Source organism: Ictalurus furcatus, chromosome 12 (genome assembly GCF_023375685.1).
Source record: "Ictalurus furcatus strain D&B chromosome 12, Billie_1.0, whole genome shotgun sequence".
In the NCBI taxonomy this organism is placed as follows: Eukaryota; Metazoa; Chordata; class Actinopteri; order Siluriformes; family Ictaluridae; genus Ictalurus; species Ictalurus furcatus.
In genome coordinates, this window is record NC_071266.1 from 17,051,420 (window position 1) to 17,123,508 (window position 72,089).

At 38.6% G+C, this 72,089-nt stretch overlaps 3 protein-coding genes and 1 non-coding gene across 5 annotated transcripts in view; all 4 read left to right on the forward strand.

Annotated features, from left to right (window-relative positions):
* The window catches only part of grb10a (growth factor receptor-bound protein 10a), a 61,540-nt gene extending 59,001 nt beyond the window's left edge, over positions 1–2,539 (forward strand). For both annotated transcript variants that reach the window (XM_053637349.1, XM_053637350.1), the window contains 2 exons: positions 1,023–1,116; positions 1,259–2,539. In XM_053637349.1, the coding sequence (XP_053493324.1) occupies positions 1,023–1,116; positions 1,259–1,405 (241 nt within the window). In that variant the 3' untranslated portion in view covers positions 1,406–2,539. The remainder of the gene's footprint in view (positions 1–1,022; positions 1,117–1,258) is intronic.
* A 5,980-nt stretch (positions 2,540–8,519) lies between these two features.
* Positions 8,520–8,591, forward strand: trnap-ugg (transfer RNA proline (anticodon UGG)). Its single transcript has one exon. It is a non-coding gene; the product is annotated as a tRNA-Pro (tRNA).
* Positions 8,592–16,765: 8,174 nt separating this feature from the next.
* Positions 16,766–33,451, forward strand: zdhhc18b (zinc finger DHHC-type palmitoyltransferase 18b). Its single transcript, XM_053638208.1, has 9 exons — positions 16,766–17,258; positions 18,274–18,434; positions 22,312–22,467; positions 25,705–25,842; positions 27,006–27,057; positions 27,279–27,381; positions 27,517–27,629; positions 29,010–29,106; positions 33,053–33,451. The coding sequence occupies exons 1-9, from the start codon at positions 17,008–17,010 to the stop codon at positions 33,302–33,304; spliced, it is 1,323 nt and encodes a 440-aa protein (XP_053494183.1). The 5' UTR covers positions 16,766–17,007; the 3' UTR covers positions 33,305–33,451.
* A 17,725-nt stretch (positions 33,452–51,176) lies between these two features.
* The window catches only part of tent5bb (terminal nucleotidyltransferase 5Bb), a 24,684-nt gene continuing 3,771 nt past the window's right edge, over positions 51,177–72,089 (forward strand). Inside the window, exons 1-2 of the mRNA XM_053638134.1 lie at positions 51,177–51,615; positions 61,064–72,089. The exon at positions 61,064–72,089 is cut by the window's right edge and continues 3,771 nt beyond it. Of these exons, the coding sequence (XP_053494109.1) occupies positions 51,457–51,615; positions 61,064–62,077 (1,173 nt within the window). The 5' untranslated portion in view covers positions 51,177–51,456 and the 3' untranslated portion in view covers positions 62,078–72,089. The remainder of the gene's footprint in view (positions 51,616–61,063) is intronic.

A 72,089-nucleotide genomic window follows, 5' to 3' on the forward strand; every position in this document is an offset into this window, starting at 1 on the left:
CAGCTGGGACCATAGTTACCAAGAAAACAATTGGTAACACACTACACCGTGAAGGACTGAAATCCTGCTGCGCCCGCAAGGTCCCCCTGCTCAAGAAAGCACATATACATGCCCGTCTGAAGTTTGCCAGTGACCATCTGAATGATTCAGAGGACAACTGGGTGAAAGTGTTGTGGTCAGATGAGACCAAAATGGAGCTCTTTGGCATCAACTCAACTCGCCGTGTTTGGAGGAGGAGGAATGCCGCCTATGACCCCAAGAACACCATCCCCACCGTCAAACATGGAGGTGGAAACATTATGCTTTGGGGGTGTTTTTCTGCTAAGGGGACAGGACAACTTCACCGCATCAAAGGGACGATGGACGGGGCCATGTACCGTCAAATCTTGGGGGAGAACCTCCTTCCCTCAGCCAGGGCATTGAAAATAGGTCGTGGATGGGTATTCCAGCATGACAATGACCCAAAACACATGGCCAAGGCAACTAAGGAGTGGCTCAAGAAGAAGCACATTAAGGTCCTGGAGTGGCCTAGCCAGTCTCCAGACCTTAATCCCATAGAAAATCTGTGGAGGGAGCTGAAGGTTCGAGTTGCCAAACGTCAGCCTCGAAACCTTAATGACTTGGAGAAGATCTGCAAAGAGGAGTGGGACAAAATCCCTCCTGAGATGTGTGCAAACCTGGTGGCCAACTACAAGAAACGTCTGACCTCTGTGATTGCCAACAAGGGTTTTGCCACCAAGTACTAAGTCATGTTTTGCAGAGGGGTCAAATACATATTTCCCTCATTAAAATGCAAATCAATTTATAACATTTTTGACATGCGTTTTTCTGGATTTTTTTGTTGTTATTCTGTCTCTCACTGTTCAAATAAATCTACCATTAAAATTATAGACTGATCATTTCTTTGTCAGTGGGCAAACGTACAAAATCAGCAGGGGATCAAATACTTTTTTCCCTCACTGTAAGTATAACGCTTTATAATAATTGAGGTGTTTGTTCCATTTAATCTCTTTTCTCTGAAGGTTGTTTCTTTTGCGGGATAGTCAGAGCAACCCAAAGGCTTTTGTTCTCACTCTGTGCCATCACCAGAAAGTCAGACACTTCCAGATTTTGCCTGTGAGTCTATAACTTCTATACTGACCTTTACATGACTCTAATACAATAGTCAGTGTGTTTTTAAAGTCGAAATATTTTAAATCCCACTAGAGCGAATATCTCAAAGTGCCTGTTGAAGGTCTGCTCTCATTTGTGTTGTCAGTATGAAGAGGACGGTCAGATCTTCTTCAGCCTTGATGATGGTTCCACCAAGTTCACAGACCTGATCCACCTTGTAGAATTCTACCAACTTAACAGAGGAGTCCTACCATGCAAACTCAAACACCCCTGCACCATGGTGGCCTTATGACCCCCCACCTTATACTTTCGATCAAACTGTCATTACGTCCTTCTCAACCATGGCTGAGAACAAAGCAAAAGACCAACCCAGTTTCTCAGTGTCCCTCTTCCATGATAAGCTGACACTTTTCATGTCTCAGACACAACGAACTTTTTCTGATGCTTTTATATCTTGCCTCTGGGATCGTCGGAGAACTGACGGTTCACTTTGTCCAGTTAATATAACACTGCCAATTTATTTCTCATTTTCCAAGCCAGTGTCGTTCACCTCAAGATTTCATCCAATACAAGGCCTCGATGTCATCATGCAGAAGATTACAATTGCGAAAAGATCTGATCGGATCATCATATCTTTTCTGTTGCTTATGCCTTGTCATGTTACTTGATAATATTTGATTGGTATTTGTGGGATTGCTGATGTTTTCATACCTAGTATTTTGCACTTTCAAGCTGAAAACGGGTGGCCCACTTTACCATTAAAATTCCCCTGTCCTCATTTCATTCCCCCTCCTTGCCCTGGCCTCATGGTGAGTGAGCCTCAGTGGGGAATTCCTGTGTGCTAATTGGATTACAGCGCAAGACAGACTTTCACTGAGCCCTGTCGGAGCTTCCTATTGACAAGGTTACAGCTGACGTGATACACCAAATTATGGATCAGCAGACCTGAACTGCTGATTATCACATCATCTGTTGCATTATATTCAGTCCATGTTATTCTTCACCATGTCCTCTTTGCCTTAGAGACCTGAGTGCACTGAGATAAGGCGGCGTTACGTCCTGTCAGTCTGGAGACTGAGACGTTGCACAGGGAAGTTCCACATGTTGCACATCTGGCTAGATAGATTAATTTGAGCCATGGATAAAATGCATCTTTTTAATTATATTAGAGGGACAAAAAGTCACTTTTAATTGAAGTGCAATATTTTTTAACTACAGCCTATGGGGGAGTTAAGGAAACTTGACCCATGCCCTGCGTGGCCGCCTTAAAAACTTGACCCACGCTCAAGTTGCTGATGTCGACTACCCAGAGCACAATCACTGAGTTAAACGATTAGCCCTCTTCTGGCTATGTAGCAAGTGTTTTTTTTGTTTGTTTTTTTATTTCTACGAAATCCTGTATAGTTATAAATAAGAATTACCTTTACATCATTTTGCTGTCCTTGAGCCACATGAACATATGAAAGGTGTCAAAAGGGCCCATTTGTAGCTTGAATTAACATGAGATCTGATCAGTTACAAAGCACTGTTAAATCAAAAAGTGTAAATGCACACAGAATGCTTTATGATCAGTATATGATTAGATCAGTCAGACCAGGGGTGTCAAAACTCCGGCCCCAGAGCGGACAGATGTTAACTTCCCAGCGAATTCCCTCGTGTATGATAGGTGGCCCACAAGCCAATACATTGCAGTTGTTCTTTTCACCTGATGGTGGCAGCAGACTGTGTTAATACAGCTAGCTAAATTGCAAGAGCCTGCAAATTAATTTACTGAAAAATATTTAGTCAAAAGCACAACGTTAACAGTGAGAAGGGGTGATTTCAGAACAGCTGGAAACAAGAATACTTTTTTCATTCAGAGCCACAGCAAATGTGCATGCCTCATATGTCAAAAGACTGTTGTGGTAATTTAATATCATGAGACGTTATGAAACAAATAATGAGGATGAGAAAGCAGAGAACTTGAAGCAGCTGGAAGCTATCCTGGCAAAAGCAGCGTTTTATCAGAGGGTACAGTACAGACCATTACTAGAGCTAATAAGTGGCACTGCTTCTAACCATTAAGCATGGAATACCTTTCGTGAATCCTTAAGAGTCCTTAACTAAAGTGGTCAAAGTCATTTCCCCCAAAAAGAAGCACAAATTTATGAATATCATCTTGTGTCTCACAACTACAGCGGTCAGTTGATACCCTGCTGCAGTTATTCCACTTAAATTAAATTCACTATATTGGAGCACAAAAATAATATTTTGGTGACTGCCCTCAAGTATCTTGATGTGGTCATATCTGGAAAAATCCCCATTTTAAAAATGTTTGGACACCCCTGAGTCAGACATTTCAGCAGGTATAAATAAAATCTGTATAGTCTGTTTGCATTATGCTGGCACTGCCACTATGCTGGCACAACTTTGTTGTGAAATCCACCACAAATAATTCACAGTCGCCAGAAACAAGGCCTGGAGTTGTTTATATTGCCAACTTACAGACTGTCAGTGATGACACCTTCCAGCATAATTTCTACTAGCTTGCATGGAATATTTGCAAAATTAAGAGGGAATTTTAAGAAATAAAGTGCGAGACTGAATGGTTCATTATCCAGATCTTGATATACAGATGTTAATGCACATGTTAATGTGAGATACAAATGGAGCCAAAGAGAAAATATGCACAAACACTCAAAGAAGAATGTTTGCAGTGTCGGGAGTCCTGAGTGCAATTAGAGATCCTCTACATCTGCGTGGTATCATTCCACGAGGAGATCTGCTCCTGCATCTATTTTTGATGGAGAAGTAGTGCAAGCTTCAGTATACATACCTGTGAAAATGCCACAGTAACAATGCGGCAGAATCCTACATGTCCTACACTGGCCCAGCAAGACTTAAGCTATGACCACCTCCTACAGTTTGATAAAACTCACACAGCCAACTGTTAAGCTGCTGACATTGAAGTACACACATCTGATAGAGGGTAGAACATGTGATCTAGAGATGTAGCTTAGTCAGTTTTCTAATTCGCAGATAAAATCTAGTGCAAGCAACTTCTCAACAGAATTCACTAGAATAATTGAGTCTGTGCTTAAGCTGTGTCTGGAAAATCCCAGTATATTTTTCAGTGGCAAACTTGAGTAATGTGTTTTAAACATACTCAAGAACATACTGGTAAGGAAGTACGTTCTTGGTCATTTAACCACAAACCTACAGAGTAGTAATTATGTAATGCATGGTCTATGGGATGCATCTTCTAGTCAAGCCTCCCTGATCCCAAGCTGATCAGAATGTATAGTAAGACCAGACTGAGACGTGATCTGTGCAAGAAGAGCTCAAATAGCTCAAATCAGCTCAAATACACCTGGTCTCCTGAAGGATGGGCTCTACAGGTTTTTTTTGCGAATCATGTGTGCAGTTACATGCAGTGCAAACAGCTTTAGTAGCAATATATTTTTTATTTCTGAGTGTGTGAAACTTAAGCTCTAGATCTAACACTGTATCTATGCTATCTACAAATATGTAAATGGGTTGGGCTCCCAAACGAAATGAAGACGGGATTGTTACACGGATGTTGTGTACTTTTTACATACCCCCTCTCAGTGATTTGTATCAGTGTGCATATTATAATGATATTATATGTTCTCATTTGTATGTCACAAAAGCCTTTTTATAAAATGTATTATATTAATTAAGCTATGTTGTGCATCTGAGTCTTGTATATGAGGCGTGCTTCAATTTCATTCCAGGACAGCTCACGTGTGTGACCAAGGGATGATCCTAGATTAAAAAATGAACACCAAAGGTGCAGGCAGCATCCCTTGCACCTTTATCCATAGGGATTTGCCACGTTGCAAGTTTGCGCTCTTAGTGGCAGGTTTATGTTGCTTTGTTGCCATCTAGTGGTCATTTTCCAAGCAGGAAGAACTGTCTTCACTCCCATTGATTGTAGCTGCACTCGGTTGCTCCAAATTTGCATAAAGTTAAACTTTTCTCAACTTTGTTGTGTCACTGAACACGCCCACATCTAATCACCAACTCATTGAAAATGAATGGTCTCAGGTCGCTGCAAGTCACTGTATGTGTGAATGTACCTGAACTTCCTGAGACCACATCTAATTATAATGTGTATCTAATTCTAAAAGCATCAAAGGCAACAGAAGCACATCATATCATAGACAACCTAATGAATCATGATATCATTCAGGCAGCATCAGCCTACTATAATAAATGAAAAAACGACGTGAATTTTAATTTAATGTGAGCCTAGGCAAAAGTGATGTATTGTTTTCTATCCTTCGTAACCACCAGGAGTCACCTAACATCATAACTCCCTCAATAATATCAAACAGCAAAGTAGGAGAATAAAAACATTTCACATTCTCATGGAAAAGGTTTAACGTGCCTCAGGTGTATTTTTGCTGCCAATGCTAATGTGTGTGTGCAATAAATATAGAAGTGTGTATAAATAAATAAACCCAGGAGCTGTAGCCTGTATTTTTCATTAAATTATCATATGCACCCTGTCACAATTTAAAACTGAAATATGCAATGAGATGCTAGTAACTTGTATTTAATTTTTTCTTAGATGTGTGCAATGATCAAGTAGCTTATATGGACAACACAATGAAGAATTAAAATTTACAAAAAAAAGATATTTGACTGTATAAAAATTCTTGCAATAGTAAGGATTTTAATAAAATGCAGTTATTAGCTAAGGAGCTGGAACTTGATAGTGAAGACATGCATCATTTAAACATTTTGGCAGATTTCTTTCATTTCTTTGTGTAGAATTAACCGAATATGTATTTAATTTGTTTAGACTATACTCCATTACCTTTTTGATATATATTTAAAACTTGAAAAATAGACAGAAAAAGTGGGAAAAATTAATTAGCAAAAAACAAATGCACCAGGTTACTGTTTCTGTGCTTGTTCTCCCCATGTCTGTGTGGGTTCCTTCAGGGTTTTCCAGTTTCCTCCAACCTCCCAAAAACATGCAGGTATAGTAGATTAGCTACTCTTAATTGCCCCTATGTGTTAATGAGTGCATGTGCCCTGCAATGGATGTGTCCCATTCAGTGTATTTCCACTTCATCAGGATCGTCCCAGTGTTAATGTGTCTTTATTAATCACATATACATTACAGCGCAGCGAGGTCAGAGCACAGGATCAGCCATGATACAGCGTCCCTGGAGCAGAGAGGATTAAGGGCTTTGTTCAAGGGCCAACAGTGGCAGCTTGGCAGTGCTGGGGCTTGAACCCCCAACCTTCCAATCAGTAACCCAGAGCCTTAACCGCCAAGACACCACTGCTGCCAGGATAATATTAGCTTGCAGTATTCTGTACAATTCAACACTCCAAACGCTTTATCTTGTCTATTAAAACAATAAAATAATTAATTACACTTTATAATCACGTATTAAATATGGCTATATCGTTATATGCCCAAAATTTTGTGGACACCTGACCATCACACCCATATATCCTTGTTGAACATCTCGTTCCAGATTTATTCCCCCTTTGCTGTTATAATAAGCTCCACTCTTCTGGGAAGGCTTTCCACTAGATTTTGGAGTGTGGCTGTGGGGATTTGTGATCATTCAGCCACAAGAGCATTAGTGAGGTCAGGTGCCGATGAGAAAGCCTGGGCTGCAGTCGGTGTTCCAGTTCATTCCAAAGGTGTTCAGTGAGCTTGGCAAACCATGTCTTCATGGAGCTTGCTTTGTGTACAGGGGCATTGTCATGCTGGAACAGGTTTGTGTTTGACCCCTTAGATCCAGTGAAGGGAAATTGTAATGCTACAGTATACAAAGACATCCTTTTCAATTGTGTGTTTCCAACTTTGTGGCAACAGTTTTGGGGGATGGTCAGGTGTCCACAAATTTTGGCCATATATAGCAGTGTATAATCACATAACAAAGTAATCTTAAAATGTAATTTACTTCAAAGCTGTTGCTCTGTATCCCAGCAAACACAGAATGTTTCTGTAACATTAGCATTTGGTTCCCGTTTGGTTATTTTTGAGAACCATTTTATAATGTTCTGGGAATGTTCTGTTTTGGTTAACAAAGTCAGCACTGTTCCCAAAATGTTCTGGAAACTATAAAACACAACATTCTGTTATTTAAAAATGGAAATGTTGCTTTTACATTATGTTTTGGTGCAGGCAACAAACTAACAACACTGTTTGAAATATTTCGCTAATCAAAAGGGAAAGTTTTCTGAACTTTAGTGCGCAACTAAACGTAAGCATTATGCATATTTTTTGTGAACAAAACTTTCCTGGGAAACCAAACGAGAACCAAAAAAGCTCACACTGCCATAGACATACCGCCTCTCCACCGAAAACACACTTAACCACCATAGACACATTTAACCACCTCCCCACCGTAGACACACTTAACCACCTCCCCATCGTAGACACACTTAACTACCTCCCCCTCGTAGACACACTCAACCACCGTAGACACACTTAACCACCTCCCCACCATAGACACACTCAACCACCATAGACACACTTAACCACCGTAGACACACTTAACCATCTCTCCACCATAGACACACTTAACCACCGTAGACACACTTAACCGCCTCCCCACCATAGACACACTTAACCACCGTAGACACACCTAACCGCCTCCCCACCATAGACACACTTAACCACCATAGACATACTTAACCGCCTCCCCACCATAGACACACTTAACCACCATAGACACACTTAACCACCTCCCCACCGTAGACATACTTAACCGCCTCCCCACCGTAGACATATTTAACCGCCTCCCCACCGTAGACATATTTAACCGCCTCCCCACCACAGACATTCAGACTGTCTGTGTCTCTACTTAAATACATTTTCCAGCCTTTGATCCTGTTTTTCTCGTTTGCCTTCATAAATTTAAAGCTCAGTAAATGTATTGCAAATGAAGTCATGTGACTGATTACATCTAATACCTAATTCTAGGGCTGAGAGTCTAAAAAGAATTGATTCCTCGAGCTTTGGTCTCGGTTCCACACAATGATGCTGTAGTTTGCCTGATATAGGCCAAGTTATCACTTTATGTGGTTAGCTGTATTGTACACACACTAGCAGTATGTGTTGAAATGCCTATAAACGTGTTTATTTTGCCTAATTTCTTTCCCCATTTCTTGGTTTTTGGAATCGAGAAAATTATTGTGTGGAATCGACTCATGTAATCGACTCCATCGATTCCCATCAGAATTGGACATTTCCTGAATCGAAAAGTCATACCTAATACATAACTAATGTGTCAGTTTCTGTCTGTTACTGCCCTCTGGTGTAGAAAAGTAGCCACTAGATGGCAGACAAAAACACGAAAAAATGTTCAAGTGCCACGTAGACATGTAGGCTTACTGAAGCCTAAAATAGAAATAAGCAAGATTCTTGCATAGCTGGCTCGTTGGTCTAGGGGTATGATTCTCGCTTTGGGTGCGAGAGGTCCCGGGTTCAAATCCCGGACGAGCCCAAACGTTTTCAATGCATGCAGTTTGTCATTTATTTACTGCTTGTTCTCAGTGTCTGTCTGCGTTTGTGTACACACCCTCAAATGGTATATTTATCAAACTCTCCTTTGTCATTCATTTACTTAAATATGATACCATTCTTAATTTATCTTTAGTGTCCTTAGTGTCTCTGTTACCATAATTCAATAACTATTTATATTTCTATTAATTTAGGTCACTTTGATAATTATCTCATGTCTGAGATGGTGGTGGTAAGTCCAGAAATGTACGCTTCCATGTGATGTTAATAGCATCTTATAACTTCAGTAGATCTTTCAGAGTGTATTTTCCACTTTTAAATGCATGTATATGTTTAATCTCTTGGTTTCAACATTTCTTTTATTTCCAAAAATTTAAGACAATGGAGTTCAAATTGATTGTCTTCTATTAGAGTCTATATGTGTCTTGCCATATAATGGAGAGACGTTTTGTCTAGGCTGTATATCTCCTTGCATTTAGTGCTTCTGGATTAGGCCCTGGATTTATCATGACCCTGAATTGGAGTAGCTGCTTCACCTAAATGAATATGTTTAAAATAATAATCATTTGAAAAAATAGTCATTAATACCGCCCTGTGTGCATGGAGTTTGCCTGTTCTCCCCGTGCTATGGGGGTTTCCTCTGGGTACTCTGGTTTTCTCCCTCAGTCCAAAGGTGGGCCACAGGTGGCTGCTTACCTTTGCCTAGTACACATACTCATGTTTCTGAATAAATAATTGTGTCACACCTCATATAAACTGAAATGGCTGGGTTAAACAAATGATTGTACTTTTTTTTTCCTTTTCTATATTGCCTACTGCTGTTGGTATAAAAGCTTTTTGGCTTGTTTGGTTGTAGCTTTACACTGGGAACTTAATTGAGAGTCTAACTGAGAGAATTAATTGAGCAAGACAAATCTATGACCCATTATCTGTCCAATTCACCTGCTACCTAGCAGTGTATTATTAGTAATGTCCCAATTATATGGTCAATCCAAGCCAACAAATTTGTATTTCATTGAGGAAGTCATCACTGATTTACAAGAATTACTTAGAAATGACATGGATGGGAAGCAAATCAGAGGCTGTATTCACAAACACTATTATCTCATCACTGATGACATTTAAGTGGAACTAAAAGTTCCTACATAGGACTTTCTATTTCAAACCTGTTCACGGAAATGCTGGGTGTAACATTTTCTAAGGAATTTTTTAATTAACAGGAAGGCTGGAGTTGACTCTGTTGATACGGATGATGGCATGTTTCATAAATGACAATGTCATGGCCTATACATGTGTATCACTGTCAGGATTTGTATTTAAATCTCAATTTATTGTACAACTAGGTTTCATTTAAGTGTTTACCAGGCAGACCTCTACATCAGCCAGTCACTGTCATCCAACAATGACTGAACTGTTAATAGCAGTCTGGAAACAGGGAATTTATTGTTTGATATAAACCATGACTCACGAATGATATTTGCAGTTCATCTCCGCTGCATAACAGCAATTTTCACATGGCCATATATCAGCGAGTTGTACAAGCTAAACTTGGATCTCTAGTGGTACTGAATTAATTAAGTCAGGTGACTGCGTTTGAGACCTTACAACTCCACAATCACTGAAATACTCCCACAATTGACACTATAACTTGTTAAAGGTGGTTTAGTGCACACACCCTGGAGGTGTACTCTGAGAGAGAGTAAGCCTTATTTCCCCATGTGACATCACCTGGTGCACAATAACATGGGTGATTTTGAAAGTGCTGAAATGTGAAAATGCCAGAACAGCAATATGTGCAATTCGCACTGGGTACCTTTATATAATTTCTGCCATCGAATCGTCATCCACTTTTTTTTGAGGGGGGGAATTGTGCACAGCATAACTGAACGAGTTTATCTGCAAAGTTTTTTCCTGTTCGGCATGATGATGTTTAATGTCCCCGATAACCTCTGTAGTGCCATTTAGCAACATGTTAGTGTCATGATTTCCCCTCGTGCAAGCGCTGGAGCTCGCAACGCGCTCTTATAGTGACATTGACTTTGTTTACTTTCTACATGTGCATTTATTATGATTTCTGTCCTGTCTCCGCCCCTGTATTGTCATTGGTTGTTCCCTCAGCTGTTTTGTGTTCACCCTTAATTATGTTTGTCATTTAAACCCCTCGTGTCTCATTGTTCAACACGAAGTATTGCGTGAGTTTTCCGTGTACCAAGCATTTGTTCGTAGTTTCATGTCTCATAGTTTTGATCTTATTCTCGACCTCGTTGTTTGATTCTTGTTTATGCACGTTTGCCGATCGCCTGACCTTTTGCTTGTTTTTGACCATGCTTTTGTCTCACGTTTTGGATTTGTCTGCCTTTCAATAAAGCTCTTATCTGCACTTGCATAAATCTTAAACCCTCATTAAGTGATGGTTAGCAACCGCCTTTTTCAATACATGTAAAAGCTTTAAAAAAAACGAGTGGGGTTTTACTGGCGTATTTTATGTCGTAGAATAAAACATGAAAATATTTTGAGCTTGTTATTCAGACCATATTTTTCAGGCCTTTAACCAAAATCCCATTCAAAAAACCTATTGACTTTGGGATGGAACCGGAAGGGCTAAATGCTAACTTGTTTTCGGGTTTTGGCATTACAAAATGACGTCATCCCTGCGCCACTCTGTGGTGACTGGCTGTAAGTTTAGAAAGCGCTTGATTTGATCTGCAGCACAGTTTTCTATGATCGGAGGACGAACTTTAAACATCAATATCGCAGTCGAACATGTTCATGTAATCATGGGCAGTCAAAATCGTAATCAAGATCAATATTCGAATAATTGTGCAGCCCTACAATATGGCCAAAAGTATGTGGACTGTTGTCCATCACACCCATATGGAGTTCTTCCCCAAATTGTTGCCACAAAGTTAGAAGCACACAGTTGTATAGGATGTCTTTGTATGCTGTAGTATTACAATTTCCCTTCACTGGAACTAAGAGGCTCAAACCTGTTCCAGCATGACAATGCTCATGTACATAAAGCGAGCTCCATGAAGACATGGTTTAGCGGAGTGGAAGAACTCAACTTGAGTGGCCTGCAGAGAGCCCTGACCTCAACCCCAATGCCATGGGAATGCCAAAAACCAAAATCCAGTGGAAAGCCTTCTCAGAAGAGCGGACATTATTATAACAGCTAAATCCATAATGGGAAGATTTTTTTTTATAGTAGTAGCAGGCTCTGTTTTATTCAGGCATTTTAAAAAATAACTTACATTAAAATCTATTTTTAAAAAAGAAATCTACAGCAGGTGTGGCTCCCATCAGCAATGTCATGGTGTGTAAGACAAACACAGAAGAGGTAATATCATTAACTATCCTGTCCACTGCTCAAACCCCACTCATGTTCATAAAGTGAGCAAAGTGATTCCTGCCCCAGTAGAGTGCTGTAAAATGAGTCCTAAAACCCAGAAAACACCCCTGGTTCCATTGTCCCAAAGTCAATGGGTTTTTGTGGTTAACATAAGCTTAAGCTTTTCATGTTTTATTCTACAACATAAAATACATCATTAATACTCCACTCATGGAGTGTCTTGAAAAAGGTGGTTGCAAACAGTGGCTAAATGGGACTACAGAGGTTGTCGGGGACATTAAACATCATCATGCCGAACAGGTAAACTCATCTGCTACAGCCTCGTTGTGTTTATACTCGTGCTCTTGCAAACTATTCCAACTCAAATTTTCCAACTTGAAGATTTCTCAGTTTATAGTATTTTTAAAAACTGTTGGTCACTCAAAAGATGTCAATGGAACGTAAAATGTATGTGGTTGTGAACTGTGAAGAACCTTATGAAAATTATTCAATTGATTTAGCTGGATATAAATGGGTTCTGCCCCTGTGGATGAGCCGCCACTGGGGTGGACAGAAACAGAAACACAGCTGTCCTTAGATCTTTTATACTTAGTTTTAAAGTTTATCTCAAAAATTTATAACTCGAAAAGTGAATAAGCATGAAAGGGGTTGTCAAATGATTAAATGAAAACACAATTAAACAAATAATTTCCACCTTAGAAATGGTTAAACAATGTTACAAGCTGCAAGGCCAAGTAAGTATCTATGCTATGCACTTTTAGAAAAAGCAGAAAAAGATATTTTAATATGGTATGGGTTTAAAATTGTGGACCTAACCTATTAAATATGATTAAACTCAACAGCAATAATTGGAGAATTTTGTGAATGTGAATCTAACACCTTATGACATAAGATTTCAGTTAGATATGTGAGAAAGATAGTGGCAACACAGTGGAATTACTGATGCTGTGTATGTAATGCTGTAACATGTAAATGAATGTGTAATAAACACCAAAATCAAGCTATGCAATAATATACAAAACATGTCCATGTACAGTTTATTTTGAGCGCTTGAATAGAGCATTCAGAAAGAATCATTCTGAAAATAATTATTACTTCTCACACGAAACATATTGTGTTCACTATGGTTGCTGTTCTGGAAACCAGCAAGGAACGACACAGTTGAAAAAGTGCCTTGAGCTAAATATACCCAAATAGCAAAATAATTGGTATAAACAAATTCTTTGCTATGCCTTGACACCAACAACAAAAGTTTGCAGTTGGGGATCTATTGGACTTTTGATGAGAATTGTGTGACCAAAATGGAAAAACAAAATTGCTATTTTGGAAACAATAGGCTGGAAACAACGTGCAGGAATTTATTCTGCATATGTGATTCTGTGGCTGCTTGTAACATTCAGAATGTAACACAATTCAGTGGAAAGTATGGATGAAACTGGTGTGATGCAAAAGAGGAAGCAGATGTACAGTACATGTCAGCACAGATGGTAGAACTATGACTCTAACAACAAAATGTTACATTAGATGGATTAACTTTAGTGCACCAACATATGCTACAAAGCAGCACATTGGTAACCCTGACTTGATTTCTTTTAACAATGCACTGTTGCATGTAGGGATATCTTCTTGTGCTAAGTGATGGAACTTTACTGGCATTTTCTGCACTTGTGATTTACTTTCTGCTGCTATTGATGTTCCCACATGGACATTCTAAAGCATTACACTTCCATAAGACCTTGCTTCAGTGCGTAACCTCACCTGCTACTGTAGACCTGTAGCTAAAAGCTACTGCTGTAACCATAATGACTTTACAGTGCTTTTTCCAGGACTCTTATGGTGTACTCACACTAGGCCTGATTGCCTTGTACCTTGCCCAAGCATAATTGTCCCCCCTCCCCACTCCCTCGCTGGCCTGCACTCACATTGCACTTAACATTCCAGGACATTACAATGCGATTTTATGTTTTGAAGAAAAAAGGAAGAAAAGCGATCTTGCACAGCACAATCATAGATCACTAGATGCATACCATGCTTGAGTCCAACTGAACCGTGCCCTAGCCCACCTCTTCAAGCTTTATATCATACAGTTTGACTTTATATCATACAGTTGTAGAAGAGTAATGATTACAGGAATGTTATTCCCATGATGACCATCCTTTCAACACACTTAGTACTATTTGATTGGAATAAACTCCTGTAGAAGTATATTGATCCATAACCCTTCTATATGGTGTCAACCAGAAGAGGATAGGTTCTCTTTTTAGTCTGGTTTTTCTCAAGGTTTCTTGCATCAATTCAGGGATTTTTTCCTTGCCACTGTTGCCGCTGACTCGCTCATTAGAGTTCTACAGGGTGTGTGGGGCATGGTGGCTTAGTGGTTAGCATGTTTGCCTCGCACCTCCGGTTTTGGGGATTTGAATCCCGCCTCCATGCTTCAGGAGTTCCTACCTCCATGCTCTGGGGTTTTCCTCTGGGTACCCTGGTTTCCTCCCCCAGTCCAAAGACATGCATTGTAGGCTAATTGGCATTTTAAAAAATTGTCCATAGTGTGTGAATGTGTGGCGACTGTGCATTGTGATGGGTTGACACTCTGTCCTCTGACTTGTGACCTGAATTACCTGGACTAGTCTCCAGGCTCCCCCACAACCCTATGAAGGATAAGTGGTATGGAAAATGGATGGATCTACAGGGTGTCTGAAAAGTTAGGAACCAATGAGAGTAAAACTACATATACTTACTTTTGTATTTATTACTTACATCATATGCTGTACATGTTCACTGTTATGCTCTACACATCTCAGCTGTCGTATCATGTGTTTGTGGATTTGCTCAACATATCCTTATTGGTTTATTGATTATCCCTGTATATCCATATTGCTGTAAAGCTGCTTTGTGGGACAATATGTATTATTAAAAGTGCTATACAAAAAAAATTAATTGCTCATGCCTATATGCTTGATACTCTACTGGGGGTACATAGCAACTTATGACAGTGATTTTACTCAGTGTACCACCAAGATTCCTGATATTTGGGGAGAGTGCTTGAAAAAGTAAACAAACTGTTCTCATCAGCCAACCCTCTAGTTAATATAGTTAACAAGACCAAAATGATCCATTGTCAGGTACTGGAGTTGGAAGCAGATACAATTGCAGATGACTATTTAATAAGTGCAATACACAAAAACTAAGAACATGAACAAGAGCTAAGCAAGCATTGAAACCCACACAAGCACAGAGTGAACATGACAAATGCTATGTAAAGAGTAATACAAGTGCCAGAACTTAAATGCTCATTAGTATTTAATGTGACTCAGATGCATGTGATCTCATGGGTAAGGTAGTCCGGCGCTGCTTTCGGCACTGACATGACATCCATCCGCCTTCAAACGCATTAGAAAGCTTCAGTCACTTTCTCTTGTTTCACAGTCATCCCTTCCTTAATGGTAGCACCTATTCTTTTTAGTTCAAGCAACATAATTGCTGCTGAATGATAGCCTTAGATTTAGCAATATGAACTAGGCAAACATGCTGCTGTCAATATTTGATGACTGTTTTGAGAAGTTATATGGGAATGATAAAGGATAAAGAAATGTGATACCCTTTTATTCTACTGCAAATGTAAAAAAAAAAAAAAAAAAAAAAATTTACATGCCAACAATTAAAACACTGTTTAGAAAATTAAACCATTCTAACAAAATAAGGATCAGTAGAATTAATTTGATCATTTGTTCACATTGTGCAAAACTGTAGCTTGGGATATGCATTCACTGATTCTGTGAATTGTGGTGGTTGTCAGATTGTAAAAGATAAAAAAAAAAAAAAAAAAACCAGGAGCATCTCCTGCATCTGCTCTGTTTTAGGACAATGTATTTTTTCGCAGTGTGCAACTTACTGTTTAAAACAACTGTCAAATTTTCCAGCAAGGAGGTACCACATAGTGAGGTATCATGTAATATTTGCCATAAGTACTGACGTGAGTTAGCAATCATACCTGTTTTTATCCAGTGTTGCCAACTAAGAACCTTTGTCACTAGATTTGTCAACTTTTTTAGATCCATTTATGATCCCCTTTTTTAGATCCCCTTAATGTAATGACTTTGTAAACAGATGAAAGCAACTGTCCTGCATTTGATATGGCTCTGATCACCATTGTCCCCCAACAAACCATCACTGATCACCATTGTTCCTCAATGGCCAATCATTGATCACCATTGTTCCCCAACCACCAGTCACTGATCATTATTGTTCCCCAAAAACCAATCACTAATCGCCATTGTTCCCCAACGACCAATCACTGATCACCAACAGATCACCAATTCCCACTGTTTGTCCCACCCTCACACATATTGTTCTTTGCTTTAAACGCCCTTCTTTGCTATAAAATCAAGTTATTCAACCCTCAACAGTTTTCCTTCCTTTTTGTCAAATGATGTGACGCCATGACTTCTTCATCTGGGGACTTTTGGAGCATGTATGCATTTTCCCCTGAAACGAGCTGACAACACTGCTCGTGCACCTATAAGGTGTTCCTTATATGACATAATTCACCTATGATCTCAATTCTCCTTCTTAATATTTAGTTGAGTTTGTATTAAGAAGAAAGATATTTTTATGTTAACAAAAGCCGGTCGTATTAACAGTGAAGACAGACATTGTAACACATGATTCTGTCATCAGAGTGCAGTAATGTTTACGCACCCATACAGGAAGTCGATGCAATACGTCACTACCTGGTATATCTGACCGGCTTGGTCTACGTGTTTGACGTGTTACAAACAAACATTAATGATTAATCCGTGGGTGGAGGACATGTAGGCATGCTGAAAACAGCGGTAGCTAAAATGCTGAAGTCATGTGTGACGCACGACGCGTAGACGTCGGATTTGAGAAGCATTTCCGGTCACATCACGCCAGTGCTACCGCGCCGCTGTGTAAAGTAGGATCTTGTTCGGAGGCACCGTGTGAGCAGTGACCGAGGATACAGGAAGTGTAGGTGTTTATTTGGGAGGGAAAACATCGGATGACAGTTCCCTTACACTAGCAGGAAGCCATGAAAAGCTGTGAATATCAACAAATAGATCCTCATGCACTCTCTACACCAACACCTGGACACACAATAGCTCCTTCTCCGGGTCCTTGCCAGGAAAAGAAGCCCAGCCGGCTCAAGAGGAAATGGGAAGTGTTTCCGGGAAAGAATCGCTTTTACTGTGACGGTCGGATCATGGTGGCACGTCAAAGCGGTGTTCTCCCTCTCACCATAGGGCTCATCCTCGTCACCAGCGGCTTGTTTTTCGTGTTTGAGTAAGTGCTTGATTGTGTTTGATACTACAATACTGTGGTCTGCACTTTACCTACATGCTTACAATGCATACATAGCAGCACTGCTGAAAACAGCAGCAACAACAACAACAACTACAATAGAAACCATCACAGAAATTCTAATGGTTTCAACTACAAATACCATTGCAAACCATCAAGTAACCATTAAAACCATTACCATTATTGGTCCTTAATGGTATCCACTAGACATAACATGCCACCAACAGAAGGCAACAAATTACCAGTAGAGACCCACTGGGACCATTACAGTTTCCATTAAAACCAGTACAAATTGTATGATGTTTTCTACAGTTTTTTTTTTTAAAGCTGTAATCCTTCCTCCCCCTCTTTCTTGTTCTCCTAACCTCCTTATCTTCTTATGTACAGTACCTGAGCCTCACATTTCAGTGCACAACTGTCCCTTGACAAATAATCTATAACCTACCACAACATGACACACAGCTGCACAACAATACTGGAACGTTTTTTATTTTTAATTTTTTTTTAATTTATTTTGGGTAATCAGTACTCTCATTTTTGGATATTCACTGTAGACACTAAACTGAGTCATTTATCTACAGGCTGTCCCAAAAGTCTCCATACACAGGGGAAATGAACACTTTTTAACAAAATGTCTTCCAAAATTTTTCATTAAAATAAATAAATATATATATGACATTATTCTGATAGCTGGATCGGTAAGCTGTCATAAGCTTGCGATTGACTTTAACAGGAAACGTGGCGAGTATATCACACACGTGACAGACTTATTAACAAATTCAAAAAGATTGGAAGTGTTGAGGACGTAGTGGACGTCCACGAACATCCACTGACGAAGACGCAACTGACGTGGTGCTGGCAAACATAGCCCCCTGTGTATGGAGACTTTTTGGACATGCTGTACTTTAGAAGACTTCTGGAGTATAGATGTATCCAATAGGCTTTGCCAGTTTGTGCACTCTAACATGCCTTCATTTCATGTCTGTTGTGTTTCTAGTTGTCCCTTCCTGGTTGAACACCTGACTGGCTGCATCCCAGTGATCGGAGGAGTCCTTTTTGTGTTTGTGGTCATCTCTCTATTTCAGACCAGCTTCTCGGACCCTGGCATTCTTCCTAGGGCGACACCTGAGGAGGCAGCTGACATTGAGAAACAGATTGGTGAGCACACATAGTCACCATGCTGTCAAATTTATTCATTCAAGTGTAATTATTATTATTCAGGGATTCATTAAATGTAACTAAAACAACAAATAAATGATTCATACCCAGGGTGATGGGTATAATGATCTGTCTTCTTAAGATAAAATATATTATTTCATTTTTGGCATCCACATTAGAGTATTTGGTCATAACAAATCTTTTAATGTGGATTGCTTTGGATTTTTGTGACAGCACCAGAAAAGATTGTTAGGAAAATATTCAGAATGGTATGCAGAATCCAGACTGGAGCTGATCAGAGGTATTGAAATTGTAGGGTGAGCAAAGGATTTGCAGGTAGAAGAAGGGTGTAGGTGAGATGGAACCTACCCAAAAAAAAAAGAAATTAAATAACCATTTCAGACCTTTTTGAGCATAAGAAGAAAAGGCCCTATCACCCATAGTACGTACACGAGCCTGAGGGACAGTTAAATGACCATAATTGGAGGAGCGGACATCACATTTTGTGGTGTAATGGGTTAAAAGCTCAACCAAACACTGGGAAGCCAAACCATGATAGTCCTTGTATGTAAGCATAAGGATTTTAAAATCTATAAGTAACCTGACAGGGGGCCAGTCAAGATTCTAGCTGCTGAATTTTGCACATACTGTAATTTATTTATTATAGACTTAGAGACCCAGAAAGTAGTGCATTGCAATAATCAATGTGAGAAAATGCAAAAGTGTTGATCAGCTTTTCAGCCACAGAGAACGATAACATAGGGCACAATATTGCAATATTTCTGAATGAAAGAAGGATGTTTGAACTAGGGCTGCAACTAACGATTATTTTCATAATCGATTAGCTGGCCGATTATTATTATTTTTTTTGATTAATCGGATGGGGCGAACTTGCAGGTTAGTAAAAACTAATGTGTTCCATTTGAGATGATATTACCTTTCTAAAATACATACACTAGACCAGTGGTTCTCAACCTTTGTGAGCTTTGGACCCCTAGCATTTTTCGAACAATCCACAAGGACCCTATATATTAAACAGTCATTTCTATATATGTTGCTTTATTTTATTAATATTTAACATTAATAATATTAACATTAAAATTGAATCAAAACATTTCAAGATTTTATTTTTTACATTTTATTGTTGGTGTGACATTTAATTTGATGCTCTGAATTATCCTTTGTTTATTTTATCCATCAATGCAACACTTGAACTTCTCTACCACTCATAGGTTTTTGCAAATTTTCATTTCATTTGTAAATAAATTTAAAATAAATCCATCAGTGAACGATATTTGCGAATAACCAAATTGATTAATTTTAAAACATCTAATTTGAATATGTTTTTATATATTTAACAAAAAAATATAATATTATTTAAACATTTTTAAAACTTTCCTACGGACCCCCTGCAATTACACCACTGACCACTAGGGGTCCGCGGACCCCGATTGAGAAACACTGCACTAGCTGGGTAGTGCACAGTCTAAGTGTAGAGTACGTCATTTGGGACACAAGTTTAGTATTTACTCTCCAGAGCGTGTTTTCTGAACAGAAGTAACGTAATGAGTAAATCGAGTAAAGTAATGAGTAAATCTCCCCCGTGCCGTGTGCAGACCAACTAATCGATAATGAGATTCGTTGACAACGATTTTCATAATCGATTATTATCGATTTTATCGATTAGTTGTTGCAGTGCTAGTTTGAACCATATTCTGCACATGTGGCTCAAAAGACAAACTTGCATCAAATATAACTCCTAGGTTTAAAAAAAAAAAGTTTGAAACTCCAAAGCAGAGCCATCCTTCGCTCTCAGTCTAATATCATGACCAGCTCTCATTGTTCTTATCCAGATGTGACATTTGGTGTGATGCAGTTCTTAGAATGGTTTTCCACAGCCCTTTTGCTAGGTTCAGAATGACCCTGAGGTGGAGCTCTTCTGATATTTGTTTGTTTGTATCCTGGTCAGTAGCTACACCATAAATGGAGTAGGGAACCATTCGCGCACATACATTAACACACTCATTCACCCGTAAAGGCAGTTTATCTTAACCAATCCACCTACTGTGCTGTGAGGCAGCAATGCCTCCCACTGCACCACCTTGCTGCCCCCTACCTGGAGTTAATGGTGCTCATTTAGAATGCTCCACATCCTTTTTTTTTTTCCTATGATACTTATTTTAAATTGTATTTTAGTGCTTTTCCACTTCGCGGTGCAGCACGGCACATTCCAGTAACTTATCCATATCCAGACTTAGTCTCGTGCAGTGTTCATTTTCCCCTGCTCGTTATTTTCTATTTTAAAATGATTGTGATAAACGATGTAATTGTCCAGAACCAATGGTCTAACAAAAGACCATTTCAGGTTTAGGGAGCTTAGAGGAAGGCATAAAAGAGCTGTGCAGCTGGAACTGCAACAATCACAAAAAAAGCTTCAGCTGGATGGCAGATTTTTAGGTGGTTCTACCATAATGCTGAGTAAACAGTTAAAAAACAAAACAAACCAAATAACAAACCATAGCAGTACATTTTCAGTACATCCTGTTATAAATCGGCTGTCTAATTTTCACGGTTGGTAGTGAAAAAGCAGAAGTGTGCCAAAAAACCCCCCAGATTTTTAATCTTGAGTCTTCAGGTTAATAATGGGGAGTTCATATATGGCTCATGTCTTGTTTTATTGGGTAGAAGAGGACTGCTCTTTTGCCATACTCTTTTGCCGCAGAATACTCTGGTGTTAAATTGTGAAGCTCCTGCACAAATAATTTAATATCAGAACGCATGTTGCCAAATATTATTGCAGTGCAATATTTTGTAGAAACAGTAATCTCATTATATCACACAAGCCTATCCTGGCTGAATATCTGTGTCTGCTTTCCATGAAGTAGGAGTTTGGAGGTTGTGTGGTGACCAGAGATGGTGGTTATGATGAGTTAAGGACCATATGAAAGTTAGAAAATTTATGATACTTGATTTTGCTGCTGTTTGAGATGCAGTTTGTTTTTTGTGCAAATCTGCGAATTGCATGAAATTGTTTTGCATGTGATGTTGGTTGGTAAATAAGATCTTTTTAGCTGTATTCATGTTCGACACATCGAACCGAATGGGACAGGGCTTTGACGGAATGCGCGTTGTGATGATGTCACATGACACGTCTTTGCTCAAATCTGTGTTAATTAAAAAAAAAAAAATTGTAAGCTCCTCTGGATATTGCAGAGTGTGCTTGATTTTGTGTTCATTTATGTGATCACAAAATTATGAAATCCTGGAGGGACGGTTTAATCCTGCCACACTGTAACCTTTAACAAAGCCCTCTGTGATGAGACCTGTTTTAATTTGAGTGGAAATGACAGAATGGTTGGCAAACTGTGGCAAATAGGGTGCATTAACATATTGTTTCAACACGAAAAGAGGTTCACATACAGGTTTTATTAATTTTTTTATTTTTATTTCAGGCTGATCTAGTCACAGAAAATAGAACTGCTTTGTTATGCCCCGTTTCACCTGTTGGATTTTGTGACGAAGTTGTTGCCTTTAATAAGCCCTTGGAATCATGTAATTGTTTGTATATATTTGTAATTTGGTAAAAGAATATCATTTTAACTGATCTATCTTAAGAAAGCAACAACATGGTTGCAATTTTTAGATCCATCTCATTTCTCATCTATCTCATCTCATCTTTGTGGTCATGGTCTAAGAATTTCCCTCTACAGAAATATCCTTTGGTAATAAATGCCAAAGCATTATAAGAACATTATACATTATAATATAAAAGATAATTTGCCTTGACGTAATTAGCATCTTTTATATAACTTTGTTTTTGTTTTCGTTAAGAAAGGCTGTTCCCTAACACTGTGCTGTTTGTTTTTTTTCTATACAGATAACCCCAACGGTTGTACCTCATCCTATCGCCCCCCTCCTCGCACCAAGGAGGTCGTTATCAACCAGCAGGTTGTTAAGCTAAAGTACTGCTTCACCTGCAAGATCTTCCGGCCGCCACGCACCTCCCACTGCAGCTTATGTGACAACTGTGTAGGTGAGTAATGACTGAACGGCAGGGATGACATTTTCTTTGCTCTTTGGCACTGGTGTCCTCTAGAAAAAGCTTAGCAGTTGAGCTTATGTCTATGTCTTTGTAATATTTGCTAATTCCAATCAAGAGTACTTCATACTGTCCTAAATGCAACATCTGTCTTGTGAAACAACTGTAAACCACATTATAGATTGTCACTTCTAGTGCACTGCCCAAGTTTATCTTGATTATACGTAATCACCTGCTGGCTTCTCAGCTTAAATGGGTGATAACTGAATTTACACAAATGAACCAGTTCAAAAGTTTACATATGCTTCATTATTAATCTTTTGAACAGGATGATCGATATAAATGGTTATTTTGCCTTCTGTAAATATCTTATGCAGCTTCTGAAGGGCTGTACTAAATAGGAAAAAATATATCTTTAAACAAAATAACAATTTGCACTGATCATCCAGTTTACACCCCCCTGGCTCTTAATGTTTCGTGTTGCCTTCTTGAGCATCAGTGAATGTTTGCACCTTTTGTAATAGTTGTGTATGAGTCCCTCAGTCGTCCTCAGTGTGAAAAGATGGATCTCAACATCATATAGTCGCTGTTGGAAAATGGTCAAATATGCAGAAGATGCTGGAAAAGTAAAGAATGTGCAGGACCTGGAGGATTTTTCTGAAGAACAGTGGGCAGTTTAACTGCTCAGGACAAACAAAGGACTCATGAACAACTATCACAAAACATAAACACAGTCGTTGATCATCCAGGTGATGACACACAGTATTAAGAATCAAGGGTATGTAAACTTTTGAACTGGTTCATTTGTGTAAATTCAGTTATTATTGTGTCTTGTGGACTATATGTAAACATCTGTTATGTGAAATGGCTTATTCAGGGCAGAACTAAATAAAAAAACAAAATGCAATTTTTTTTATCCCTCTTTTTTACAACCCCAATTCCAAAAAAGTTGGGATGCTGTCTAAAATGCAAATGAAAACAGAATGCAATGATTTGCAAATCTCATAAACCCACAATATTCACAACAGAACATATAAAACATATCAAATGTTTGAACTGAGGAAATTTTATACCATTTTTTTATACCAGTAATACCATTTTAAGGAAAAAATAAGGTTTTTGCTGGCCGTAACAGGTCTCAAAAAAGTTTGGACGGGGCAACAAAAGGCTGGAAAAGTAAGTGTTAAAAAAAGTCAGTAACATGATTGGGTATAAAAAGAGTATCTTAGAGAGGCAGAGTCTTTCAGAAGTAAAGATGGGCAGAGGTTCACCAATCTGCAAAAAACTGCATCTACAATTTGTGGAACAATTTCAGAATCATGTTCCTCAACGTAAAATTGCGAAGACTATGAATATCTCATCATCTACAGTACATAGTATCATTAAAAGATTCAGAGAATCTGGAGAAATCTCTGTGTGGAAGGTACAAGAGTGATAATCAATATTGCATGCCCATGATCTTAGGGCCCTCAGGCGGCACTGCATTAAAAACAGGCAGGATTCTGTAATGGAAATCACTGCATGGGCTCAGAAACACCTCCAGAACTCACTCACTGTCTGTGAACATATTTCACCGTGCCATCCACAAATGCTGGTTAAAGCTCTATCATTCAAAGAAGAAGCCATATGTGAACATAATCCAGAAACATCACCGTCTTCTCTGGGCCAAAGCTCATTTAAAATGGACTGAGGCAAAGTGGAAACCTGTTCTGTGGTCAGACGAATCAAAATTCTAATTTCTTTTTGGAAACCATGGACGCCGCGTCTTCTAAACTAAAGAGGACTAAAGAGGAAAGGGACCATCCAGCTTTTTATCAGTGCTCAGTTCAAAAGTCTGTATCTCTGATAATATGGGGGTGCATTAGTGCCTATGGAATGGGCAGCTTGTACATCTGGAAAGGCACCATCAATGCTGAAAGGTATATACAGGTTTTAGAAAAACATATGCTTCCATCCAGATTCCATCCCATCTTTACTTCTGAGAGACTCTGCCTCTCTAAGATACTCATTTATTTATTTATTTATTTATTTTTATACCCAGTCATATTAATGACCTATTGCCAATTAACATAATTAGTTGCAAAATGTTCCTTCAGCTGTTTCTTTTTAGTAACACTTACTTTTCCAGCATTTTGTTGCCCTCGTCCAAACTTTTTTAAAACGTGCCGTAGCCATGAAATTCAAAACTACCTTAGTTTTTTCTTTAAAATGGTACATTTCCTGAGTTTAAACATTTGACATGTTTTCTGTGTTCTATTGTGAATAATATGGGTTTATGAGATTTGCAAATCATTACATTCTGTTTTTATTTACATTTTACACAGCATCCCAACGTTTTTTGGATTTGGGGTTGTAAAAACAATTATCATTTTGCAGATGAACTTACTGTATGAGCTCAACTGTATGTATGTGACTGTTAAACACACTGAGAAAACACTAGGTGACAAACAGGCTAGACTGACAACTTATGTTGGGAACACTCAGAATGCCAGGTTCTTTATTTTTAATATTTATTTATTTATTTATTTATTTATTTATTTAGAAGAAACTTAACTGGTGAAAAGAATAAGGCAAATCTGTACCTTCTTGAAAAGGATACGTGATGCTGTCTTTAAAGGTGCAATAGTCAATTTTTTTATTCCTTACTTATACAAATAACAATGGAAGATATGAAGAACGCTCAAAATAAAAAAAAACAATGCATTAAGCCATAGCCTTAGCAAAAATGTTTTAAGTCGCTGCAGAAGCCAATTTGGAAAATTGACTTCTGGTCCAGAACGCTTATTTGTGTTTGGATGCGCCTCCTGTCAGTCATATTATAGCCACTATACGAGCCATTGTAGATCCTGGGGGGCGGAGCTTCGTGAATATGGGCGGGAATCGTTCACATGTCGAGCACATTTAACCATTAGAGACATAAACCTAGAAACAAAAAAGTCTACTCTTACTTAATGCACCATTAAATTTGGCCTGACTACTTTTGTGAACAAATCCATTGGAAATGAAGTATCGTCTATATTACTTGAGACTATACAGATTTAATCGAGGCTACACCTTATTCATCTTTTTATTTGATCTGGTTGTCAGTGATGGTTCCTTACTCGGGTTAACTCGGACTAATTAGTTCTGATTTGCCTGTGTGGTTTTAATACCCAGTGTTAGCATTAGGTCACAGGAGTGCTATCTTAATGTAATATGAACAAACCTATGTGTTATTTTCCTTTTCTTTAGAGCGGTTTGACCACCATTGCCCCTGGGTCGGAAACTGTGTGGGAAAGCGCAACTATCGCTTCTTCTACATGTTCATCGTCTCGCTGTCCTTTCTCACCGCCTTCATCTTCGGCTGTGTGACTACGCACTTGGCTCTGAGTATGTATGCTACTGTTGGCTTCACAGCTTCACCTCAAACTGAATCCCACATACTGTATGAACTTTCAGTTACCTCTCTCATGATGACATAAATAGCATTGTTACCTTGCTTTGTTCCAGATTGCAGAGACATTTTTGCTTAAATGGTGTGTAGATAGGAGTGAGGGGATGATAGATGTATTAAACAGAATGGTTTGGTTAATTTTAGTTAGAACAGGACTGCTACTACAGCAAACTTGGTCTAATTATTTGCAGAATGTTAATGTGGGTTTATATCAAGAAAATATAGTCTAGGAATGGCGTAGCAGCCTTGTATTACTGCTCATCGCTGGCGGTATAGCTATACTACATCGCCTAATAGCGTACTGCTGTGCTCATTGTTGCTATCATGTCCTTTGTATGTCCTTTGCTAAATGTTGGGTGAACTTTGAGACTGTATTCAAAATGTCATTCCAGTATGCAGACCATTGATTCAGAAAAAGTAAGAAATGCTGGCTTGAATGGGCAGTCTCAGCTTGTTGGAGCATCTCCCCAACTGGTTTAAACCAACATCAGCCATTTCACTGATCAACTTTGGGTTCAAGTATAATTTTGTCCATTGGGCTATTGTTGGGCCACCATAGCCAACAGACTTTCAGCCACCTTTAGCAGGGTTGTATTGAAAAGGGCTCCTTTGCCAACACCAGACCAGCGTCTGCATAACCTTATATAGGAAGAGCCAGCAAAGCTACCTTAGGTAGATGTTGGACCAAGTAAGTTTGCTAGGTAAGACAGTGTTTAGGTTACTTGATCAAACAACTGATAATGATAGCAAAAAAGTGATTAGACGTTAGTTGAAATTGGGTTGTTTTGAGATAAAATATGAAGGGATGCACGGATGTGGTATCAATTACCAACTTACTCCCATTCAATACCTACCATTCCATCAAGGATTTCCGTATATAGGAGTCTCGGATCCTATGCAGTTTTGTGAAAACTGCTGTGCAGTTAATGATCTGGCAAAACCAGGCTTATTTCTCTTATTAATTTCTAATTTCTTTATATTGCTAGTCTTGAGCCAGAGAAACCACTTATCAGATAGTGCTGACTCTTAATGTTTATTAATAACCAGATTAAGACCAAATAACTATTAAATATACTAAATATATAAACTGTTTTTACAGGGTCACAAGGAGGACACGGGTTGGTTTTTGCACTCCAAGCGAGTCCTGCTAGATATCCTTTTGGATTTTACCTCCATTTTGCTACAGTCTCCTGTTTGAAGACACTTGTCTTAAATAATTGATTATCGTCTCATTATGACTCCCCTTTGGTGCAGTTACTGGCTTCTATTTTTACCCTTGTAACAATTAGGAGTGTAAAAGGACATGTGTATAAACTTAATGTAATCTATTTGTGACTTCAGTCTTTTGTATTTCTCCTTTACTCCTTTCCACTGCTATAGAGTTAGTGGTTTGCTTCTTTTCAGTTTGGTCTATTTTAGGCCTCTCAGGTTTCCATACATACCTGGTTGCTGCTAATCTCACCACAAACGAGGATGTGAGTGTTGTACATTTAATATCTAATGGTCAAACACTATGTCATTTGAAACCTCGTATTCTGTAATTGAGCCTAGTTTTAATAGACACGATATCCTATAATGGTGATGATTAAAAGCTTTTTTCTCTCTTCCAGATTAAAGGTTCCTGGTCAGGGAAGAGTGGGAATGAGGAAACTGGGAATCCTTACAGTCATAACAACATTTTAAAAAACTGCTGCTCAGTGCTCTGTGGGCCCATGCCTCCCAGGTGAGTGAGCTTGATTAACTGACTTTGACAGTTATGACAGTATGAAATTAGAACTGCATAAGTTATTGAAAGTTTAATACCTTTTTAATGCTACAACACGAGCGATTGATGCAAGTTTTAATACTTGAATTTAAAGAGGTGAACACTAAAGTTGACCATGTGTTTTGCCTTGAATCAAATCAAACTGCACTTCTTAATTTGACTCTGGTTGCTGAGAAGTTACACGATGTGGACAAAAGTTTGTGGACACCTGACCATCACACCCATATGTTGACCTTCTCCACAAATTGTTGCCATGAAGTTGGAAGCACACAGTTGTATAGAATATCTTTGTATGCTGTAGCATTATGAGTTTCCTTCACTGGAACTAAGAGGCCCAAACCTGTTCCAGCATGACCATGCCCCTGTACACAAAGCAAGCTCCATGAAGACATGGTTATTGAAGGTTGGATTGGAAGAACTCGAGTGTCCTGCACAGAGCCCTGACCTCAGCCCCACCGAACACCTTTGGGATGAACAGTAACACCAACTGCACCCCAAACCTCCTCACCCAACATCTGTGCATGACTTCACTAATGCTCTTGTAGCTGAATGAACACAAATCCCCACAGCCACGCTCCAAAATCTAATGGAAAACCTTTGAAGAAGAGTGGAGCTTATTATAACAGCAAAGGGGGAATAAATCTGGAATGGGATGTTCAACAAGCACATATGGGTGTGATGGTCAGGTGTCCACAAACTTTTGGCTATATAGTGTGATGTCATGCCATCAACATTATGAAAAGTTGAATTGAAACAGTGAGAGATGGGAATATTTTGCTTACCTTGCTGATGAAGATGGACAGCTAAACAGATGCTATAAGAGAAGTTAACATAGCCTCTGTAACCAAAAATTATGAACTGAAGCTATTCAAAGCCCTTGGCATCTGTTATTAAATAAGCTTGTACTATTATTAGATTTTTAAAGTGATATATCTGTAACTATATTTTAATTACAACTTTAAAATCCAAAATCATCTGAAGTGTCAGATCGTCTCATGCTGATTGTCTTCCCTCATGAACAGTGCTAGTGCTAGAAAAGCATGTAAGAATGATGGAGAAGAGCTTCAACATCACTTTTATTTTTATATGAAAGTGATAAACATTTCATGGTGTGTTGGTGTATTTTGTAATACACGTAATATCGTCCATTATTTTGCTATTGTGATAACCCTATATGAAATACCATGTGAACAGGGTATCAGAATCTGATTTAAAGTTGGGAGTAATCGAAGTTTCACAGCGTACAGAATATGATGTCATCCTCTTCTTTATGGATTAACTAGACACACCTTTGAGTAACAATTGAAACATGTCCCACTCTTTCTTTCGTTGTCCCAGTTTAATAGATAGAAGAGGCTTTGTGCCGTTAGAGAACGTTGTCCACGCGGGTCCCACAGAGATCGGTTTTCCTGCTGCAAAAAACGACATCAACATGGTAGGACGTGTGTCTGTATCGGGTCATACTCCTCTCCCCATTTCTTCTACCCTAACCTTTCAGCAGTCTCCCCTTCACATTCAGAGCCACTCGACAGCCTGAGTGATCACATGCCTACCCCAAACCAAGCATCTCCACCTTACCTGGATGAACCATAGGAGTCGACTTTTTGTTTTGTTTTTCGGCATGTGAAACGCTGCTCCTATTATTAAATATTAATATCAAAGTCTCTGGGATGAGCTTGGACACAAGGTTCTTATTGGTTGTCCTCACCTCCTTTTTAATTTGAGGAATTGCCAATAAATTCAGCTGTTGAGCTTGCTTGACTCGACGTCATGTGACTCCATGTCTGTGCATGTACTTCAGGACTTTGAAATGCATTTTCTAAATGGAAAGAGGAAATGAAATCTGTTACTGTATGCAAAGTTATGTACTTGTGATCCGACTGCTTGTAATAAGTTGGGTTGCGTTGATTACTGTAAAGGAAGTACTGTAGGGGCAGTACAGCTGTTACTGTATCTGAGATCATGGTATTGCACAAACATGGAATTTAAAAAAAAAAAGAGCTAGTAGTTTTTAATCAGTACATTTTATATTGGAACATTTGTTTACATCTTAGCTCAGGGTCTTTTGTACAAGTTTGTGGTTGGTTGATTCACTAGATGCTGCTTTGTGTTTGGGTTTGTCAATCACTGTCAATATTAACGTTAGTGCAGTATTATCTGATGCTTTTGCTCACAAAAGTCACACTGTTTACAGTATTGGAGCATTAAATCAGTAATCCTGTAACTGTTTTATTTTTTATTTTATTTTTTTTTTTCTCCCAAGAAACTGGTCAGTTTTTAAACCTCAGAACTAATGCACTATTGAAATACTGCCTTACCAACAACTCACGCTGTCTGCTTGACTGCGTCTATGGCTTTTTAAAAAATTTTTTATTCCTGACACAGAGTAGCCATGTTAATGAATCCGAATTGGCCTCCTGTTTACAGTTTGATCAAGTGCTTATGAGTGGAGACTAAGAGATGCGCTTTGCTGTTGATGTTACTCAAATCCACATAGATGCCTTATGTTATATGATTGTGTTAGAAAGAGAAAATCTGTTTATTTTAAGCCATTTGCATATAGAGAACGTGCGGTACTATTTTTGAGAGAACAATACTATGTGATTTGCTGCAAAACAAAGGATGTCCAGCATGTTTGTTATATTTTATACGTCTTTCTAGTTCACTAATGGGTCATGCTGTCTGTTTGTGTGTCTATTTTTTTTAAATCTATATTTCACAAATGTTAAATAAACTTTTTAAAAAAAGTACAATTGAAGTTGTGCATGCAGATTTGTCACTTTGTGTTTTATTTTAGTATTGGTGTATGACCACAATCTCCATTACATTTAGCTCATTTATCCATTAGTGTTGCCACAGTCATAACTATGGGTGTATGTTTAGGAGGATGATTGTCTGGACTTTGCACTGTCCTGTGCCAGTTGATGAATAAGTTGGGATCAGCAGTAGGATGGGGAGGTCAGTAAGACACAGCCATCGGCTTTGGTTCGCTACTTAAGCCGGCATGGCTGGGCTCTGCATGCTGTCTGGCTGAACACAGTGAGCAGCAGCTTCTAAACCACATGGCTGATTCTCACACTGACGAGCCTTAACAGGCCATGCCATCAGATTTCCCTCAGCACTACTTGACATTGAATTTACATCAACTGTTTGGCTGATCAGTGTATGAAACGGGTTATGTGAGGCCGTATCATACTGCATAAGCTTAATATTAGAATATATGAATTCTAATTCATTGCAGAATGTATTCTGCAAGCTTGAAAATCTTAGATTTGTTTTTTGTTGGTTTTGTTCTAAAAATGAGCATCTTACATTGGCAATGTTAATCTAATTAGTAATGTTTGGTTTGTTATTTGATCTTGACATTATTTTAATGGTCTCCTTTTTTTTGTATTTTATTTTAACAATGCAGGGTTGTTTTGTACGCATTTGCACAATATGTCAGGAGATACTGTACGTATGTACTTTGTAAAGTGACTTACATGGCAATAGATGCAAGTGCCAGTGCGGCAAAAAGTGCTGATGTCATGATGAAATGGCAAGTTCATAGAGCTGCTTCATGTGTCATAGTACAGTGCATCTGGAAAGTATTCACAGCACTTCACTTTTTCCACATTTTGTTATGTTATAGCCTTATTCCAAAATGGATTCAATTCATTATTTTCCTCAAAATTCTACAAACAATACCCCATAATGACAACGTGAAACAAGTTTGTTTGAAATCTTTGCAAATTTATTAAAAATAAAAAACAAAAAAAGCACATGTACATAAGTATTCACAGCCTTTGCTCAATACTTTGTTGAAGCACCTTTGGCACCAGTTACAGCCTCAAGTCTTTTTGAGTATGATGCTACAAGCTTGGCACACCTATTTTTGGGCAGTTTCTCCCATTCTTCTTTGCAGGACCTCTCAAGCTCCATCAGGTTGGATGGGGAGCGTCAGTGCACAGCCATTTTCAGATCTTTCCAGAGATGTTCAATCGGGTTCAAGTCTGGGCTCTGGCTGGGCCACTCAGGGACATTCACGGAGTTGTCCTGTAGCCACTCCTTTTGTTATCTTGGCTGTGTGCTTAGGGTCGTTGTCCTGTTGGAAGATGAATCTTCGCCCCAGTCTGAGGTCCAGAGCACGCTGGAGCAGGTTTTCATCAAGGATATCTCTGTACATTGCTGCATTCATCTTTCCCTCGATCCTGACTAGTCTCCCAGTTCCTGCCGCTGAAAAACATCCCCACAGCATGATGCTGCCACCACCATGCTTCACTGTAGGGATGGTATTTACCAGGTGATGACTGGTGCCTGGTTTCCTCCAGACATGACGCTTGCCATTCAGGCCAAAGAGTTCAATCTTTGTTCAATCTCTGGTCTAAGAGTCCTTCGGGTGCCTTTTGGCAAACTCCAGTCGGGCAGTCATGTGCCTTTTACTGAGGAGTGGCTTCCGTCTGGCCACTCTACCATACAGGCCTGATTGGTGGAGTGCTGCAGAGATGGTTGTTCTTCTGGAAGGTTCTCCTCTTTCCACAGAGACACGCTAGAGCTCGGTCAGAGTGACCATTGGGTTTTTGGTCACCTCCCTGACTAAGGCCCTTCTCCCCCGATCGCTCAGCTCTAGGAAGAGTCCTGGTGGTTCCAGACTTCTTCCATTTACGGATGATGGAGGCCACTGTGCTCATTGGGACCTTCAGTGCTTCAGGAATGTTCCTGTACCCTTCCCCAGATCTGTGCCTGGATACAATCCTGTCTCGGAGGTCTACAGACAATTTCTTGGACTTCAAGGCTTGATTTGTGCTCTGACATGCATTGTTAACTGTGGGACCTTATATAGACAGGTGTGTGCCTTTCCAAATCATGTCCAATAAACTGAATTTACCACAGGTGGACTCCAATCAAGTTGTAGAAACATCTCAAGGATGATCAGTGGAAACAGGATGCACCTGAGCTCAATTTTGAGTGTCATGGCAAATGGTATTGTTTGTAGAATTTTGAGGAAAATAATGAATTTAGTCCATTTTGCAATAAGGCTGTAACATAACAAAATGTGGAAAAAGTGAAGCGCTGTGAATACTTTCCGGATGCACTGTATATAGTATGAACTTGCCTGATCCTTTTCCTCCATATTACTCATCCCCTGCATGAGTTCTCTCCTAAGTGTTGCTGCCTGCCATGTTTAAACTTGCTTGATTGATGTCTGTGTGCCCCTTTGTCACTGGTTGCCTTAATTGCTTATAGTTTCACCTCTCTATCCATTTGGATATCTTTTGTTTAATCACCTACTTATTTTTCTCTTTCTATCTGTGCTTTCTATTTATCCACACATCCACCTCTTCTTTGCTTCTTTTCTGATTTCCTACTTTCTTTGCATTTACTCTTTGTCCTTCTAGCAGGATACTAAAGGCATGTTGGATACCACCACTTTCTCTCCTCACAACTCCAGTCCCTGTCCTCAGAGCAAGTCCCAAACCTTGGCCGGTCTACCCACCGTCACTCCTTCTCCTGCTCCTGTACAGCCGAAGGTCTCAAAAGTCCAGAAGACGCCGTCCCACAGACATCATCACAAGGGAAAGCGGACCACCTCACAATCTCTTAACCAAATCTACATTTCTAGTTCCAGCACCAGGACCCAAGCACATTCGTAGCTTGATATGCAAAAAAGACTCTAAGACCCAAGATTCAAAATACACTTCTTTGCACGGATCACCTGTTAAAAGACTACAAGGAAGGAAACTGATTATTCCTTACGGCGCAGTTATAAATTAGGGCACTCTCTCTGATCTTTTAGGGATTCCTGGATTGCTTCAGCTTTACATTGCCAATAATAATAATAAAAAAACAGTCTTTCTGAAGGATGTTAGATAAACCTGCAGGTCAGATGTTTTCACATAGATCACGAACATGTAAGAAAGAGGCTACTGTGTGATGAGGGGAATGAAGGAATGTGTGGATTTGGATATGCAGATATGATCATCTACTTTAAATATTCAGGCTCTGTTATCAGTGCACAATCTTATCTCAAAAAGATTGAGGTCCTGTCAGTCTCCGAGACTGTCTGAGGTCCTGACAGTCAAATGGAATGCTTTTGATGTCAGAAGGTCACAATACACTGTTCAAGTGGTTCAAGTCACGAGCACACTAATGCTAGGCTACTGAGAAATATGACACAGCATAAACTGGGTAACGTCTGAGGCTAATGATTTAGCTAGCTAGCACATAGCGATTGAGTCTCTTATGCAAACAATCTACGGATAGTCACAGTGAAAACAAGACGGAACAGTTGGGAATAGCAAATGTTTTGGTAAATTACAACTGCTAACCAAACTTCCATGGATGCTGCCATGTCAGGAAACATCAGCACTACGATGAACAGTGGACCACATTTCACAGATTCCATCAGATCTACTGTTGGTTAATTAGCAGTGTGCCAAAACAGCAACGCAACAATATGCAATTGGAAAGTTTATTTAAACAGCAATAATTTATGATGAATACATTAATTTGTGTGTGTTGAATGAACTCTGGGATCCATATATCTGGCCTTTGAGGCTACATACTTGGAGTGCACCAAGACCAGCATTCTTTATGCAAATGACTGTGCATGCTGGAAAAAGATTGCTCGCACTTTTGTTGCCTGTCATGGTTTTAAAAAAAAAAAAAAAAAAAAAAAACGATTATCACAACGCATCATTAGCTATAGTCTCCCTTATTCCCTAGTCACTATAGAGTCAAAATGGATCTTAAGCGTTACTTGGTTCTTTCTTGAAAGGACAGGACTGATACAGTAAAATATTCTGTAGTGCTCAGAAATTGTATACCAGGTTATGTGATTTCCCATTATCTTCTCATTTCACAGGTCATATTTGAGCCAGTCATGTGATTTCAGGTGAAAAAAATGTATTTCTAGCACTCCAATATAAACTGTATGGATATTAGAATAGTGTGTGGATGAAATACTTTTATCCAGGTAAGGTCTATTAATATGCCATTTTAGTAGGGAAAATATGGGTGCAGAACGTTCATGTCTATGTTGCCTGCTATTCTTTAACTTTGCGATATTTGCACAAATAAATTCAGAAACTCACTGAACAATCAGTTTTGGTATGCAGGTCTTGTGTATAGCAGTGTAACCTCACAGAACTCACTAATGTGCCATTCATATTGTGTATTGGGTACTAGCCATGTGACGCTATGGCATATCTGTTTTCTTTTTACATATCACAACAGATAATTATATTGTAATAACCTTAAAGCCTCAGTCAGGGAAGTTTGAATGACAAACATGGCAGTGCCTGGCACCAAAGTTTGTGAAAAGCAACTGTGTGGCAACATTGGTGCTTCATAATTTCATACCCACTTTATAAGAACAACCAATCAGTGACATGGCCCATATTTTAAAACTTGCCATTTTCTTTGTCTGTGTTGTTTATTAAATAGGTGTGTCAAAAAAAACAAAAACAAAACAAAACAAAAAAAAAATTTGCAGACTAAGAACATTGGGATTTAATGGGATACTTACGATACATAATACAACTTGTGACCATTGTGTTTAATGAGATTGTGTGTTAATTCAGGTTTCACAAGGGCTAAGAATTGGTGATTATGCATAAAACTGTGGTTCTATGAACCCCTGAGACCTTGCTGCAAACTCATGCAATGACTATTTGACATAGTATTTATTATAAAATAATAAATCAATCATCAATCATCAAAAGCTATATGCCCCTGAAACCTTCCCAACTAGTTCATGCCAGGTCAGCACTGGGTCTGAGTAACAGGAAACCCTGGTGGTTATCCGGTTTTTATAGAACCATGTGGAACCAGCATTCTATTTCACCCCTACGGTGATCTTATGCAATCACCCTCCCAGTCAGGTCTAGGGTGAGTTGATTCCTTGTGGCAATGTGGCGTAGGTTATCCAGGTGTTAAACAACAAACCCTGGAAGCTAAAGTAAAACTGGCCCAGGAATCTGTCCTGTAGTTACCCAGCCATGAAGTTAAAAACAATTACCTTTATAGACCATTGCAAAGTTATTATGTTTGTAGTCACTGGCCAGAAATGAGCAGAAAAATCATTTGTAAATACAGAAATAATGCATGTTTCTGTACTTTATGCATTTGTTTTTTTTTCTCATGTGCCCAATATACATACTTACTTTAAAAATGTGATTGCTAATTAATTAGACATCATAATTGTGAAAAATAAAATAAAATAAAAATAAAGGTACAGCAGGTGATTTTTGTAGGCCTGCCAGTAGATGGCAATAATTACCACCAAATCACTTTCAGTTAGTGTTAAATGGTAAGAGAATATAATTGTCCTGTGTTGTTTTGAATTATAAATATTTTGCATTTAATGCATCTGAAATTTGTTCTACATTTTCGATGTTAGTACACCATGTTCCCTTATGAAATGTAATGTAATATATTTATTTATATTGCCTTTATTTTCTTTATCAACCTCTTCATAGATCTGCATGTCTGCACCAGTGCTGATGTTTATTTTGACATTTAAGCATATAAACACACACACACACACACACACACATCCGTTACAGTTACAAAGTACTTCATAAAAAATTTAATCAGTAATGTAATCCAAGTATCACGATATTATATATGTTATATATTATATAAGTAATATGATCACTTTTGGATTACTTCAAGGTGACATGTAAATAAAGTCAAGAGAAAAGCAATATGAGCTAAAATACTTTTATTTAGAGCTTATATTAGAGCTTAAAAACATGTTCAATGTTTGGATTTGTTTTAATTAAAAAAGAAAATAAAAATAAATAAATAAATAAAATCTCTGTCCCTGAAGTGGGTAAAATTACATCTCAAAAGCTAGAGTGACCTTATTCTGGTTTTCCAAAAAGAGGACACCTTGTGTGTGTGTGTGTGTGTGTGTGTGTTTAGCATCACACAAATATATATAAATAAAATTGGTTTCGCTCTGCCCACATTTGACATTTTTTCTTACATTATGTTGAATGTCCATGGATAAAATAAAATATTAGATGCCATGAGTGTACCTTCTACCATCATTTACACATTTGAATGGTCATGTAATACGAAGCAATGAGATAACGAAATTAAAAATGACCTTATATTGCCATGGGCATTGTTTTGACTCAGGACAATGCTTCACCTTCGTGCGCTTGCTGAAAGTGTATGATGGGTGATGAAGGAGTTATCATTCTGGCGAGAGGGACTTATGTAACTTTCTGGGTGGGACCCCTAAGAACCCCACCACACCAATTGTACGGTACCCAAAGTCCATATGATAGAAAATCTGGTTGCTCCATCACCTACTTGGGTGCAGTTGTGGGTGAGGCCAGTGATTTTTGTAGGCTTGGAGGTTCTACCTGCAGATGGCTCTTTGGAGTTAGATATGTGCTGCTTCTCAGGTTTGTTCACCCCTCCTATTCGTTGACTGCTTGTACTTCGGTGGGTTCTTCAGACCACAGGAATAGTGAGGCTTGATAGCCTAGAATGCATTGGGATATTGTGAGTTTCTGGAATTTCTGGAGGGCTACTTCATTCAACTTAAGATAATTAGGCTTTCCTTTTTGGAGTGACATTAGAGGGGCTGCCATGGTGCTGAATCCTCTTATGAATCATCAATAGAATTTTCAAACCCCAGAAACCTCTGTAGTGCCTTGGTTGTCCTGGATTATGGCCATGATGTTACTGTTTCCACCTTTATTATGTCAGTCTCGAGCCTGAAGCCCATGTTCCTCCAGGATGTACCCTAGGAACTTGATGGATGGTTGGTGAAATTCACATTTTTAGAGCTTGGTGTAGAAGGGGTTCTCTAGTAGTTTCTGAAGTACCTCTGGTTAACGTTGATTTCTGAGGGGAAGAAAAAGAGAATGTTGTCAAGGTAGACAATAACAAACTATTTAAGGAATTAATGGAGTGCTTAACCAGACCACAAGACATGACTAAATATTCATAGCTAGTAATGTACGTGGTCTTCCATTCATCTCATTCCCTGATAAGAATGAGGTTATATGTACTGCACTGGTCTAGCTTCATGAATATTTTTGCTCCTCTCACCTGTTCATGGGCTGAATGAACTAGAAGGAGTGTGTACCTGTATTTCACAGTTACAGGGTTTAAAGCCTTTATTTACAATATTGTCTGAAACCCCTCATACTTTCTCAGCAATGGCTGAAGAGGTGGTGGTGGTGGGGGGGGGGGGGTGACACTTACTGGAAATGACAAGGGGTATGCTCTGCTGCATGGAGGTGAGGAGCCAGGAAGGAGGTCAATGGTACAATCTCATGGGCAATGAAAGGGCAATTCTGAGGCAGGGAGGGTTTGATAGATGATGAAGATGTAATGAAGAAGCATACTGTGTTGGCATGGAGATGTAATGTCCAGTGTGGATATAGAATTCATTTACATTTAGTTATAATTTAGCATCACCAATCCACCTACTGGCATGTTTTCCCAGCAGAAATCAACAGTGACACATGAAAAATATGTACAGCTCCGCACAGACCGTAACCTAAGATCGGGATATGCAATGCTACCCACTGTGTCAGCATTGTGTGAAACCACAGAATTTTTATTAGCCAAAGATAGAATGTAGTATATAAATGTGGTAGTTTCACAGTGAAATAGGTGAAATTCTGAGGGAAAACCTCAGATGAGAAGTGAAGACTAAATTACATGTGGCCTAAGAAATTTACACTATTCTCAGATAATTAAATACTTCACTCAGTGCCAGTACTGCTAAATGAAAGGGTTAGCTCATATTATCCCAGATTACTTTGGTTAAGCTTTTAGGACTGCCCTTTATCACTGTTGCGTGCACACACTCGTCTCTTATTCTCACATCTCTCAGCTATCACACCGATACAAGCCCGGGCATGCTGTGTAATTCTTCTATTATCTCCTCTGCTGTGGCTGATCATGGGGGGAGATCCAAGGGCTACTCATACTACTATACTACTGTTGCTTCTCTGGGCTGCTTAATGGATTGTATGATTAGTTAAAACAGTACAAGAGGAGGTGCCAGGGCATTTAATGAGATCTTTAGAAAGAGTTTAGATGTGTCGCAGTCAAAAGGGTGATTCCTGTGCCTGGAGCTCACTGCCTGGTCCGCTAAAGGCCCATGTCACAACTTTTCATCACAATTTACTATCCACTCTTTAGTCCAGCTCAACTTTTTCACCTTTCACCCTAAAAGGACCCATTTACCTCACATTCATACTGACATCACAGTGAACAGCCCAACCACATAGTAGCTAGCGTTCTTTCTGTCAGCCCTCTGTGCATGTTTGCATGTACCCACATCCAATTAAATATATATTATCTATTTTTATAAGCCTGTTAAGGACTGAATGATGGTGCCAAACACAACTTACTGCTACTTACTTGTTGGTAACTTGCTGGCTGCCTTTATATGCTATAAATGAGTAGAATAGGAGTATACATTATTTGCATAGGACCCTTTGTTCTAATCAGTGAGGTCTACTTTTCGATAGTGCATCTTTCCAAGAGGAAATTTCATGTAGGCAAACTTGATGGAGCTTAATATTGCAGAGGCTCTGAGTCCCTGAGCAAGCTTAGTGGTGAAGGGAACAGTCCAGTGAAGGAAGATCATTCATCAATGCTCATGGCACATATGTGATGGGCAATGTGAAAAACTCAAATGAACTCAAATGAACAAAAAGAAGAGTGCACTAGTAGAGAGACTGTGAGGTGAGTGCTGTACTGAGCAACAAGAACAGACTGTAGCTAACACATGGACAGTGCACGATTGTAAATGATTGAAAACAAGGTTAGCAGGATGACAAGGGAACCCAACTCAACGCAGCAACTATGGAGTTTTGAAGGTAAAGAATGAAAATTACATACACCACCACTGAAGAAATGATGATAGGAGATGAAGGAAATCAATGCCCAGCTTTGGAGGACAGAGTGCCTCTAGTTTAGACTGTATTCACAAACTGTTAGACAGATAACTCCATAAGGTGTATACGAGGTCTACTGTGTGTATGAGGCAAGGAGAATAATGGTTAGGTGTATGACTATGGTATCTATGGTATTTATTGCAAATATTATTTGTTTGGAAGTTTGTGGCATGGAGACATTGACATTATATGGTGAAATAGAACTATTTTTATTATTATAACTTTTACTTACAGATAACCAAGATCTGGCACAGTAGCCATTTGTGTGTGTGTGTGTGTGTGTGTGTGTGTGTGTGTGTGTGTGTGTGTGTGTGTGTGTGTGTGTGTGTGTGTGTGTGTGTGTGTGTGTGTGTGTGTGTGTGTGTGTGTGTGTGTGTGTGTGCAGTTGTGGTTGTACAGTGGTTAACTACAGTGTCTCCTAAACTCTGTGTATTTTAGTACATCAACTGCTCTTCTATTGCTCTGCTACCCTATCAGTCCACCCCTGGCTCCACTATACTGTAGTGGGTAGTTTGTTATACCTGCCACTGTCTTCCAAGAGGGAGAAGAGAAAAAGTATAGAGATCCAAGCATTCTCAGCCAGTCCTATGGGACAGTTCTAGCTCCTCCACCAGAGCCAAGATGCTCTGTTTGATCAGGAAGTCCACTTTTACTTCATATAAAGGCAACTAACTATGCCCCAGGTAGCACATTGTACAGTCAGCAAATAATAGTGTTTAGTTTTAGCATGGCCAATAAGAAATGTTTGCCATTTTTTATATAGTCAAGTCCATAACTATTTTGTCTCTGTGCACCACCACAATGGATTTGAAATGAAGCAATTCAAGTATGACTGAATTGTAGACTTTCAGCTTTAATTCAAGGGGTTTAACAAAAAATATTGCATTAACCGTTTATTTTTTGTAGAGTCCCTCCCTTTTCATTGGCTCAAAAGTAATTGGACAACCTAACATAATTATAAATATTAGGATTATTTTTAATAAAATCCTTGGATATGGACATCACCAAATTCTTAGTTTCCTCCCTTGAGATGCTTTGCCAGCCTTTACTGCAGCTACCTTCAGTTGCTTGTATGTAGGTCTTTCTGTCTTCAGTTTTGTTTTCAGTAAGTAAAAAGCATGCTCAATTGAGTTGAGGTCAGGTGACTGACTCAGCCTTTTAAGAACATTCCATTTCTTTACCCTAAGAAACTCTTGGGTTGCTTTCGCAGTACGTTTTGGGTCATTATCCATCTGTACTGTGAAGCACCATCCTATCTGTTTTGCAGCATTTGACTGAATCTAAGCAGAAAGTATAGCTCTATACACTTCAGAATTCATCCTGCTACTTTTATCCGCAGTCACACCATCAATGAACACCAGTGAGCCAGTTCCACTGGTAGCAATACATGCCCAAACCATAACACTTCCTCCTGTTTGACAGATGATGTGGTTTGCTTTGGATCATGAGCCCTTCCTTTCCTTCTCCATACCCTTCTCTTCCCATCATTCTGATACAAGTTAATCTTACATCAGAACTTGTCAGGGTTTTTTAAATTAATTTATTTTTTAAGCAAAGTCTAATCTGGGCTTTATGTTTTTGATTGTTTTGATTGTGTTTTTGATTGCATCTTGAGGTAAACTTCTGTATTTACACTCTTGATTGTAGACTTTGACAATGATATGCTTACCTCCTCCAGAGTGTTTTTGACTTGGCTAGATGTTGTGAAGGGGTTTTTCTTCAACAAAGAAAGAATTCTGCAATCATCCATATAGTTTTCTTCCGTGTTCTTCGAGGCCTTTTGGTGTTGCTGAGCTTGCCAGTGCATTCCTTCTTTTTAAGAATGTACCAAATTCTTGATTTGGTCACTCCTAAAATTTCTTCCATATCTTTGACAAGTCTATTTTGTTTTTTCAGCCTAATGATGGCATCCTTCACTTGCATCGACATCTCTTTGGACTGCATAGTAAAAGTTCCCATGAACAGCTACCAAATACAAAATCAACACCTGGAATCAACTCCAGACCTTTTATCTCCTTAATTTGTCATGAAATAATGAGGAAACAGGCCACACCTGGCCATGAAACTGCTTATCATTCAATTGTCCAATTACTTTTGAGCCTGCAAAAATAGAGAGACTCTGAAAATAATGGCTGTAATTCCTAAATGGTTAATGCAATATTTTTGTGAATGCCTTTGAATTAAAGCTGAAAGTCTACACTTCAATCACATCTTGATTCCTTCATTTCACATCCTTTGTGGCGGTGTACAGAGAGAAAAATACAAAAATTGTGTCACTGTCCAAATACTTATGGACCAGACTGTGATAAGCACTGTAAGTCCACAGGTAGTATACATGCAGCATTCATGTGTCAAAGTGGAGTAGGTCTGTATTTATCATTGACTTTATCTCCTCCAACAGCAGCTCCCACAACTCCTTCTTCTTCTCAATTGTTAACTTGGTCTTTATCTCATGTGTCTTTTTGCAGACTGTGTTGAAGCTTCTTGTCAGTGATTACAGGAATAATTATTCTTGGGTGTACTTGTATGCTATGAGTTTGGTACACCTGGATTTGAGGATTTTTACTCATTCCTGTCTGCACACCCACAAGCTGTGTTAGGTTACTTAATGCAAGATTTGGCAATTTGCTAGATTTAGATTTTCTAACTGAAATCTATATGTAAATATTGTAGATGAACTGTAGGTGTGTTAGTTACACTGATCAGAACAGAGGGAATTCACCTAAATGTGGGTTATATAGGATGCTGAATGTGTTGTGCCGGAATGTTGTACCATGTGGAACTAATTGTATTGCAAAGTTGCTGCAAATTAGAAGGCTGCACATCCAAAGAGACTTGATTGGGTTGCACTCCAGGCACGGGAGGCCACAGAAGCAATGAAAGCTGTTACTAGAACCATCTGGAGACTTAAAGTGATGATCAGGTATCAGGGCCCTAATATGTAGTGTTGTGTCCAAGTCCACCTTTGTCGAGTTTGAGTCGAGACCAAGTCCTTAACCGATTTATTATGAGTCTGAGTCCAAAAGTGGCCGAGTTGGACTCATGACCGTGTCCTTAATGGCTGAGTCCGAGTTGAGTCCAGAAAGTAATCCATCCATCTTCTGTACCGCTTATCCTTCAGGGTCGCGGGGAACCTGGAGCCTATCCCTAGAGGCATGGGGCACAAGGCGGGGTACACCCTGGACAGGGTGCCAATCCATCACAGGGCACAATCACATACACATTCACACACCCATTCATACAGAAAGTAATTAAATTGAGAAAAAAAAATTGCAATTGTAAACACTGAGCTGTTAAATTAACATTTTAACCTTCACAAACCAATGGCAACATAAACGTAACAAAAAATACCACTATTACATCTTCCATTGCCATTTAATATTTTTAGTTCAAGTCATCAGCACCTCAATTATTTTCCTATCAAAAAATGACTTCAAAGAAAAAAGTGCTATAGAGGTATATGTATAAATTTTATTATATTACAAGTGTATGAAAATACAAATGAACCTGTTTTGTTATTGTATCACACTATATTGTGTCCTCCAGTTCGAGCTGACAATTATTTGATGCTTCTCCCCCACAGTTATATAGGCTGAGAGAGAGGCAGAGAGAGGACAGAGTACAGTTACATTTAGCAGCATGTCATAACAACAAGCTTCATGCTTTATTGCTGCTTTTAATCTGTCTATGAATGACAACACAGCTCTATTCTTGTAACTTTTTTCATCTTAATACCTAAAATGAATGAATGAATAAATAAATAAATCCCTATCAGCATGATATTTACTACATTAAGAAGTACATTTCACATTTTACTTGTGAAATGCAAGACTGGAATCACCAAATGCTAATGTTTAGGGGTGGGCGATATGACTACAATCTTATTTCACGATAACAATACGTTTTCTCAGGTAGGTCTATCAGTAGTATTCAAGTAAGTAATACTATGGAAACTGAATAAAGCAATTAAATGTAAAATAAAATAGACTTCACTGTATGACATATACAGTGATTCTTATTAAATTTACTGAAGTTATTCAGTCAAATGAGTGAGTGATTTTTCTTTTTGTCTTTTCTTGTTTGATTAACATTAATGACACCGACAGCAGCAGGTTTATTAGACAGCTGTCGCAGATGCAATATACGCAATGCAAAAAATCATGAATATACAGATCAAGAGCTTCAGTTAATGTTCACATCAAACATCAGAATGGGGAAAAAGTGTGATTTCTGTGACTTTAACTGTGGCATGGTTGTTCGTGCCAGATGGGCTTCTTTGAGTATTTCAGAAACTGCTGATCTCCTGGGATTTTCACACACAACAGTCTCTAAAGTGTACACAGAATGGTGTGAAAAAACCACCCCGCCCCCAAAAAACCCCACTGAATGGGTGACAGTTCTGTGGGTGGAAATGGCTTGTTGATAAGAGAGGTCAGAGGAAAATTGCCAGATTGGTTTAAAAAGAAAAAGCATTGAAAAACATCTCAACATCAAACCTTGTGGTAGATGGACTACAACAGCAGACGACCACATCATCTGTGCCCGTGATAGCCTCAGATTCCTGTTCTTGGCTGATAGGAGTGAAAGCTGATGTTATCTTCTGAAGTTTTAGCCCATCCACCTCAAGGATTGATGTTTTGTGCACGATGAGATGATTTTCTGCTCACCATAGTTGTAAAGAGTGCTTATTTGAGTTACTATAGACTTACTGTCAGCTCAGACCAGTCTGGTCATTCCCCTCTGATTTCTCTCATCAACAAGGACACATGGAGAGAGTGTATTGCTTTTTCCAAGACAGGGTGGTTGTCTTTCTGGAGTATTTGTCTGAAAAATATTTTGGATGTGTGGATTTGTGGATGCTCGTCTTTGTAAGTGGATAGTTAGTTTTATGGCTGCAAAGAGATTCTGCAATCAAATAACATGCAGCAAAAGCAAGATAATACCTTATATTTCACAAGTTCTCTAACTTATTATGGACCAAGCTTTTATTTGCTCCCTGCTTCTGCTTTCCCTGTTATAAAGAAATAATGTTTGGTGTTCCTGTCATCTCATTTTTCTTCCTGTCCCTTGTAAAAATCCAGTGTCAGGAAGCCTTATCAGCATTCTGATAGAAACTGTTATGGTAGACCTGCCCTAAATATGTGTGTGTGTGTGTGTGTGTGTGTGTGTGTGTGTGTGTGTGTGTAAAATGGGGGAAGCCATTGCCTTGTGCAGTTAAAGAGAGGCAGGAAAAAATCTTGGGCTTTTCCTCTCGGCACTCCTTCACACCCTGTGATTAACGTACCTTTGGCTTTCAGAGCTATTTTGTGATAGAATTCCAACATGTCTTGGGGACTGGGAAAGCACTTCTAGGAAAATCTTGGCATCGACTATTTCCTCCTGGTCAACTGTTGCTCAAATTTCACTATTCTTTCATAACCCTTTACTTTACTGGTATCTTGGGGCTGTTAGAGAGCTCAGGTTTTCTTCTGCTCAGAATTTGTTCCATGACAGAACACTCATAGTGAAGAGGTTCTTTTATCTTGTAGACTTAGTCATAATATGCTTTGGATACACACTTACTGTAGCACTTTGAAACTCTGGAAATTATTGTTGTTGTTGTTGTTGTTATTATTATTATTATTATTATAATTATCTATACAGTTGTGTCTGTAAAACAAATCTAATACTTTGAAGGAGTTCCAGGAGTTTCCAATAAGCAAAGTAGTAATAAAAAGTTTTTGGATCGCATGTATCCTAGCACTTGGAAAATGGTGGTACAGAAAATTATAAAGAAAACTGTACAGATAATAATGATGTATAGTTTCATTTGCATTTTTTTATTTTATTTTAATGTGTAATAAAGAAGCCTAAACATAGGGTTTTATGGTCGAGAAGTTAGTTGTTTAATTAATCATCGACAAACAGTTTAAGACACGTTCTAAACCCCAAAATGGAGCAATAAGTCTCCAGGGTATGTGTTATGTGTTTTCTTGTTAGGGAACCCCACCTACCTGCCCCTGACATATAACTGTACTCTCTTCTGGGAAACGTGCTCAACGTGCCTCTCCTATTTGAGAAAGTCTGATGACGGGAACCAGATCTCCTCTGAACAATCTTTGTTGGTCTGTTTTGTTGCGCTGTAATAATAGGTTTAGTCTTTCATGCTATGATGAATGGCATTTTGTGTGTCAGTTGTTTCTGTTTATTTCCCTTGTGTGGAATTGTTACATAATATACTTTTCACTGGGGAAACCTGAAAGGACAGCTGAAAGACTTATAGCTGTTGAGACATGAAAGGTTATCTAGATAAGCAAGATTAAGGGAAGCAAAATACGAATGGTGAGGAAGATATTAATGCCATGTCCTGAGCTTCATGCAGGCTCATTAGCTGAAGGAAAAGTAAGCTGTCAGCATGCTGTGGTCTCGAGCAATGTGGAGGCTTTCACACCCCTCTTAAGCACCATTAGGCACTAAAGTAATCCAAGTAGTGTGCCACAGGCATCATGAGGCATCCAAGTAATGTGCCACTCAAAGCATAGTTTCCTTATCAATAAAAAGTGTATTGCCAATGTGTCTATATATCCAGCAGAATAGACAAGTAAGAAATATTTTAAACAAATAAATTACAATTAAAAACAAATAACCTCAAAGGCTCCCGAAATTGCTTTTGTGGCTGGACGATACAATTAATCCAAATTACCATTGTTCCCATCTCCAGGTATGGATGTGCAATGGTGTGCATTTCCAAATAGGCATAATGAATGAATAGAGGCTTTGAGACAAAATTATAGGGTTTTAAGTTTTAGAAAGTGGGCCTGCAGTGAATAGACCACCCCTTGATAAACCGCAGTTTCCATTTAGGTTTCAGTTAATGTGAGTTATGTTGATTTCAGCGAAACTGCACCAAAGCTGTGAATTTCATAATTTCTTCCTCTTAATCTTCTTCTCCTTCTGTTTATCTATATACAGTACATATGCAAATAAGTCACAGCAAGATTTTTAAAGAATGCAACTTTAAGTAAAACCTATCAGATATCTCTTTTCAAAAATTATAGGATTGACTTCAAAGCTCTGTGGTATGTCAGCGATACGATGCATGGCTCTTACCCTCACTTCAAACACAACTGCTTGTGATAAATTTATGTGGCTATAAAAGATCATTTTGGGCCAACTGCAACTGTTTAACATCTGTGCTTAATTTTTGGTGTAGTGTGTAACAGGCAGCATGTGGCCTTTGTTCTTTCTGAAGCCAGTGGGGCTGCCAGGTATGGGATCATAAGGTACTAATGCCAGCTGAAACAGTGCTGAAATCTGTAGTGCAACAATATTATGCGTGATTCAGCACTTCTTTGTGCTATAAAACTGTTGATGTATAAACTTGGAAAAGCAAGAGTTTCATAAATATAATGTATTATTATAATAGTTACATATATATATATATATATATATATATATATATATATATATAAATTATGAATAGCAAACATGACACTGCCAAAATGTTTTATCATATGTATTTAATACATATTTAATAAAAATAATCTAATAAAAATCCAGAAATCTCCCTTTAAAACAATGAACTGTTCTTAAATGAACTTGAACTTTAAGGATGAATCCATGAATCATTATCCTTATTCCAGGAAGTGGTCAGAGCACAAGCAATAACATAACACATAACAGAGCACAAGGAAACATAACACAAGTTTAATCCATAGTACAGTAAATAGTCAAAACCAGGAGTTTATAAGACCATACAAAAAATACAAAACTAGAAACTAAGGCTCAGTAACACACACAAAAACACACATGGCTATGAGAGCCACAAAGCATGTTTAAGCCTATTGAGACCACTTTATGATCACATGCTCTACAATACACTCAATGACCGTTTTATTCATTTATTAATAATTTGATACTATGCAGCAAACCAGCAGTAAGCAGCTTTAGGGGCTTGACTTCTTTCTTGGGGTCCTCCTTTCATGGCTGACGTGAGGTAGAACTATTACCAAACATAAATGTACTACACTAAAATAGAATATATAATATGCTTAAAATTCAAAAATGCTGAGTGAACAGAAAGAAGTCCCTTTAGTGTTTGTGACTAGGGTGAAGTGAAGGCTAATTTAAGCAGATGAAGTTTGTCATTTTTCGCAAGCCTCAAATCATATAAGCTCATATAAGGCTGTAATATTTCATGTCAACCATTTATGTAGAATATGTTTTCATTTCATTTTTCCATTACAAACAGTCGTAATGCCACAGACGAAGGAAAATTTGGATACAACATCAGTGGAGCAGTGCAGTTGGACTATGGTGAAAATGGAAATCTTTAATTATAGAAAATAGTGTGTAATCTTTATCTGATGGTAAACTACAGCATATTAAAAGGGCAGTGTCTTGTAATTTCATGTAATAAGTCGTCGTCTTCTTATGTCTTTTCTTTCTTTTTTTTCTTCTTTTTTTTTACTGTGGAGATTCTCTGACAATTAAAGGCTATGAAACCGGCAAGTATTAATCAGTGGACTGTTGATCAGTTCTGTCTGTTCTATTTTTGTTACCTGCATCAGGCAAGGAAAGCATTGCAATCCACATGAGAATCTTGATGGATATCTGTCAAACACAACTTTTTTTACTCACACAGCAAAAACAGGCAGCTACAGGAGGTAATGCCATTACCTAAAACACCTGAAGCATTGCTAAATGGATATTTAATAGACTCAAGCTGCTGTTTTGAATGCATTATTATTGTATTGCTTACATTATGTGAATAAAGGCCCATCCTGGGTGTATTCCCATCTCAAGCCCAGTGTTCCCAGGATAGACTCTGGATCCATCCCAAACCTGATCAGGATAAAATGGTTACTGAAGATAAACAAATGAAAAAATGAATGACAGAATGAATGGATGATGCATATAATGACAATTGAAGCATGGCGTATGTTATGTCTACTTTGGCTTTTAGAAAAACATGATGTATTTGAATAATTTGCATAAACTTTATTGTAGTTGCTATTTCATAGCTTCAGGGTCTTTATTTATGTCTTTAGTATTTTCTCCCCTTGTCCGTGTGGGTATCCTACCCCCTCCAAAAACATTTGAATATATGTGCGAATGTGTGCTTGTGATGCCCTGCAATGGACTGCCTTCCCCTTGTGACCCTGACCAGGATAAAGTGATTAGGCTACTGAAGATTAATGAATGTCTTGTAGTTTTCAGTGGCATTTTATGAGATAATCATTAATGGGCCTTTGGCTCGAACAAATAATTTTTTTCTTGTTGTATTTTGTTCTGTTGTCTCTCATATACTGTATCTATTTAAGGCAATCTGAATATACAGAATATGCAAACAATACGCAACAACCTGACAGTTTGTAAAGAAGGAGCTTAAATTTTCCACCAAGAGGAAAGTCTTCCCTACAAAAGCTTTCAGATTTCTCGGTATAACAAATCTGGGGGATATTTAACAACATTAAGTGTAACGAATTTTCCTTGTTACACAATTGCACTATTTGACCATGTAGAGGTTCAAGGTTTCATAGTATATATATATATATATATATATATATATATATATATATATATATATATATGAAATATATGAGGTGTCCTGATTCAGTTGGTGTGACAAAGGTGTGATAAGGACCGTTATTAAAGAAAGTCAACTGGGTAAGAGAACAAAGGGCTTTGCCTATGTTGATTGTCCTTGCGGCCTGTTTTCCCCAAAGTTATCAGCTGAGGGAAGGGGCTTTCATCTTGTAGGCCAGCTACCATGTTTTGGCCAGTGGTCTAGATCAGTGAGTTTTTTGAGAGGTTTGTGAATCTGTGAAGGATCATCCATTGATCAGTGAGATCTCAGCAAACAACCATGAGCTGTAATTGGCTGGGTGCCTCAAAGTCTGCAAACAGATGCTCAAGATTTAAGGCTCATGTGAAGGGCTGATCTTATGCTTATGCTTATCTTCTACTTATGCTCTTGTGCATGGAGGTCCTATACCACACTCAAATGTTTTAAATAAATAAGAGTCCTCAGAGTCCTAGTCCACATTTATAGGCCATGTTATATACAAGACTGCAAGTAGCCTCCCTTATAAAAGAGAGTTTGGCGAGCTAGGTGTTTAGTGAAATCTCTATGCCATTTTTATACAGTGAAAAGAACTTTTTGGAAGCACAGGTGGAAAGCACATCATGTGCAGTGGCAAATCCTGGCAGTGTTACAATACACCAAAGAATATTGTGCAAATAAATATTCAGTGTCTCATGCCTACCAAGTTTTACTGGCTATAATAACATTACTTTGACAGGCTTTCCTTACACAAAGCAGGTTTCATCCAAAATGCCAAGGAAAGCAAAAGTCAAGTAACCAGAAGCGTCTGTTTTTGAGTCTCACCTCCTCTGCTTTTCTTGAATGAGTGTAAACACCTATTAAAGAGGAATAAATAGGCTGACATTGGATCATTCCCCATTTACTGTCTCTTGTCTCTGCTGTATGTGTGTTGGTTTTGGAAAGATTTGATACCTTCTCTATATTTATGTTCTTTTTTCCTCCAAAGACTCTCCTTTTGACTTTACTCTGTGAAACTGCAACCCCTTGATAAAGAATTTGACATTGCTCATGCTCAGTAAGAGTCAATAAGAAGTACCTTTTATCCCTTAGGCCTGGATTGCTATTAGCATTGTGATGCAGGTCATGTAACAATACATGACCAGGACAGCTACAGTTGTCAGGGGAACAGGGAGTGATACTTCACCCCATACATATTCGGTCTCTTATCATCATCTCAAAAGAATGCCTCCTCACATATCAGTCTATCAGTGCCAGGTTCCTCTCTCTCTTTGTTTGAAAAGCTTCTCCCGTACCTCCCTTACAGGAAAAAAAATGTTTTGCTGACATTTGCATGGAAGTGGTTTGTGGTGTTTTTTCCCCACATGCATTTTCACATATTTATTTGTTTGTTTTTTATATCACATGAAAAAAAATGTGTAAAAATGTCATTTTACCTGCATGTTTTAAATTAAAATCCTTTCTGTAAGGGTTCTCTTGAAAGTCTGTTCTACCTATAGCTTATACATGAGATTATAATTATCATTAGACTATATGGCCAAAACTACATGGACACCTGCCATCTCACCCATATGTATTTGTTGGACATCCCATTCCAGATTTAATCACCCTTTCTTACAGAGACATTCTATACAGTTGTGTTCTTCCAACTTGTTCTTTCGGGGTTTGAATGGACAGACAGAGTCATTCTAATACACTGATAAGTGACTGAACTTTCACTGTCAAAAAAGATTAAAGCCATGTCTTCACTACCACACTAACTCCAGTCTCCACTTTCATCCTTACAATTTAAAAGTCTGTGAATAATCTCAAGAAGGTCTTTAATTTGACCCCTTTTCCTAGACTTTTCCTAGACTTTCGGATCACACAAGTTAAAAAGCCAAATGGACCAGCCAAATGTCATTTGGTCCCCAACACACACACACGCACAACGCGCGTGCCCACACACGTAGTAAATTGCCACAGGAACCAATCGCTCCAGCTCTCTCTGTGGCGTAAGCAACGTGGGCGTGGCCACGACGACTAGGTGTGTAATTATTCATAAACCTGCGGTCTAACCCATTGGGCTGCGCAGACTCATCCCTCCTCGCTTCAATCCGCCTGTGCGCTAAATCGACAGACGTTCACTGGAGTAAACGTCTCAGAGAGGACGAGTGCAAAAAAACAAACCGCTACCTAGGCTCTGTGTCTGATTGAACTATGATAGCAGATTGTCAGCTCATTTAGTAGACGCGCTCAGGCAATAGGGAATCGTACACTAACGATAGAGACTCGTAGCTCTGTATTGTTGTTGTTGTTGTTTTTTAATCCCGGGATAAACTTCGTCATGACGTCGCGCGAGGACACACAGGAGCAGAGTCGGCGCTTCTGCGTCTTGTCGTGGGAGCAGGTGCAGCGTTTGGACTCCATCCTCGGGGAAAGTGTTCCCATCCACGGCCGCGGCAATTTCCCAACCCTCTCCATTTCCCCACGCCAGATCGTGCAGGTAGCACGCACACACACGCACGCACACGCACGCACGCACTGCATACGTTTACACTACACTTTATTTTCCACACTTCAAACTTCTGAAGTATCTACTGCACAGTACACAGTTGCACTCTTACCACTCATGAAGCTGGAGATTGTCCTACACTCAATATTTAACAAATGTATACATTTAATCTGACAATTATGAGCTTGTGCTGGTCCTTACAAATGAGTCTGCTTTATTTAACAAATAAAATTTATTAAACAAATAAAACAGAAAAAAACCATGCAGCTTAAAAAATACAACTAAATGAGACTTTTGGTTCCTGAGGTTAAGGTTAGGGTTAGATTTAGGTGCAGGCATAGCAGTAATTTGTGTGTGTGTGTGTGTGTGTGTGTGTGTGTGTGTGTGTGTTTTATTGCTGCTATTTTTGTGAGGATCAAAAACTACCACAATTTAAGCAAAACAAGTATATGGGGATACAAACCCATTTCATTTGATGTTGAAAAGCCTTATTTTCACATGTAGAACACAAAGTGCATTAAGCAAAATGATTCATTTTAAATTCCACAGTGGAATTTTGACAACCGAGATGTTTCATGTTTTCACATTGATCTTTCAGATTGCATTAAAATTGTAAAAAAATAAAAAAAATAAATAAAATAAAAGGGCATCTGATTCCTTTATATCAAAATAATATACAATAAATCAGAGAAATCTTGCCTTTTACAGGATTAGGCTTTATTGTTCTTGGGCACGTTTCAGCACAATCACTTTCTTCCTTAATAGATTTACCACCTGTGATTCCCAGGGCGCAGCTCCAGAAGCTACTGTTTGCATTCTCTCTTATAAAAAGGACATGTTTATGCAAGAGACCCAAGCTTTCTTCAGAGCTGAAACTTCCACTTGGGATGTTTAAATACTCAAGTAACCTAGTAGTGCCCTTCCTCATTTCCCCAGTGAAGCAAAGTTTAGGTATAGTTATATTTTTACATATAGGTTTCCCCTTCCCAAATATTTTGAACTGACAAGTTGAATATCAAAATGATTTAGGTCTTTTTCTTCTGAGTGAAGTAACACGCTGAGATCCAGAGCAAATCTTTCTTTAAATATTTCAATGTACTACAAAGGCCTCATGAGGCATAGTTTATAAACGGAACAAACATTCTTATTCACATGGATCTTTTTCTTTTTGACATCTCAAATACAAGAAAGCCTAATTTCCATGATTAACACATTAAACGAAGAAAAAAATATATAGAGGCCTATGGGCTATTTACTCAATAGAGTTAAAAGGTTTGAAAAATATCCCTGTCTGTACAAACAAGGCATGTTTTATGTACTAGCATCTGCATGAAGCATTATTGGATATTCTCAGTGAGGCTTTTCCTTCCTTTCTCTTAAGTTTATGGAAACCTGCACATGGAACATGGACCAGTTCCATTATGAATGAAAGGTGGTAATTTCCAAGGTACTCTGCTTTCAGTGGCTTAATTTGAGAGTTCTAGTACACAGAAGTCAATTTTGCCAACAGTCATTACTGATAATTTTAACTTGGATTGAGTTTTATAGGCCCTTTTTTAAATCCAAGTCTAATGCCTGCAATTAGACCACTTTACACATTTTACAAACATTTTATAACTGGTGAAGAATGGGGACATTTTTTTATACAGACTAGCAAGAGGTACTCCTCCCCTTCAGATGCACTGTGTCCTAACCAGGGATGGAAATTACATGTACCCTTGTTACAGGTTCACTGTAATTGTAATTTTCTGAGTAGGACTAAATCACAGTACTTTTACGTATAGTTGAGTTTCCCAAAAGTAAATTATACAACTTTACTACATTTATTCTTCAGCCCTGTTACAGAGTGATAATAATGCATTTATCTACAGAAGACTGTAGGCCAGTTAAAAGACTGCATGTCAATTTTCAAGACCCAATCAAAATAAAGCACTTTCCTGCTGAACGTCTACATTTCGGACGTCAAATACTCAGCAGCAGAATGTCTGCGACAGGGGATACAAATGAGCATCCCTGGCCCAATGTATCAGATATCTTCAGTGTTAAATGCTTAAGAAAACTAACGTTAATGATCTGCAAATTATGCGAGCCAATTTCCGTGGAGATTTCAGCATTTCACAGCTCAACATCCAACCTGCGGAAACATGTACAGGTAAGCCATTAGCTAGCTGAGTGAGCTAGCTATTTAAACTTACAATGTCACTTTGATGTTCGGTAGCAATGGCCTGTTGTGTTAAATATATCTAAAATGGTGCTCCAGGCTGTAGGAATCCCACCGGCATTTTGAATTAAGAAAAAAAAGATCAGAATAGACAATAGAAAATTTTCAGATTAGTAAAGTAGTAGTACTTTTACTCATCAGTGTGTTTTGTACTCTTTCCATCACTTGTCCTAACATGAACACACACACACACACAAATTCCTTTACAGTCTTTCCTCTACAGGAACTTTTCATTACAGTGCACACACATTTGTCTTACTACTCTTCTGAAGACCTTCCGTTCATAAAATTATCAATGCAGCTGATTAATGCTATGCCTAAAGCTAAACCTAATCTGAAGTTAAACCTCAGTAAACTTAGTAAAAGGAAACCTTTTGGATCTTTCAGTTTTTGTAATACAAGCTTCAGGTTTTGTAAAAACCTTAATTTGTTGGGACTAGCTTAATGTCCCACCAAGGTCAACATTGTCAGATTTTCCTATCCTTGTTGTTACCGTGTGACCTGTGTTTCACTGAGGCTAATCATTTTCAGTATGTGGAATTGGCTCCAAAGCTTTTGGATTGTCTCTTACTTTTAAATTGTGGAATCAACTCTTTTTTGGATGAACTCCCAGCACCTTTAACAGCAGGATGGCGTCTTGATGACTTCACATAATGTATATTAAAATATATATTGTGTAAAAATTCAACAGTGTATTATTTATAAACGGCCCAGTACTGCTACTAACAGACTTTGCCTTGTGTTTTCCTTCATCACTGCTGTGCTTCCAAGCCATGTGAGGTCAGCTTTTCCCATTTCCATATAACTTTGTTTGTACAGATTTTATAACATTCTCCACCATAGTCCATGTGTTTTTAGTCTAAATGAAGTAACATATTTTGTACTTCATAGCATAGACCAGCTAATAGATCAGATTTGTTTCAAACTATTTTTATTCTCAAATTTGATGAACTTGTTGATTAGTTGTCACAGCCCTAGATCATACTGTACATTGGCTGGCTAATATTTGCCAATAGGCTACTAGGACCTCATGCTTCTAGTGTGATTGGTTCATGCTTCTGATATAATATTGTCCTTCTCCTCCTCCTCATCCCAGGGACCACATACAGGTACATTGTCAAGATTATGTGTTTTTCATACAAACATGTTCCTTACTTTGCATATCAATGGTATGGTTGATGGAAACTGGGCCTGAATGCTAGATAGCCAGGCCCCCCTTTAATGACTCTTGTCATGAGATGACTCATGAGATGAGGCCATTTTGAAGTAGATATCTGGAAGTGTGATCTGAAAGTCTTGGAGATGGCATGAAGGGATCAAATCCCAAAAGACCCTCTTGAGATTAATTGAAGCCAGGTGGAATTTTAAATTGTAAGGATGAAAATGGATACTCAAGTTAGTATGGTAGTGAAGTGTAGTCTTTTTTGACTGTGAAAGTTAAATCAATTATCAGTGTATTAGAATGACTCTGTCTGTCCATATAAACCCCACAAGGACAGCAAGGCTGATAAGGTCTGGCTTCCATAAGCCCATAGATTGGAGGATTGCCTGACTCAAGAGTGTGAGAGAGGCAGTTCTGTAGTTGAAGGAGTAACACAACCTGATTTCTACAAGAGATGTGTGTTCAGTGACACCATCTGGGTAGCAAAAGGGGCTCATGAAATGATGTTGAGGAGGAAGTAGAGTAGACTTGGCCACAGGAAGTAGAAGTGAGACTTTATAGTGCTTCTGTAACAGTTGTCCCAGAGAGGTCCTAGAGTAGACAGTGCCTTAACCCCTTGTGAGCAAGACTGAGGTGACAGAGGCAAGGACAAACTGCCTTTGATGTGGAAGAAATGGGGGGAGGGGGGCATTCTCCTCGGCCTGGCACTGTCTGAACAATTAAGCTAGCTTACTAGGGGTAAATGGGTAGCAATGATAAAATTTTAGTTGTGCCTGGGATCACTAACACATTGTCTGCTGGTGTGACTTTTACAATTGAGAGTAGCTGTAGTGTGATATGTATGCTTGACTTCTTTCTTATGTGGGATCTGTAAGAGCGAATGGCAGTAGCTCATAGTGCAAGTTGAAAGAGGAGGTGGAGTTCCCAGTTGTGACATTGGAGTGAACAAGGGAGGGATGAATAGAGAAATGTGGTTGGAATGAATGTGGGAGGTAGTTGAGATAAGTCAAGAGGGTCCGGTTGAATGAGGGCTTCAAGAGTAGAGAGATCTGAACCTGGAAGTCGCCTTCTTCAAAGTGGCGATGTTGCTAAGCTGGCTGAGGCCGTGCCATTGCATCCTTATCCCCCAGTGGTGTGTCATTCAAGTGATATCATCTTTCTGAAACATGCTGATAGACGGCTAGAGTTGTTTACCTTTTATGGAGTCTAGGTAGAGCGAAAATGTTGATCTAAAACTTTATGCGGTGGTCGATTTGGAAATACAGGGAGAACAGTACTGCAATAAGGATGCCTTGGAGCTGCCACATATTGAGAGCAAGACTGCTTGACATAGTGTGCAGAGTTGGGAAAGAGTGGTACTTGTTTCAGGTTCACCAAATATCTTCAGTTAACAAATGGTGAACGCTGGAAAAATATATACTTTACAAACCATGCAAAGTATATATTGTAAAATTTGTATCTCATAAGTAGTCACCATCTTCAAAAAACAGCTAAAGACCCACCTCTTCCGTGTACACCTAACCAACCCATAAAATAAATAAATAAAATAAAATAAATAAATAAATAGATAAATATACTCTGGCACTTACACCTCAAAGATGAAGAAAGTGTGGGACACAGACTCTTTGTTCTAGCAGGCGAACTCAGCCAGCATGATCTAGGATATATGATATAGGATATAAAAGGCCTACAGAATCATCAGAAGACATTTAGAGCTTGTCTACATGAAGTACAGTAGATATTGAGTTCTTTTTTAGGACCGGGATTAGGTATAGCTTAGATAAATTTTTATATTGAAAAATAAATCATATGGAAAGTTTCAAGAAAGTTTCAAGAAAGTCTGACATTGTCACTAATCTGATATTGTATTATGCATATAAAGAAATTTAAATGCATTTGACTATTTGGAAGTTGCAAGGTAGCAAGCTCAGTGTTACCTAGCATGGCTACAGTTCAGTCAAAAGTCCTTTTACACTCTCAACTGGAGAAAATGACAGATAACATGAAATATGGGTATATTTTTTTAATCTCACTTTTTGATGTCTCTCCAGTCCAGTTTAAATCTCACCATTGCAAAACAACCTAATCATCTGGCCATGGCTATACGCTGGAATGCTTAGATAATTATGAAAATGTTCTACTCAGAGTTGAACAGTTTAACCTTACAGATATGCCTAAGTGATTTTTCTGTGTAATGATACCCATGACAATAATTATTTCTTTGTGATTGCCATGGCAAGTTAATCATCAAGTTTTTACACAGCCTAATTTAAAAATTATCATGAGAAAACATTGGCGTTCAAAACAACTAAAGGTTAAACAACAAAAATACCATAACCTCACATAATGAATTAATAGTTTAACAATATGCACACAGTGCATACTGGGTAATTGTCTCCCTCCACTATGCCTTTGAGTAGATGTATAGTAGTGGGCATCTCTGGTTGGTGAGAGGGGTATGTTCGAGGGTATGCGGCATAGGACGCTCTTTTTCGTGGTGATACAAGCGTAGTTTGTGGTAGAATAGTGCAGTTTGATTTCATCTACTTGCAGTCTGTTCTCATTTATTTGCTGTCCATTGTTTTTGTTTGATCTCCTGTGTGAATGTTGCACAGTGTCCTGAAGGAACCACATTTTGTTCCTCACTCATAACACTGTGGTGAGAAGGAATGACAAATAGCTCATTCTGAACTTTAAACTTTGAGTTTGCAGCTTAGCATAATCATGTGGTTAGTTTGGCTGAGCGCAAAACAATTTAATTGTTCTTTGTTATTATACAAATTATTTATTTGGGGTGACGTTCAAAATTTGCTGAATAAATATTATACAGCTTTTATAAAGTGTCTTTTAGTCACGTATGAACATCTATTTTAAATATTGTTTAAATTCATACCAGCTGAGGCAAAAATGTACACTCGTCTGTTTTTATGTGTACTGTACATTACATAAACTTCACAGAAACATAAGCTAAATAGAAATCCATCTAAATCTGTACTAAAGTTACAAAATAATATTTCTGTATAAAAAGAACACATTTATGAACATAATAGTCACCAATATCAATGTTGTTAGAATACCAAGAACATTACCATTCATTTTCATTTCTTTTGGTGCTTTTTCAAAACTCTCAAAAGAAGTTCTCAGCATCATTGAAAGATTGAATAGCTAAGTTCACCTATGTGTATACTGAAAGTGTGATTTATAAAATGTTATTTTGCTGTTAAAGATGGTGTGAAGTGGATTATCTAATTAAAGTTCTTGGGCATGGAGTTGTAATTGTCTTGAAATTTGTATAAAAAGGCTTTTGCAAAAGATAAAATATTTAACCGATTAAATAACGTTTGCTTCTAATGCGATAAGAAATAACTAATATGCTATATAGTAACCCATGAGGCGAAGTCATTAATTAAAAAAGTCTTATTTGAAATCGATCTTACATTCAACAAGGCCATCTTTACGTTGGTTAGTTCCGTAGATGATCAGTGATGTCAGTGATGCCGCCGTGCCGCAACTCATCCTCTGTGAAGGAGCACGATTTGAAACTCTTTTTGTATATATAGGTTGCCGAAGTTTACCTCGGTTTGTGAGCTTGATTTGAGAAAAACTCGATCTGGTACAAATCTGCATGCCATAGCCAGATGCTATGGCCAGACGGGTACGAGGCACGAAGGTGTTCATTCAGATGTATTAAAACAGAAGAATAATCCATCCTTAGAGATGTAGGTGAGAGAGGTAGCAGAGATAGATTTCAGTGGCTCAGAATGATTGCGAAGAGCTCTCCTTAATTGCACCAAGGTGCCGCTTCACTTACCGTGTCTTCTCGCCTGTCTCCTTCTGTGCAAAGAACAGCCTGCACTGTAAAACCGGATAAGGTCATTCAACTCAAAAAATTTGAGGAAACTAATTACCTCAAAATTTTTAAGTTGATAAATCAATTTCTTTAAGCCAAATACACTTAAATATAACAAGTTTGAGTTAAATTTTTGTTATATTTAAGTGTATTTGGCTTAAAGAAATTGATTTATCAACTTAAAAATTTTGAGGTAATTAGTTTCCTCAAATTTTTTGAGTTAAATGAGCTATCCGGTTTTACAGTGTGGAACTCAACAAATATCCAATGGAAGCCGAGATAGGAATGGAGGATTAGAAGATCTGCGTTCTCGTTCATCGTAACCCTCACGGCAGTAATCTACAGCCAAGGTACGAATGTTAAGAAGAAATTGACGATCATATGTAATTAAAGATGTAACTTTATGTGCTGACAGGCACATAAAAACACAGTAACAGACAAAAACAGCTAAATAAACGGCGCAAACACAGAATGACGGCCTGTCGACAAACACACTGGCGCCATCTTGGTTATGCTGGGCTGACTAAAGCTTAGTAACAAAAGCATTTATTCTCTAATATTTTACTCGGCATAATAACTGTAATATAGTCATTTCATTATGCAAAATATAGATAACATGGATTAAATGTCTTTTCGATTCAAGGCAGAATTCTTGAATGATTTTATGTGTGTCACAATTGACAAACAGCCAATCACACATTAAAAGTAGAAATGTACAAATATCATATCATTCACCCAACTGGTGTTGTCATATCCATTAGAGATTAGATTTATTAGATGATGATTTTCCAAAATATTACAGATATGATAGAGTATATGTTATGACATGTAGTGAGTAAAAAGTTTAGATTTGTCTAGTGAAATGTAGTAAACAAATTGGAAGAATAACTCAATTATAAATGTGTGAAAACTGTATTAAGTACTGTAATTAAGTAAATCTGCTACTCTAACTTGAACCAGGGTGAAATGTGTGCTTGTAGATTTCACACAGAGACTAAGAGAAAAAGCACAAGAGAGGAAAAAGCTGCCGGGGCTTTTAAACCAAGACAAGCTGTGACTTGTCATACCCTGAGGATAATCTGCATGCTTTTAGAGAACTGAATCGCTTCACATGAAAAGTTATATGGCTCTCATATGTGTCAAATCAGGGAGGTATGTTTGTCTGTGAGAACAGTGTGTGGAAGAGAAAGTGAATATTTTGCTGCCCCAACTGTCTACGTGTAACATGGAAGACTGGTGAATGACTCAGTTTTCCACCACTCTGACTAATTATCTAGACTGTGGAAGAATTCAGTGGTAAGATCTTCACTGTGCATTATGGATATACTTACTTATACATAATACATTTAACACTGTTCATATTTTTATTGTCTTAGTATTACAAAGAAAGTATTCATGCATGGAAAACACAGGCTGCATTTACTGTACATTGCCAACCAACATTCTAATCTGAAACATTTGATCACATCATTTGATGTTATGTTCTTGTTGTTTCTGAAGTTACTGTCATTGTTATGTGATGGTAAACTAGGCCAAGAATCTACCAAGATATTTCTCGGGACATTGCAGAACGAGGACATGTCAGTCTATGCTTCACTGCTAACTTAAAGGCAAAATACAAAGAAGCTAAAGAGCTCTTTGTAAGCTAGCTACATGGGCTTACCAACTCCAGTAATAAAACCCTTGTTATGAGTTAAAACACATTGCCATGGGTAAACATGCAAATGTCTGCTGACCATTTAGATTTATAAAAATAAACCTCGTATGCTCAGTGGCAAGTAGAATTTAGAATTATGACCAAGAGCAAGAGAGCAGTAGGACCAAAGTATAGCTTATGCCCTGAGATAATTATGGACATGGATTGCACAATATAGTCCCAATATTGTATTTTGGATTGTTTCTAGCTAGAAATCACTAGTTTTCTGAAATCGGCAAAATGCACACTGAGCATAAAAACAAGCTTGTGTGATCACTATGTGATGACATGCCCTGTAACTGCTGTGCTGTGATGATCCACCATGGATGGGGTAAAGTCAGGCTGACAAACGCATGAAAACAAATGGGTTGCCCTCAGTATTTGTATATTTACACAGTGTATGTATTTATATATTAGTTGTCCTGATGAAATCACATTTACATCTAGAAGTATACATGTTTCTTTCTGCATCTCTTTCTGTTTCTGTTCCTTTTGTCTTGTTTTCTGTAGGTGGTAAGGGCCAGACTGGGGGATCGAGGTGTGGCAGTCCGTGATGTGAAGCTTAATGGTTCTGCTGCAAGCTACGTCCTTTACAAGGACACAGGCTTAGGCTACAAGGACCTGGATCTGATCTTTGGCCTAAGTTTGAGTGATGACAGGACGTTTGATGTGGTAAAGGAAGTGGTTCTGGCCAGCCTGCTGGACTTCCTGCCAGCTGGAGTGAACCACGAGCGCCTCAGCGCCCTTGCCCTCAAAGAGGCATATGTGCAGAAGCTGGTTAAAGTGCGCACTGACACAGATTGCTGGAGCCTCATCTCTCTTTCCAACAATACAGGCAAGAATGTAGAGTTAAAGTTTGTTGACAAACTTCGGCGCCAGTTTGAGTTCAGCGTTGACTCGTTTCAAATCGGTCTTGACTCGCTGCTGCTGTTTGACCGGTGCTCTGAGGCACCCATGTCTGAGAGCTTTCACCCAACTGTGCTTGGCGAGAGCATGTACGGTGACTTTGAGGAAGCTCTGGAACACCTGCGGTCCAAGACTATTGCTACACACAGTCCTGAGGAGATCCGTGGCGGTGGTTTGCTGAAATACTGCCACCTGCTGGTGCGTGGATTCCGGCCAGCGTCAGAGGAGCACATGAAAACGCTACAACGCTACATGTGCTCGCGCTTCTTCATTGACTTCCCAGATGTGGGTGAGCAACGACGAAAACTTGAGGCATACCTTCAGAACCACTTTACTGGCATGGAACACAAACGCTACAAGTGCCTGGTGACTTTACGGAATGTTGTAGATGAAAGCACCGTATGCCTAATGGGTCATGAGCGGCGACAGACCCTGGCACTCATCTCGGCACTGGCGCTGCGCACGCTCACCGAACAAAATGCCATCCCCGCTCTCTCTAACGTTACCTGCTACTACCAACCGGCACCGTATGTTCATGACGGGAACTTTAGCAATTACTACGTGGCTCATGTGCACTCTCCTGCAAATATTTATCGGACATGGCTACCCTGCAGCTGAGTCACAAGAACAGGCAGATGGCGAGATGATGAAAAAGATGGCTTCAAAATGCATTCCATTTCTTAGCAGTTTGTAAGAGTATATCCCTTTCCATACACATCATTCTTTGTTGATGAGAAGAAGAAGAAAAAAAGCAAAAAATAATTGTGATTATATCTTTTCTTTTAACTAATGTTTTGTGTACTGTCACCCACCTCCACCAAAATACTGAACACTGCTGTAACTGTAAAACTTGTTTGAGCCATTCTGTGTTGTTGTTAACTGTACAAGTTGAGATTTTATGAAAACATATGTGTAAAAACAATGAGGAAAGTGAGAGGAAGAAAATTTTGAAGCAGTTCGCTACCTTGCTTTTTCAGATGTAATTCATTTTGTGGATATACAAGACATGTATATAGTTTTTTGTGTATGTATATATAATAAATGTTTATAACTTTAAAAAAAAACCCAACAACCTCCCAACCATTCAGCAGAAGAAAAGAAATCTGACAAGATTTTAAAAGAGTGTGCAGAAGGCTAATGTTCAGGTCTGACTGTGGTTTTCAAACTTCCTTCTTATTTGAGCTTGTGACAACCAAAGATTTTATTTTTTAAGCTCCCTGTATTGAATTGTTATATCTGTGATTCAAAGTGCCTGAAACTGACTACAAAACATGAAAGTATGCATCAGTTTCATCCTTTGGGATATTGTAAATTGTATTTGTATTTTTCAGCATCAGGGCATTTTCTTATTAAATCAAATAAAAACAGAATTGAAATGTTTACCGTTTTTAGTGTATTTTTATTGTTGTAGATATTTTCTATATGTGCATTTAGGTGACCTTTTCTTTAATAATTATCTCAATCCATCCATCTTTCCCCTTCTTTTTCTTCATCTCTGTCTTTCTGATGAGCAGCGGTGGAATTGGTTCATATACACTCCCCTCTGAAAGTATTGGAACAGCAAAGCCAATTGTATTATTTTCACTGTACACTGAAGACATTTGGGTTTGAGATCAAAATATGAATATGAGATGATAATTAAGTAAATTAAATTAAACAACACTTAATATTTGGAGATATATATGAGCAATATTATGTTTACTTCTTGGGTCTATTGTTGGCTTTTTGTTCTAAATGCACGTTTCAAGGCATCTGGTGCACAATATACTGCTTCGAAGAATATTGTGTCAATGAGTGATGTGGAAACATCTACTCTCACTGGAATTGTAATTAACATCGACAGCCAAAACAACTGATAGAAATAGCACAGCTTGCCATGGAAAACTGATTAAAACAGGCATATTTCTCACAGATTTCCCACTTGTGTTCATTTGAGAGGCCTGTCATTTGTGTCATGGTTAAGACAGATATGCGTATGCAGCACGGAACCAAAATACTAAACCAAAAAAATGTACTAAATAGCACTTGCTATTCCATTACAAATGATAGCTTTTTTCATATGGGAAAATAGGTTCAGAAAGTAAACAGTGACTAGTCTACAATAAGGAAAAAGAGCACCCTCTTGAGATGCATGCTATAGTGGAAACCAAATGGAAAGCCATCTGGGCTGGTGAGTAGAACTGTTTCCACACACACGTCTGCTCAGTACCGAGAAAAAGGGAAAAAACATCCCACTGAAGAATGATTTTGGTCTTTGGATTCCCGCTTAGTAAAACATTAATTCATACATACACACAAACTTTATGCTTCTGATGAGTCATTTCTATTGCCCTTGACTCCCAGCACAGAGGCTTGTAATTTCATTTCTTAGCATTTTTGTCATACGAGTCATATTGCTTGGACAGAGGTCTAGTATGTGCCACTGTGTGTACTGCTCTGCAAACAAAGTCCATTTAAATTCATGTTTGCTTGTGTGGAAAGCCTTACCTTTTCTCTTGGCTAAGAATAACTACTCCAGTTATGCTTCCCAGATGTACACTGCAAGTAGGACAATGAATAAACTATTCCTGGTGACACTTTGCACGCTCTTGACATGTTCTCGACTAGCTTTATGAGGGAGTATATAATTTATAAGCATTTATTACATTTTCTTTAATACAATGAAACTAACATTCAATAAAATATGTCCAAAATTTATCTGGTAGTGTAACAAGACTGCACTTACTCATTTCTTGCTCTCAAGTTTGCAAGCATCTTCAAGTTTGCTAGTGGTTATGAATGGAAGTAAATATACACAGTATATTATAAACATAAACGTCTACAGAATTAGCAGGTTCAACTAATTACACTAAGTCAATCCTTTTAATATTGTTAATATTGTTTTGTTGATTAACAAAATCCTGATGTCTTTTTGAATAGTTTATATGCTTGTTTGCAAGCACATCACTTTTTGACCATTTCACTACCCTTATCTCATCCCACTCTAAGATGTTTTACAAAGGTTAGAAACATTTATGTTAATAAATGCATTGAAAATCAGACAACCAAAGAAGACAAAATTGCCAGAGGGAATTCCAGTACTGAATTCAGAAACATTCCCAAAATATGAACTGAAGCGCTTTTTGTATTGAAAATGTCATGAAATGGGAAGCTTATTCATAAAACCAGATGCTATTGAACTGATTAGGTAGGAGAACACACACACACACACACACACACACACACACACACACACACACACACACACACACACACACACACACACACACATACAGTGCATCCAGAAAGTATTCACAGCGCTTCACTTTTTCCACAATTTGTTATGTTACAGCCTTATTCCAAAATGGATTAAATTCATTATTTTCCTCAAAATTCTACAAACAATACCCCATAATGACAACATGAAAGAAGTTTGTTTGAAATCTTTGCAAATTTATTAAAAATAAAAAGCAAAAAAGCACATGTACATAAGTATTCACAGCCTATATATATAAGGGCACATGGTGGCTCTGGTGGAACCATGGTGGAACAGGGTTCGAGTCCCGCTGTTGCCATGTGTGTGCGGAGTTCGCATGTTCTCCCCGTGCTGCGGGGGTTTCCTCTGGGTACTCCGGTTTCCTCCCCCAGTCCAAAGACATGCAGGGTAGGCTGATTGGCATGTCCAAAGTGTCCGTAGTGTATGAATGAGTGTGTGTGTGATTGTGCCCTGCGATGGACTGGCACCCTGTCCAAGGTGTACCCTGCCTTGTGCCCGATGCTCCCTGGGATAGGCTCCAGGCTCCCCGTGACCCTGAAAAGGAGTAAGCGGTAGAAAATGGATGGATGGATGGATCAGATTACATTACTTTCATATTGTGATACTTGGATTACATTACTGAATTTTTTTTTTTTATGAAGTCATTTGTAACTGTAATGGAATACATTTTTAAAGTAACCCTCCCAACCCTGAGAGTTGAGAGAGAGAGAGAGAGAGAGAGAGAGAGAGAGGTCGGGGATCTGTGTAACAATGCCAGCAATGATCCCTCTTAACTGTTGCACACAATAGGAAGGGGATTTTTACAATCCTAATCTTTTTATTTTTTTGGGGCTGCACTTTGTAGACACACTGCTCGCTTAGCTTTGTTCCAGTAGTTAGACAGTGTCAAATAATTTTTTATTTATAAACAGATACACTTTACATGGATAATACAATGTGATTCTGATACATTCTTGTTTAACGGGGCTCTTTGAATCACAATGTTAACAACTGTAGCATTTTTGCATGGAGCATGTGCATAACAATGTCATAAGCTTTGTAGTTCCCTTGAACCCAATCTGGGATCATATGACGGCCCAACCTTGCTTAGATGTACTTGAGATGTACTGTTAGTTATTGATATTAAAAGTCATTATTAATATTAATGCTTGTTCACTCTAGATATTTCTGAACTATATATTTCTGTCTTTATGTTTACTTATTTCCATAGGCCCATTGCATTCTTTTCCCAACCAGTATTCAGTACTGGACATATCCGTTTAGTTGTACTTGGTTTACATCTGTGAAGATATGATTGGTCCAGCACATGCTATTGTTATGGATATAATGATATCCATTACTAGCAGATTCTCCTGGCATATGAATCAGACTATATGTCTCTTTAGAGCAGCCACCAGAATTTTTCAGCATTTCAGCAAACCCATGAGGCAGTAACTGTATTTTGATCACAGTGCATTTTGGATGTGAATAGGCAGTATATGAATACTGTATTGTAAATAAAACCCATATAATCACTACCTTTGCAGAATCACTAAATATTTTATATTTCAGTATTTTATAACCTTGTGAAGCTGAAATGTCATACAAGGGCATTATGCGATTATAAATCTTTAGGGTCAGGATATGCTGAGTCAGACCTGTCTTCAGGCTCTAGTAATGTCTCCTGGAGGTTCTCTGCATTAGGTTTACCCAATATAATACCTCCTGCTACCAACCCCACATCAAGAATACAGAGAGAGAGTGGAGCACTCACACCCTGAATCAGTTTGGGCTAAGTGAGCAACAAACAAATTTAGATGTTGTGAAATGTGTAGATTTTGTCACTGCTGTATTTTAATTGAGAATTATACTATGCATACTAGTGATTCTAGAATCACACCCTATGTGTGGATATATAAACCACTTAGTTAAAGGTTCAGGAAATCTGGCACTTAATTGCTTATGCTAAAGAGAGCCATTACAAAAGTGTACATGCCTTGGTGTGAGCATATTACTTTCAAACTCTCCCTTTTGCTGTATGAATTGTTAACCAGAAGATGTATGTACTTTCTACATAAGCAGAAGCACTATGTATATATTATCATTGCATAACCTTAAGCATTGCATAAATGGTGACAAAATGAGGATGTTTTCTGTGTTCCTCTTTTTTTAATAATAAATGTCATTCTCTGCTAAAATGTTCACTCTCTTCTGAATCTCTATCACTCTGTCACTTCCTCTATTTCTGAATATAAAGATCCCTTTTTAATGTTTTAAAATGCTCGTTACTTATTTAGCTGTGGTTCTATGAACTCTGTATAAAACATCCAGGGCTGGTGAAAATCACCTGGATACTTTCTTGTTTTAAAGGGATTGGTTGTAAAGCCCATCAGATTAGGTGTAAAGGGAACCACTCATGTATTTCTGCCATGACAGAACAGATGGTCTGAGGATTGGATGGCCACCATCCAGTTTAAATAGCGCAATATGGCAATTTTGGGGCACAGCAATGAATGTCCTTCAGATTTGTCCTCATTTAACACTGCAAATTCAAACTGAATTGGGTGATAGGACTTTGGGCAGGACTGCTGGGTTCAACCACAAGGTCACCGCAGAGTCCACCAACACATGCAAGGCAAGCTTACAGCCAGGAGATGCAGTTCTTAAGGAACTTCAGCACATCATGCTAAGCAGTTAGGGAAATATGGTAGATAGACACCTCATCCCTTTCAGAAAGTCTGTAATAAGTTTATGAGCCCCAGAGAGATGGCATCCATGGTGCAGTGGTGTCCTGCAATAGCTGCTAGAGATCTTCTTCGAGAAGAAGCCACCAGGGTTTTCTGATCACCAGCAAAAGCAGTAGTGAAAACCAAGTTATTGCCAGTTCTTTTGAGCTGAGTAGAGAAGGAAAAGTGTGAGGTCAGTTAAGGGCTAGTGCATCCTGTCCAGCTGTCTGGCTATCAACACACAATCAACAACATGTTGACTTGGCATTGCCTTTGCCAAACCATTCACAGGTCTGGAATAACAGTTCTCGGTGCAGACACCACACCTATTGGCATGCACACTACCTTAACGGAGCAGATGGGTCCACCTGAGGAGATTCCATTCAAAATGGAGAAATGTGCTTGACCGTTTACTGCCCTAATGGTTGCTGTAACTGACAACGTCTGCACAAAACAACATGTTCCAACATATGGTGATGTCTCAGGCCTGGTAGGAAGAACATGAGGGCCAGATGGACTGCCGTCAATTACAGCTGTTCGATGTGATCTTAGGCCATAAGACCACATGCCCACGTGTCCCTGTGGCACCAAATTGCTTCCCAGTCTGTAATGAAGTCTCTATGGTGACTACCTCTCTGCACTGGGGTACCACATTCAAGCACACTGCTTCAGTTAGATAACCCTTGCATCTCAAGCAAGTTAGAGCTCTTAGATATGTTTTTGGGTAGAGAGGAAAAACTACACAGTGCAGTTTCATAAAGGACCTAGTGAACAGTGAGTGATAGCTAATAAGGCTAACAATGCTAAACAGGGAAGGCTAGCTCAAAGCTATAAGGTGCCACAGAGTTTCATAGCATTCTCCAATAAAAGCATGCCTTGAAAGTATAAAAATACATTCTATGAAATCTGTAACTCCAACTAGCTTCAATAAAGTGCCAAGCAGATAACACATATAGTGTATATGTGGTTACGGAATGTGTAAGAGGTGAGAAGAAAAAAAGATAACTGTGTGCTGGTATAAATGAGCTAGCAGGGCTAATCCCCCTTTCTTTTAAAGATAAAACGACATCAGTATAGGGTTTCATTTTTGTAATCCACAAAAGACTTTTATAGAACCAAGAACAACGTCACCACCAATGGTCATAAGAAAAAATACACAGAATGATGAAGAAGAATGAAGGAGACTCGGTCAGGCTAATTCTAACAAGCCCACTGCAGTAGGATGATCCAGCCTATCAGAGACATTCATGTTAGGTGATTACAGGTGAAACACTTCCTATATTTGATATTTGGAGGAAACAGCATTAACACGGTAGGGCATTAGGGACCAGAAACAATTTGTTTATAATTAAATTACACATGCCTTAATGTGTAGGTGTGTCTGTGTATACTACTTTGCTCCAATATCCATATTATGCCACAGATGAGACCTTATAGTTTCAATGTTAGAATTTAGCCCTCCCAGCTAATATCAGCTGTCACTGGGTGCAGGACATCTTACTCTAAATACTGTCATTTGTGTTTGGAGACAATTGATGCCTAGGAGGATCACAAAAGGGAAAATGGATATTAAGTCACAAGGTCTGATTGAATGATACTCATTTCTAAAGAGCTGCTTCCATAGTGAAGGCATTACACCTGTGTGTCACTTAATAGAGGTTGAGAACGGATGCAAGTGCAGATAAGGGCTTTATTAGAGTAGAGACAGGCAGACAAATCCAAAACGTGAGACAATAGCATGGTCAAGAACATGCAATAGGTCAGGCGATCTGCACATGGGCATAAACGAGGCAAAACTAGAATCAAATAATGAGGACGATAACAGGATCAAAACTATGGCACAGAAACAAAGAATATTGGCTTGGTATTTGGGAAAACTCATGCAATACTTTGTCCTGAACATTTGGTATTTAAACACACAAGGGGTTTAAATACCAAACGTAATAAAGGGTGCACACAAAACAGTTGAGACAAATGATGACACATAAGGGAACAACCAATGACAATTCAGAGGCAGAGACAGGACAGAAATCATAACAAATGCACATGTCAAAAGTAAAGAAAGTCAATGTCACTGAAACCCGAAAGCACGCGCTTCAAGATTCAGAGTGCGCTCTCTGCTACAGCGCTAGCGTGAGGGGAAGTCCTTAAACCTTACCAGTTGGCTTCCTGTTTCCTCTCTTCATTGATTTCGCTTTAGTCATATAGTTTCACTGATATGTTTGCAATATTTCTTATGTAACAAACTGCTGCCAAAGGGTCTCCACTGCGTTTAACGGTTCCCATTACAGATACACATAATCACTTTCCTGCTCCTCACTCCCTCATCCAGGTTCAACCCATCCTTCTTCTTCTTCACCTCTTCTGAAATGGTCAAATATGTGCTCTTCCTGGGCACAGGTGAGTTTGTGGAGTGTGTTACTGATGGCAGTGGGCCTGCACAGAGGCTCCTCAGATGGTAGAGTGTTTGGTTTAGCAATGGGTGGCTGCCCTGAGCTCGCTGGTCCATTGACTTGTTCTCCTTCTCAGGGCATGCTGGCTCCCGGATCCTCACACACTGCACTTATTCCAGCACACATAGGAGTTTTGGTTATTGAAATATGTTCTCAAAGCAGAACTTGACTGATCGCCTAACTAACCTGATCATGATATTTTCTGCCCTGAGAACAGAAAGTCAATGAGTAAAACCCATATTGTGTATACAGACAGGATAGAGTTAAGATTTTATTTCAGCGATGGCAGGAATGCTAGGCTCTGGTTCCTCTCTGGGGGAAAAAGGTATTTGGATCTCAGTCAAGGCAATCATAATCAAATCTGCCATTTTACGCCCCTAGAGCCCTCTCCATATGCTACTGTGCCTATTTCCCTTCCTCTTACTCCTATAAAGGATAGATTATTGGGGTGCAATAAAGAACAGTTGGTGCATTGGCAGTCCTCTATTTGGCTACTCCAGGTCCAAGTCCTGTCCCCACAGGCTGACTCTCACATGCTGGACATCAGCTCTTATTCTGGATGCAATGAATGTACTACAGACTTTTAGCTTTTTCTGTTTTAACTTACCTAATATATACTGTGAATGCAGCATATTTATAGAAGAGCTAAAGAGCAAATTCAGTATAGAAAAAGAATATTCAATTTAATTCAATTCACTTTGACTAGTGCTTTTAACAATATACACTGTCATAAAGCAGCTTTTCAGGAATTTGGATTTAGATATACAGTCGCGCTTGAAAGTTTGTGTTTGAAATGTTCTATATTTCTGCATAAATGTGACCTAAAACATCATCAGATATTCACACAAGTCCTAAAACTAAACAAAGAGAATACAATTAAACAAATGAGACAAACATATTATATTTGGTCATTTATTTATTAAGGAAAATGTCCCAATATTATGTATCTGTGAGTGGCAAAAGTATGTGAACCTCTAGGATTAATTTGAAGGTGAAGTTAGGTCAGGTGTTTACAATCAAAGGGATGACAATCAGGTGTGAGTGAGTGTCCTGTTTTATTTAAAGTACAGGGATCTCTCAAAGTCTTATCTTCACAACTCATGTTTGTGGAAGTGTATCATGGCACAAACAAAGGAGATTTCCGAGGACTTCAGAAAAAGAGTTCTTGATGCTCATCAGGCTGGAAATGGTTACAAAACCATCTCTAAAGAGTTTTGACTCCAACAATCAAAAGTCAGACAGAGAGTGTACAAATGGAGGAAATTCAAGACCATTGTTACCCTCCCCAGGAGTGGAGGAAGACGTGTAATAGTATGCGAGGTCACAAAGGAGCCAGGGTTAATTCTAAGCAACTAAGGGCCTCTCTCACATTGACTAATGTTAATGTTAATGAGGCCACCATTAGGAGAACACTGCAAGGAGAAAGTCACTGCTCTCCATAAAGAACATTGCTGCCCCTCTGCAGTTTGCTAACAGTCACATGGACAAGCCAGAAGACTATTGGAAAAATGTTTTGTGGACGGATGAGGCCAAATTAGAATTTTTGGTTTAAATGAGAAGCGTTATGTTTGGAGAAAGGAAAACACTGCAGTACAGCATAAGAATCTTATCCTGTCTGTGAAACATGGTGGTGGTAGTATCATGGTTTGAGCCTATTTTGCTGCACCTGGGCCAGGACTGCTTGCCATCATTGATTGAACAATTAATTCTGAATTATACCAGTGAATTCTAATGAAAAATGTCAGGACATCTGTTCATGAACTGAATCTCAAGAGAAAATGGATCATGCATCAAAACAATGACCCTAAGAATAAAGTTAATGTTTTGAAATGGCCTTTTGGAAAGTCAAAGTCCTGGCCTTAATCCAAAGGAAGGACCTGGAGCAAGCAGTTCATGTATCCCACAGTTGAAGTGGTTCTGTACTGAGGAATGGGCTAAAATTCTTCCAAACTGATGTGCAGGACTGATCAACAGTTACTGGAAACATTTAATTGCAGTTATTGCTGCACAATGTAATATTGGATCATTTTCCTCAATAAATAAATGTCCAAGTGTAATATTCTTGTCTCATTTATTTAATTGGGTTCTCTTTATCTACTTTTAGGACTTGTGTGAAAATCTGATGATGTTTTAGATCATATTTATGCAGAAATACAGATAATTCACAAACTTTCAAGCACCACTGTAGATCCCAAATGAGCAAGCTAAGGGTGACA

Bases quoted from the DNA above. Each gene is read 5' to 3' on its own strand.
- zdhhc18b (XM_053638208.1), top strand. From the start codon at position 17,008: ATGAAAAGCTGTGAATATCAACAAATAGATCCTCATGCACTCTCTACA. The intron at 25,843-27,005 runs GTATGTATGCTA...CTGTTTTTACAG, and splicing joins GACTACGCACTTGGCTCTGA to GGTCACAAGGAGGACACGGG. The intron at 29,107-33,052 runs GTAGGACGTGTG...TCCTTCTAGCAG, and splicing joins CAAAAAACGACATCAACATG to GATACTAAAGGCATGTTGGA.